Source organism: Cyprinus carpio, chromosome A7, assembly GCF_018340385.1.
Source record: "Cyprinus carpio isolate SPL01 chromosome A7, ASM1834038v1, whole genome shotgun sequence".
NCBI lineage: Eukaryota > Metazoa > Chordata > Actinopteri > Cypriniformes > Cyprinidae > Cyprinus > Cyprinus carpio.
Window position 1 is genome coordinate 46252327 of NC_056578.1, and position 58372 is coordinate 46310698.

Sequence of the window (58372 nt, forward strand, 5' to 3'; positions counted from 1 at the left end):
AACTTTCAATATACTTTCAACTTCACAGTACAAAACCTTTATCATAGAAACAAATTCAGGATTAAAACCAAATGCTGCTAAAACATTCCATAAATAATTATGCTCAACTCGGTCGAAAGCCTTTTCTTGATCTATTGACACTAGACCAAAATCTAAATTGAGACTCTTACCTAAATCTAAAACATCTCTAATAAAATAAATGTTATCAGAAATTCGTCTACCATGTACACAATAGGTCTGGTCAGGTTGGATAACTTGTTCCAAAACTTCACCCAATCTATTAGCCAAAACTTTTGAGAGCAATTTATAATCACTGCACAGCAAACTCACGGGTCTCCAGTTTTTAATATCATTCCGATCTCCCTTCTTCGGCAACAGAGTGAGAACCGCTCTACAGCAACTTATGGGTAGCCGCCCATTGGCTAAGCTTTCCCCAAGCACCTCCAGCAGATCTGGACCCACCTCCGGCCAGAAGGACTTGTAGAAGTCGACTGGTAGTCCATCTACTCCAGGCGCTTTGCCACACTCCATACTTTGGAGAGCTCCTTCCAACTCCTCCAGAGTTAAAGCTTTACTGAGCCCAGCATTAGCTTCTTCGGATAACTGAGGTAAATTATTAAGAAAGACATTACCATCAGTTTGTTCATGTGTGAGTTCACTTTTATACAGTTCTTTATAAAACCTAATTGCTCTTCTTCGAATGTCAGAAGGGTCTGACAACAAGACTCCAGCTTCTGAGCGTAAGGCATGAATAAACCTTCTCTGTCCATTTTTTTTTCTCCAAATTAAAGAAAAATTTTGAGGGTGCATCCATCAATTCTATGTTTTGAAAACGTGATCTGACCAGAGCTCCTTGTGTAACTGTGTCTAGAAGTTCAGCTAAAGAATTTTTCTTTTTATTAAAAATTTCAAAATGAGTCAAATTTCCTGTATCAACAACCCCCTGAAGTTCTATTAATTCATTCTCTATTATTTTCATTGAACAGGTTAAGTCTCTCGTGAAATTGCAAGTATATTGTTGGCACAATTGTTTAATCTGAATTTTTGCAATGTCCCACCACTGCTGTAAGGACTTGAAAGAAGATTTTGTAGTTCTAAAAAAATTCCAGAATTTTTTTAAAATATCTTTAAAATGGTTATCACATAATAAATTATTATTAAAGTGCCAGTAAGCACTTTTTGACTTAATGGAGCTCAAAGACACAACACACTGTATCAAGCTATGATCAGAAAAGCTTATTGGAACAATTGAACAGCTTCTGAAAAAATTAAGCTGGTGTTTGAAACCATAAAACCTATCCAACCTTGCTAAAGAAATTAAGTTATCGTAAGCATGAGTCCATGTATATTGCCTCTGATTACCATGAAAATTTCTCCAAATATCAACAATCTCATGTGATTTCAATAACTGAATGAGCCGCTTTCGTGAAAGCATATGCGGTTCAACATGATTTCTATCTAAAATATGCTCAGTGCAATTAAAATCCCCTCCTAGAAATAATAAATCCTCAGAATTGCAATGACATAAAACATCACTCAGTGTATCCAAAAAAATCATTCTTTCCAATGCATTATTTGGGACATACACACAAATAAAAACAAAACAACGATTTTCGAAGGAAGCTATAACTTTTAAAAGTCTACCTTTTATAATTTCATCCACCTGATAAGAACAGGGAATAAAGTTCTTAGAGAATAAAATGGCAACTCCACCACTGGTTGTTGTCAAATGACTTAACACAGATAAACCATCAAATTTCCTTGCCCAATCAGCAGAATTTAATACATCAGTATGTGTTTCTTGAGCAAATAAAACATCAATTTTCTTCTGTTTTATTGTCTCAAATAAATGAAATCTTTTTCTTATATCTCTTGCCCCATTTATATTTTGAGAAGAAACACAAAATTCTCCCATAAATATAAAGAAAAATAACCATAGCATGTACAACCAAAAAAAAACACAGGGAAAGATGATATTTACGCATTATCATTACTACCAATGAGTCCAGGTTGCGCATTAAGTTTTGCAAGAATCTTCTTCAGACGATACACTTATTGGTTAGTAAAACCTCCGTCACTTCTAAAAGCCTTTGCTTTCTCAATAAACTGCAACACATCAGGGAAATATTCATCAACCCGAACTTTCCTCGCATTTTTTGTCACTTTGAGAAAAGACTTTATATCTTCTACCTTGTACGATCGGCTGGAAAATCCACTCTGAGGTAAACTGCATGAAACACTGCATTCAGAAAAATCGCTTTCACTCTCTGTATCAGTCTGACTCAAGTCACAATCATCTATTCTTTTCACCTGTTTACCAACATCATGACGTTGTTTTAACCTTCTCTTTTGAGGCGTTTTAAAAGCACAATCTTCTGAATCAATCACAGAACAGCGATCTCCCTCTATTCTGGCTAAAAGTTGCTCAAACACAGTGGCCGAGCCGTCGCTGTTCTGTGACTCATTCGCCTGACCCGCTGGAAGATCCCTCGCCACGGGCGCGGATACTTCATCTTCCTCCGCCTCAGCGGCACCTACACTCTCCCCTTCAGTAGTCTTATCTATCAGCCCCACTTCTGATACTCTTTCAGCGTCTGTCCCTGCTACCGGTTTTTGAACCATACTTGTTCCAGACACCTCAGCATCAGTAGGCAATACGGCGGCAACATTCTGCATTTCCTCATCACGAACAACGCTATTTTCCTCACCACCATCAACTGGTGGAGGATTATTATCAGTCTTATTCAATCTGACTGGACAAGCACGGATAAGATGATCTGTTCCACCACAACCATAACATTTCATAGTATTTGTTGTGGCGAAAATGACATAGTTAAACTCATCATGACGAAAATTTAGAGACAAATCTAATTCGTCCAAATTGTCTTGGAGAACCATATAGACATAACGCCTAAATGACACAATATGCTTCAAAAGTGGTGACTTGCACCCAATTGGAATCATTTTTATAGAAGAAACCAATTTACCATAACGAGAGAGCATTCTGGTCAAAATTTCGTTTGAAATAAAAGGCGGCACATTAGAAAGCGTCACTTTTTTTGAAGGAGTAGAAAGAGGGAGCACTTGGGTAAAAACACCATTAAGCACTACTCCAATTTCTACCAGCTGATTCGCTAAATCTATTGTCTTCACAAACACAACAATAGCGCTGTTCATGCGAGACGCCGACAGAATGTTCTCAGGCCCAATCACTTCTCCAACAGCCAGGCTACAGTCTTCTATACTAACCGCTGAATCTATTTTTACCCCATGACGGCGCGTCAAAAAATCAAACCTCCCGCTACCTGGGCCAGCCATGCTCCCAGTACAAAACCGGGAGCAGACGCCCTAGCGTATTAAACACCTCCTTACCCTCCCAAATAAATGAAAAAAAAAAAACAATACCTAACTTTAAATCACCCCAAAAAACAACACAAAAACATAGAGAAATAGAAAGATAGAAAAAATAGATTACTCGTACCTGACACACACACCAAACACTCAGCTCACACTCACTTCTCCGCCCACTCACTCAGCACATGCGCACAGAGAGAGAGAGAGAGAGAGCGAGAGAGAGAGAGAGAGAGAGAGAGAGAGAGAGAGAGAGAGAGAGTGAGTAAGTATAAGTGTGAGTGTTGTGTTTCTGTCCCTGCCATTCCCGCACAAGATTGTCACACTTTAATTTATAAATGTGATCTAGTAAAGGTAAAGGGCAAATATGCATGTATGCAGTTTTTTTTTTTCATTGCAATTGGGGATGAAGTAAACATCTGTTGAGTATTTAAAATAAAATTGTTTGATTGTGTTGAATTAAAAAACAATAAATGCAGCGTATCCATCAGACCCACGAACACTGGCTGAATAACAAAAATTATGAACACCACACAAAAGCTAAAAGTAAAATTTGATTTATTTCTAACATAAAAGCCAGGCTTCACTTTGAGCATCCTGATTAGATTAGCAAAATGTACGTCAAATAAAACTTTATCATCAGTCCAAAGTCAGTACAAGTACAAAGTACTTGTAAGAGGGTACTCTTTCAATCATTTTAACATCAGATGTAATAAATAAATAAATAAATAAATAAATAAATAAACTTTGTTTTCTGATTTTAATTTTAAGCTCACCAGAGCACCTTCCAGTGACTAAAATGCAGTCTGAAGCTCTATCACCACCTGTATTATAGATAGAGCAATGTATAAATAGTAGTTTTTTTTTTTTTTTTTTTTTGTGTGTGTGTGTGTGTGTGTGTGTGTGTGTGTGTGTGTGTGTGTGTGTGTGTTTATTTTTTCTGTTTTTTTTTTTTTTTTTTTTTTTTTTTTTTTTTTTGCTTGAATGTGCTTACCTAAATCATTTATATAAAAAGAAAACCAAATAGGTCCCAAAATAGAACCCTGGGGATCCCCTTTAGATATACCAAGAAAATCAGATTTTGAGATTCTCCACATGAACACACTAACTCTGATCTAATAAGTAATTTCTAAACCATTTTAATGTCCCAGGTCAGAAACCAACACTGCTAAGTTTGTTTAGCAGTAATTCATGATCCCCTGAATCAAACGGCTTGGATAGGTCTACAAATAAGGCTGTGCAGTACTGTTTATTTTTATTTATTTATCAATTTATTTATTTTTATCCAGGGCACCAAAATGTCACAAAACTTTCCAAATTTTAGGTAAAAAATTTGACAAAAGAATCACATTTAAAATATGAGTTATTGGCTTCCGTAATAACATTCACTGCCACCTTTAAAAGGTAAGGGTCTAAGTTATGGGACTTCAGAAATTTTGTGAGCAATGCCTTTCAATCCTTTACACACTTGATTTACTGAAACAGGTTAAAAAACAAACAAATCCAGATTTCCAATCAATGGTGTAATCACAGAATATGGGACAGTTTTATTTGCACACAAGCAAATACAGAGTGATCACTGATATCATTACTGAATATGCCAGTTGAAGTACATTTATGAGCAGTATTTATTATAATTAGGTAGATTTATGTTGGACTTTAGGAATCGGTCTTGTTGGTGCATTAATGAGTTTTAGAGTATCACACAATTCTTTATCTGTGGTCCCTGAGAGCCAGTCCCAATTTAAATCACCCATGAGGATGAACTCAGTTATTTAACTCATGTAAAATATCTGAAAATGCTTTGAGAGCATCCTTTGTAGCAGACGGAAGTATATAACAGCCAACCACGGTGATATTAGAGACTTTCGAAACATCCACTAATGGCCAAAACTTCAAACTGTTGAGCTCTAGTAATTGACAAAGTCACAGAGCTAACAAACTTAGATTTAACATAGATGGCCACCCCACCACCTTCACCAACCCGATCAGTTCTGTAGACTTCATAGACATCAATATAAATTAAATCATCAGTTATTGATTTCTTAAGCCAGGTTTCAGAAAGAACAATTATTTCAGTGTTTGTCCGTTTAGGAACCAAACTTTTAATATTTAAATGTATAAACCAAAGGCCTGGTCTACTTTTAAAATCTGAGGGAGTGGGTAAAAGTGTTTTTTTTTTTTATAATGTAAAGGAAGCCGTGCTGACATTCGCTTCATTTGAACCAGATACTGAAGCAGTCACATGGTTTTTAGGCGAATGAAGCTTCGGATGACACTGTCTCACTGACCCCTGAAGCACCAGGGGTATCAGTGAAGCTCCCTGAGGGCACTGAGGAGGATGGGGCACCGTATACTGAGGTGTGTACTTCTCTTCCCAAGGGGGTGCTGCCCTCAGGGCCCTGAAGATGGTGGCGTCAGGGCCACTTGGCAGAGGCCTTCTTAGTTAGAATAACGGTCTGCCAATCAGCTTTCTGCTTCAAAGGCACCAACCAAAAATGTCACCCCGACCACTGCTCTGGGGGTGCTGTGGTTGTGACGCTCTGCTTCTGGGTCTGGCGGTATGTATCCTGCTCAGCAGCCCCATGGACCTGGGATCTTCGAGGGAGGATGCCCTGGAATGCCACCACCTGTTTCTTTGCCTCCTGAAACCTCCCACCAACAGTATCGACTGCGCCCCCAAAAAGGCCAGAAGGCGATAGCAGGGCATCCAGGAGAAAGAATCTGTCCTTATCTTGTAAATCGGACAGATTCAACCACAGGTGTCACTCCGTAACCACCAGCGCTGCCATGGAATGGTCGATGGCTCCGGCTGTTTCCTTGTTGGCCCGAAGTGACAGGTCTGTGGCCTGAAGTAGTTCGGCAACTATGTCGGATTTCTCATCCCCCCCTCATCCAGGTCGGCCTGGTATACCTGTAACACCCCCATGGTGCGCAGACATGCACCAGCCTGACCTTTCGCCGTATAAATTTTCCCAACCAGGCTGGATGTGAGCTTTCCTGGCCTGGCGGTAAGCTTCGGGGCCTTCATGGATGATGCTGTGTCAACGCTCATCAAGTCAATCTCCTCGGAGTAAGACAGATAGTGTGTCTGGCTCTCTCTCCGGGGGAAAGAAACCGTGGAGTGGGCTTCTGATCCCTGAGAGGGAGCCGTGGATGTAGCGGGTGAGGACGGAGATAAGGACGAGCCCGTCTCGGATCCCTCCGCTAAATCCACTTGGGATCCCCACGATAACAGATGCGGGGCCAGACCTGCTTTCATCGAAGACGGCCAGGTGGGAGCGGAGCACGCGAAGTGGGAGAAAATCACAATCATGGCAGTCAGCCCCCTCGAGAGTTAATCGTGCAACCGCTTCCAAACAGACAACACACAAATCGTGTGTATCCCAAACATTTTAAATAGCTCAGGTAGGGAGGAGCACAAAATAATTAACTGACAAACTGAGTTTTTCCTGGCTGACTGTGCTTGATGGAACACACACCATAGACACACTCGCTGAAGATCAGAAGCTAAAATGTGCGCTTATCCAATGTGCCTTTATGCTTCCTGGTTGCTCACGTCACCCCGCTTGTGATGTCCCACTTCTCTATTGGACCGATTTCACACATGCTTCAGAACGTGGTCTCGCCAGGGCGTTCCCAAAGCATTTTGAGTTCCAAAGAGTTAAGCATTGTTCAGGGCATTCCCAAAAGTATCAGTGCTTTCTTATGATACTTTTGGGAAATGCAGCCCTGTTTGAATGCACTGTCAGAAGTGAGGGAACACTTTCTGCGACTGATTGATTCTGTCTTGCAACATGTTCTGATGAGCAGGAAAATAGTACTTTCGTACAGAATTATTTGCTAACATAGGTTGTTCATCCAATTCAATGCATATTGTACACATTAAATTTATAAATTAAATTAAAATTAAATTTATGCATTTAGCAGACACTTTTATCCAAAGCGACTTACAGTTCATTCAGGCTATCAATATTTACCTATCATGTGTTCCCGGGGAATTGAACCCCCAACCTTGCGCTTGTTAACGCAATGATCTACCACTTGAACTATAGGAGCATATATATATATATATATATATATATATATAATTTTTTTTTTTTTTTTTAAATAAACAAAATCACTAGTAAATAAAACACACCTTGAATATTGAAAAAAAAATGTTTTTTTCTTTTTTGAGTATCAATTCTTTCGATATTCGCATCAGTGTAGATATATTGATAGCCTGCTTCAGGATCGATACGCCCATCCCTACGAAGAATCTGAATATTTGTTGATTTTTTTTTTTTTGACAGAAGAAGTTTTAAAATTATATTGAAACAAAGCTTTTATCTATACTTTGGTGACTTTTAATTTCTTTATTCGAATAATGATTATTTTTCTCCCTCTCAGGATGATTCTGAATGGGAAGTTAAAATACCTTCAGAGGTTACGACACATTCAAAAATCAAGTACAGGTACAGAGATAAATCTTTATGAAATGTTAAATACTTGTAACATTACATACGTACTATTACATCTTCTGAGAGCATCTTTGTCAGTGTTATATTTGTGTTTTTCAGTGTCAGCTCCTCTGAAGGGCAGCATGAATGTTCAGAGACTGGCCTCCGCTGGCAGTCTGACAGTGATGTCAGTTTGGAGTATCGGTTTGTGGACTGGAAATCACTCAGTAAAGATATTTTGAAGAACTACAAGCCATGTGGACCTTTGATGGACATCACTGTAACCTCTGGTACTCTGGAGGAAATTCAGCTAACTCACTGTGTCTGTGTAGGTAAGGCATATCTCACTCCAGATCCAGTCATTTCAACATGCTCTCTCTATGCTTTCTCACCCTGATTTTGCCAAGTAAGACACGTTCCAGGATCAACATCAACATTACTGTCCAAAAATATAGACTTAACCCAATCCCTACCCAAAAACCTATAGGTTAGATTAGGTTAGATTAATAACGATAGGTTATAACCCTACCCATAATTTATTCCTAAAATCAGAGGGAAATGATAGCTGATTAACAAGGGTGTAGAAGCACCTAACCCGGATTGTAAGCCTAAAACAGATATTTCTTGAAAAGTTATCCCTCAGTTCTGATTGGTTAATTGGAATGTTGTTCCAGGATCAACAAGGTTGTTGATCCAGGAACATGTTGTACTTGGTGAAATCATGGTCACCGTGTAAACCTTTCAAACCAGACCAATGAGCTCTCGTCCTTGAAGACTATGCAACTTAAACTGCATTACTGTCCACAGATTCTGAATCTTCCTCAAATGATGCAGTGAAAGCTCTTCATGTGAAGGACGGTACTGTTTCATTGGAAAGATGTGAATTAAGTGGATTCCATGCCAAGCTTGTCAATCCCACCTTCTCATTCTTGGCAATTGTTGTAGAGGTGCAACAGTACCTCACCATGAAATTTCACTGCGAAACTTTGATTTATCGCAACAGAACATCTCCCCTCAACCTTCATGTGTACCTGTTTTTAAAGGATAGAAAACTTAAGAAGGTAAAATCTAATGATAAGCTTTATGCACCATATGACCACATATTTTGACATTCATTTACTTACAACTGTAGAATATAACCAGCCATTTATTGGATGATTTTATTCGAAAGAGACAATAACCAAACTAATTAATTAGGGCTAATTAAAATCTTGCCATTGTAGTATTCCCTCAGGCCCCTCTTTTCTACACAACAAAAGCTAACAAGACATATACAGAATATAAAGGATACTATGTTCTCAAGTCTTTTGAAGTCATTTATTCATTTTTTAAAGCTAAATAAATATGGAATGTGCATGATACATGTATGAACCTCTATGATTATAAATTATATCTACCATATATATATATATATACCAATCAACAGGTTTCAGTATTTTAGATTTTAAAGGTGTTGTATGGCTTCAGAGGACTTGGAATAAAACAGATTGTATGGACAATATAAGTAGATTTATATTTTTGCTTTTGCAGAAAGCAATTGTAACACTACTTCTGTAAGCACATGTTTAAGTAACAAGTAATTCTGTCTATCACTGTTAGAAAGTGGAGGAGAAAGAGAAAGATAATATAGAGATTTTAAAACCAACTCCAGATGAAGCCCTTAAAATCGATGACTGTTTTACTCTGAAGACATCTTCTGACTGCAAAATCAAACCTTCGGTACCTGGAAAAAGTTTGCCTTCACATTTTTATTTTATCTATTTGTTTATTTTGGCTAGAAAATAATCCAGACTTACCTCCTGCCTCTTTCTAATATATTTCAATTCACTTCTTGCCAGAATTTAAAATTGATACCCAACAAGGCCAACTTCTTTGATATACACATTCAAGATGCAAATGAACCGATTGAACTCTTTATGATGACAAAAGAAGACAAAAGGATATGGGAAGTTAATATAGAAGCAGGTAAACAACCCACACGGACTTGCAAAACTCTCTGCAGATCAGCTTTTTGTCTTTTATATTTTAATTTTTTGTCTGTGTTCTTTCAGATGAATTCAACACAGACAGTTCAGCATGTAAGTGGCAGTACAATTTCATGAATCATACAGATCCACACATGCTATAAACATGAATAAACATATACATGCTATAAATTCAAGCAAGTGTTTTACTGTTGTTCTGCAGTTGGAATAATATTAAATAAAGTTAATATAGGTATTTTTGGCCTCATTTCAGCTCAATGGAGGCAGACGACCTCTTCAACAAGTAAGTCACAATGACAAGTTAATTCAGAGACCGGTAAATGTTCTGTATTGTTCTGCAAAGTTTAATAAACCGTACTGACCAGAATATAAGACGATGTTTTGTTTGTTTGTTTGTTTTTCTTCTCTTGGAAATAAGACACCCACAACAATAAATGGCGCCAAATACGCGTAAAACGAACGTGCCAAGAAATACGTAATGTACTGCGTGTCATAATGTTGTTAGAAAACCGCGAGTGAAAACAAAAGAAAAGCTTACAGCTGAATCAGTTGTGACTGTCATCTTAAAGGGTTAGTTCACCAAAAATGAAAATTATGTCATTAATGACCCTCATGTCGTTCCAAACGCTTTCTGGACGTGGACAGTATACCGTACATACATTTTCAATGGAGGGACAGAAAACTCTCGGACTAAATCTACAATATCTTAAACTGTGTTCCAAAGATGAAGGGAGGTCTTACAGGTTTGGAACGACATGAGGGTGAGTCATTAATGATATAATTTTCATTTTTCGGTGAACTAACCCTTTAACCTTATGGGACCAAACATCCTCTGTAAGTGATATTAAAGTGTAAGACAGTACTCAGATTGCAAGATTTCACTTCTACTGTTAATGAAATTTTGCTAGGCTGCGAGATGGATAGTCTACTTGTTATATAATTCAGATGTTATTTTTTTTTTTTTTTATGGTAGGCAAGAAGTGTATATTTTTAAATGTGATTGGTACATTTTACAGTATTTACCATACTTACAAAAAAAAAAAAAATGGCATATGAAACTAATTTAAGTTTTTTTTTTTTTTTTTTTTTTTTTTTTTTTTTTTTTTTACTTAAAACACAAGATTTGGTTTCCAAACAGCCTTTTTCCAAAAGATACATCTTGAAAAATCTTATAATCAGGGTCGTCTTATATTCGGGTCAATACTGTATTTTTTGTGTCTTTAGCACATATGCAAATCTTAAAAGTAGCCTACCGTCTGCCATCTTGTTTAAAACATTGTACCCTCATCTGATCTGACATCATTCTGCTTTTGTGATGAAGGATAAATTTAATGCTTTCCTAGAATTTGGCCAAAACTGCTGTTTATCTGAGTACTATATGCATGTATTTCAATATGCAGTTTCTGAATGTGCAGCAAACACTTTCTTATGTAATTTCAAATGCCTAGACAATAATTGTGATGCGTTATGAGTTTTGTTGTTCTTGTTATTTGTATGTTCTTCCTATTCTCTCTGTTTGTCTTTTCAGTTAATAAATCCTCGCTTATTATGCAATGGATGCGCCGCCTGATAGATGCTATGGGACAATCAGCTCTCGCTCGTTTAGAAGCGCCTCATCTGCCCTCCAAAAGCGAGCTGATGAGACTTCGGCTCAGTCGCACAGATCAGGAGCGCAATGCTCGTCTGACATGTGAGGGACCAAACTGAGTTATATGCAATGCATTATCAAAATGAAAACAACACAAGGAAAAATAAAATTTTCAGGAAATTAGTATTAATTTCTGTTTCTGTGCAGATGCTTCATTAATATGTTGTCCATGCAGGTGCTGAGTTTGTGGAGAAACACAGGACAGAGCTGATCAACGGAGTCTCACTGGTGGACCCCATTGCAGACGACATGAAACCTCTGCTTGGTGATGAAAAATACCAAACCATCTTTAACGCAGGAACACCACAAGACAGAATGAGAAAGCTTCTGAGCTTTATCACAACAACTAAACTGAAAGAGAAACTTTACCAAAGTCTTCTAAAGCATGAGCGCTTCCTTGTTGAAGAGTTGCAGGATTCTGAGTAGTTGCTTTTCCAAGAGTCAGTAGAATTAATTCATTATTATTATTTTACAGTAGACAGGTCATTAATAATATAACGTGGCCTGGGGTATAAAGAGATGTGGAATATACAGTTCTGAATGTTTTTTTATTTTTTTGTTTGTTTTGTTTTGTTTTGTTTGTTTGTTTTTTACACTCAATGTCTTTTTCAAATTTTCTGATAAAAAAACCTAAGAATACATAAACACAAATACTCTGAATTTGAACTATGTGACTTCCTGAATGATTTTACACCTTACTTTTGGAGAGATTTTTCCACTGTTTCCACAATCTCCATTTTAATAACATACAGTATCTCTGTTTGTGCTAGAGCCACCAGCTTTAACAACTTATTTCAAAAGTCTTTATACATTTTCTAAACATGTTTGCATGTGGTTAGTAAAATTTAGTTTGATAGCTTATTTTACATATTTACTGAAAACTAATTCCTTATTGTTACATTTTTTTATTATTATTATGTATTTCTGAGTTATACACCTGTTCCCATTTGTTTCCATTTATTATTACTATACCCCTTATCTTTTGCTATAATCAATTGCTTCTATCTAGACACATTTTTTTAATTAACTGCTTTTTTATTCTTCATATTGGCATCCTCTGGTGACATATATGCACACAATGTAAATGTTAGAAGCATGTCATTTGATTATTAAATGCACATGTCTTTGGTCTAACGCTGAACAACAGTAATTACTGTATTTGCATTATTGTAAGGGGTAGGTTTAGGGTTGGGGTAATAAAACACAATCTTATAGGTAGCAAATTGAATTTATTGTTAACTAAATCTATTCTTTCAGAGAAAAAAAAAAAAAGGAATCAATTTGTCATAAATTACCATAAATGGACAAGTAAGTATGATGCCAGTGTTCAGCTTGTCCTCCAAAGGACTCGCTGCGGTTGGATGATATTTTAACCCAGTATCCCCTATAGAGGGAATTTTTATTTTTTTGGATTTAATTGATTTTAAAAACTGTATTAATAATAAAATAAAATAAACACTTCAAAATTCTACAAACCATTTTCCCTTCTTAATCTTTAATATCATGATTCACTGAGAAACAGATGCTGACTTTTCTGAATTCTGTTTTTTTTTTTTTTTTTTTTTTTTTTTTTTTTACTGTAAAGATGTAAACAAGTTTTGCCTGGATTTGTCAGAGTTTATACTTAATTTAATCAATATTAATTATTGCTTTACTTTAAAGGGTGTTAGCTTGAATTATGAAAACAAAAGCAATAAAGATCTAGAATTTCTTGTTAACCTTTTTAGTTTATTGGTTCGTTTGTGTACCACGCGCTAGGTTTATGAGCATAGTCCAAGTCTTCTTCTCCGTTTTTAGTGTATCTCTGTGGCAGAATTACAGCGCCACATGCTGGTCTGGCATATACTACATCGTTTTGCGGTTTAGTTTGGACTTGGATATTTCTTGAGACGAGAAAAAAAAAAAGATCAGATTGGGGTAAGCTCCGTCTCCGTGTGGACGGGGCTGAAGAAGTAACGGGTACTTACGGTTATGGATAGAAATGTAGCGGAGTAAAGAGTACAATATTTGCCTCTCAAATGTACTTGAGTAAAGTCATAAGTACTCCCCAAAAATGATACTCGAGTAAAGTACAGATCCCTCAAAATTGTACTTAAGTACTGTACTCAAGTAAATGTACTCCGTTACTGTCCGGCTCTGGTTGTGGCTCCTTTTGCCTGAATTACTGCAGCAATGCAGCGTGGCATGGAGTCGATCAGTCTGTGGCACTGCTCAGGTGTTATGAGAGCCCAGGTTGCTCTGATAGTGGCCTTCAGCTCTTCTGCATTCTTGGGTCTGGCATATTGCATCTTCCTCTTCACAATACCCCATAGATTCAATCATAGATCATAGATTCTCAGGCGAGTTTGCTGGCCAATTAAGAACAGGGATACCATGGTCCTTAAACCAGGTACTGGAAGCTTTGGCACTGTGTGCAGGTGCCAAGTCCTGTTGGAAAATAAAATCTGCATCTCCATAAAGTTGGTCAGCAGCAGGAAGCATGAAGTGCTCTAAAACTTCCTGGTATACGGCTGCGTTGACCTTGGACCTCAGAAAACACAGTTGACCAACACCAGCGGATGACATGGCACCCCAAACCATCACTGACTGTGGAAACTTTACACTGGACCTCAAGCAACGTGGATTGTGTGCCTCTCCTCTCTTCCTCCAGACTCTGGGACCCTGATATCCAAAGGAAATGCAAAATTTACTTTCATCAGAGAACATATCTTTGGACCACTCAGCAGCAGTCCAGTCCTTTTTGAAGCGAGACGCTTCTGACCCTGTCTGTTGTTCAAGAGTGACTTGACAAAAGGAATGCGAAAGCTGAAACCCATGTCTTGCATACGTCTTTGTGTAGTGGTTCTTGAAGCACTGACTCCAGCTGCAGTCCACTCTTGGTGAATCTCAGAGCCCTGTGAACAGCCAGCCTCTTTTGCAATGACCTTTTGTGTCTTGTCCTCCTTGTGCAAGGTGTCAATGGTCATCTTTTGGACAACTGTCAAGTCAGCAGTCTTCCCCATGATTGTGTAGCCTACAGAACTAGACTGAGAGACCATTTAAAGGTCTTTGCAGGTGTTTTGAGTTAATTAACTGATTAGAGTGTGGCACCAGGTGTCTTCAATATTGAACCTTTTCACAATATTCTAATTTTCTGAGATACTGAATTTGGGATTTTCCTTAATTGTCAGTTATAATCATCAAAATTAAAAGAAATAAACATTTGAAATATATCAGTCTGTGTGTAATGAGTGAATATAATAGTTTCACTTTTTGAATGGAATTAGTGAAATAAATCAACTTTTTGATGATATTCTAATTATATGACCAGCACCTGTAGATTGCATCGTGCTTGGATGACATAATTTGAATGACAGACTAACAATCTGACACTGTAGCTTCATGCTGTCTAACCATCTCTCCACTATTAGCCATTTATGGTGCAAGGTGTCTGCTTATTGTATACTTAAAATACAAGAAGTTTAGATCAGTAGTCCCATGTTCTACCAATGTCTTTATACTATGTGCAAATATATGCATATAGAGAGTGTATCTTATATTTGTTAACACACACACACACACACACACACACACACACACACACACACACACACACACACAATATTTAGCTTTTTGCACAACTCTGTATACACTGGATTGATTTTAATAATTTTAATGTAATTGTGCATCAAACACTAGGGATATACAAGTATTGGATCGGGACTTACAATTCAACACAAATATACATTACAGTAATAAATCTTTGTGCAGTCACTATATAGATTTCAGGGCATTTTATAATGTTTGATAACATTACTAAGTCTAAAACATATATACTGATGAATTACAACCCCAAATCCAAGTATTTAGACGAAAGTAAAAAAAAAAAAAAAAAGTTTTCAATGACCAATGTAAATGTATTTTGTAAATATGAACAAATTTAGATTTTGATGGCTGCAACACACTCCAAAAAAGTTGGGACAGAGGCTAAATAAAAGTGAAAAGGTTATAGAATATCCATGTTAATCTGTTTTGAAACAGTTCACAGTAAGCAGGTGAATTGGGTATAAAAGGAGCATCTCACTCTTTGCAAGCAAAGCTGGATCATGGCTCATCACTTAGTGCCAAATTTCACGAGAGAAGTGTCAAACAAATCAGAAATCACATTTTGCAGTGCAAAACTGAAAAAAAAAAAAAGAATTTAGGCATTTCACCAAGTACCCTATATAATGTTGTGAAAAGATTCTGGAAATCCAAGTAAATCACATTAAATGTAGGGCAAGGCAGGAAACTTCAGGTGAATGTCACTGACCTTTGAGCCCTCAGATGGCATTGCATAAGAAACAGTCTTGCTGCGGTGTTAAATATAGCCACATGGGCTCAGGAGTACTTCTGAAACTGCTGTCATGTACCACAGTCTGCTGCTGCATCAAGAAATGCAACTTGAATATCTGTTACTCGAGGAGAAAGCTATACATCAATTATATCCCCATAAGCATTAAGAAAGCTCTACAGAAACACAATGAATTGAACCCAAAGAGACCCCTGTTATTGAATCCAGTGTCATTTTCAGACTCGTTTTCAGCAGCTTTCTCTACATCTTTAAATGCATAAATGGTAGACTGTGCAATAGCCAAAACTGTGGATTTTGTGAATTTGTCCCAAAGTATCCCTGATATATGAATTTTGAGGGTCTCTTTCAGTTGCCATTTTTGCCCAGCATTCTGCCTTAAAATATTTGTTTTTTTCATGTACCTTAATGTAAAAAAAAACAACAACAACAACAACAAAAAAAAACATGCAAGTGCTTGAGGATAAAAAAGTGCTTGAGGCCTTGTGATAAACATGTTCTCACAAATTTATTCATAATTACTTTCGTTTCCTTTTACCATGCTGTTCAAGAAGTCAAGAGCGATGTCAAATCTTTTCAGTTGTGCTCACTGAACATTTTTAGACATATGCATTGGTGTTCTTGTTCTCCTTCTGAGAAAATGACTATGATATCCATGAAAGGGTTCATTTGAGCAGCTCATTAGTTTGATTTAAATGGTATGACAATACAACAGCTCAAGTTTGTAAAAAAAAAAAAAAAGTACAAGCAGCTTTAATAGATGAACTTTAACTATTTTATTTATTTTTATTTTTATTTTTTTTATTGCAGCATGTAATCACAAAGATATCTCTTTTGGAAAGGAATGCTTATACAAGAACACAACAATGGTGTCATGTCATTTATTTTTGTTTTTTTTTAGAAATTTCCCACATATCAAAGCAGCTTTACAGAAAGTCATATTGTTATGTTTGTGATGTATCAATGTTTCATAAAGCATTCATATGGCTGGGTAATATGTTGATTATTATTTTGGTTCAAGCCTAGAGAAGTGTACAATTCATGAAGTGGTTGTTTAGGTATGAGCTGTAAAATATACAAGCACCGATTTGCTGTTTTGTATTTTTTCAAGGTTGTTTTCCTAACTCATAATTACTATAGTTAAGAAAAGTGTCTTTATGTCTGAAAACTTATTATGACTATTTACATGTATGATGTTAGCTGAAAGAACAAAAGTTAAGATCTATGAGGAGAATAATGTGTACAGTGTTCCTCTAAAGACGCTTATGAAAGAAAGAATTGATTGCTAATCTTAAACTGATCTTTTAGCTGATACATATATACAAAATTATATATAAGTTATATCCACCCTTACCAAAAAGTAGTATACTTCAAGTTTATTTTATTAAGTATACTTAAGTAAAGTTCAAGTATATTTTGACTTTTTGTAAGTATAAGTCAAGTATACTTAATTGTCATTATAAGTATATATCTTAGAAGTACATAAAGCCCATTTCTGAGAAGTACATAAAAAGTAAACTAAAAGTATACTTTCCTATTTTTAGTTTAAAATAAGTATACTAATAGCACACTTGAATAAACTTCTTTTTCGTAAGGGCACTCTTGGTCATCATGGTTGCTGTTCAGTCTGTGCCTGAAAACAAAGAAGTGGTGAGTTGGTAATATATACACAGACAACAGTCAAAAGCAGTCCGTATTTTTAAAGAGTGGCACAAAACTTGTGTATTGGGAATTCATCTTTACCTTTCATATCAAGCTTTTCTTGTAGTTGTTTGGCATCGTTGTTCTTTTGCATTTTTTTCAAAATCATCACAGTGAGTTTAGCAGCACCATCCAGTTCATATTGATCAATCATGCATGTCACAATATTGCATCTTTCTGCTTTTTCCAGTTTACCTTCGGGAATTTTTTTGAAAGCTTCCACACCTTCAGTCAAATGCCATTTAAATAATTTTAATTCGTCCGAGGTCAGATATTCAAGATGCTGTAGGAGGATCTCATGCACACGGCTGTTACCAACAGCTGTAATGACAAAACAAATGTTTATTTTCAAAAAAATGTATGTTCAAACACATGAACAACTGATTTAACAGCGGTTTGCTCAGAATAAAAAATAAATAAATAAATAATAATATTTACAAAAAAGCATTTTAAGCTTTTGATACTTGATATAACATGGTTTTATTATCATAATTTTGACTTCTTTCTCAAAATATTATGATCTTATTTAGTTATTTTTTCAACGTTGCAATAAAATGCTGTCATAGGCAATTGTAGATTCTGAATGCGAACACAATTTTGGCACAGCAGCCCAAAAAAACAAACAGAAATAAATAAATAAATAGTGAGGGGATATTTCAATTATTTGTTAATAAACTAGTGTTTTCTGAGTCCGTGTCGCAAAGATGAATTTAACGAACCTGACTTGCCATCTCCTCATTGGATGTGCCTTTAGAGAGAAATGCATCTTTATGGATTACATAATGAAAGAGTTTTTGTTTTCGATTTGAATTATTTTGTTTTAAAATAGTAATTTAAAGCATTATATAGATATATTTAACATGTCGGTAAGGCAAGTATACTAAGTTTCAGTTCATCATTGTAATAAGGCGCTCCTGCTACCAATCGGCCAGCAGCAGACAGTGAGTTGAGCATATGTTTGATCAATTAGTCTTCTCAAATCAACACAACGACTTGCCTAAAATAAAATCTATAGACATAAAACACTTTGTGCATTTCACAGTATTAATTTAAACAATTAACCTAGACAAATTTGAATGAAAATAAGAGCCTATCAGTTGATCATTAAAATCAGCTATGAGGAAACTAAGTCTATCAACATGCAGTGGACAGCTTCATTGATCATAATAAGAACAATTTACTGCTTGCCACTCTGTTTACTGTATATAATTAATTCAAAATGTAAATTATGGTTTTGTTTGTGCTGTTGCTGGTAGGACCAATGTGAAGCTGAAATGGACTATTTAGACACGGTTGGATTTAAACTTACGTATAAATTAATATTGAATTAATTTAGAAACACTTTGGGATTGCATTTGATTTGCATGTGGATTAAAATGTCATGCAGTTGCCCTTCACAAAATGAATATTCCAAGATAAAGCATATAATCTAAATTAATAAATCTCAATTTCAATACAAATTAAAATGATAAATAATTGAAATTGCATTTTCTATTGCTTACCATTTGAGCTGTAAGATTCTCTGCGTACATCTGCAACAGGAGCAAACTGATTTAGTTATTGTTGACATAATTAATGTTTACTGAACATATACATGAAACACTACTAAAACACAAGAATGAATTTGTCACATACCCACTGAAGAAACATTCTGACTGTAATCAGCTGAAGAGGGGGAGGGGAGAGATTTACATTATTTAAATAGTATAAAATGCATAAAATATCATAAAATCATATCTGCTGCCAGTAAGACAAGCAATAATGGACTTGTATGGGTGACCAGCAGGAGATGAAGTTACTGAGCAGCCATATTGTTATTCCCAACCACCACAGGATGTCAGTGACTAAAATGAATCAGTGACCCAAAATTATTTCTCATGCTGAAAATCAATCATGCAATATTCAGTTGTGAAAATTTCATAATTTATCCGATTCACAAATTTGATTCAGTGATAAGCAGCTCCACATAAGATAATTATTTTCATTATTCAGCTCAAGTCAGTTCGGTGTTGATTCAGTTTGATTCAGTAACTGTGTAAATTTATTTGATTATGCAACAAATGCTCAAAAGACATAATACCATCATCAAGATCAATTCAGTTCAAGTTTTGTACTTATCCAGTAGTGTCTGTGCAGTCAAATCAATAATTTATAAATATTAATATATTAATATTACTATAGTGAAGATGAACATCCGGTAACACTTTATTTTAAGGTGTGTTTTTTTTTTTTTTTTACACATGTACTTACTATTATAATAACAACCAGACAAGTAAAGTTTGTGAACAAACTTTGAAGTTGGCTTGAGAAAGCCTATTTGAAGTAGCTTAAAAGCTTGTAGATAGTTTATAGATAGATAGATAGATAGATAGATAGATAGATAGATAGATAGATAGATAGATAGATAGATAGATAGAGTTTGTAGCTCTAGGAGGAGTTAAGAGTCAGAAATTTTAATCTCAGAAGAAGAAAAAGAAGAAGAACTTTAAATAGCATTTCAGCAAGTTGGCTTTGTCAAGCCAACTTAATTAATTATGCATAATTACATGCAAGTAACCCTAAGCCAAACCTGAATCCTAACCCCAACCATATAATAAGTACATATAGTTAATTAATATTACTCAGTAATCATATGTAAAATTACACTGTAACAAGGACACCTTAAAGGGGTCATATGATGTGATTTAAATTTTTCCTTTCATTTTGGAATGTTACAAGCTCTTGGTGCATAAACAAGATCTGTGAAGTTGCAAGGACTTAAGTCTCAAATCCAAAGAGATATTCTATTGTTGTTGCCACGCTGTGGATTGCCAGATCCGCCTTCACCGTGGACGAAGCGGAGTCCAGCCCAGGGTCGTCACATGTGTTTGTCAGAATTCACCGTGGACGAAGCGGAGTCCAGCCCAGGGTCGTGCTGGCCTCCACTCACTCTAGCCCACCGTGTGTGATGCTGTGGTTCACTGTGAAAGCGAAACTACTTTGTTTGGCCTTCGAAAGGAGGACATGACTAGAAATCAGTGGTTAAATTGTCATAACAACACTGTTTCAGAACTTTTCAACCCAAATATTTAGATGTGTGCAATGCATTTTATGGAGAACTGTTTCCTGATCTGCCAGCTCTTCTGACTCACAGACTGTAAGTACATTATTATTATTATTATTTTTAATATTTAAAGAATTTGCAACTGATGATTCAAACATGAGTTTTGAGCAGTGTAGAGTAGCGCTTGTTGTTTGTAATATCTCCAATTACAAATGCAGACATGGTTTTATGTTTTTTATGTTAAAAGACAATATAAGTCAGTAATGATGTCCCCACTGGATGCAACAAATGCCTCATTTGTAATGGGTTTTATTGGTTTTGTCTTGTCATGCCGGGAGATGGCACCACAGTATGGTGAAGGGAGCAACATTTCCATCATACACTTGAGGTATTTGGACCAATCACAAAGCACTGAATAGCTGGCCAATCACAGCACACCTCGCTTTTCAGACCGATGAGCTTTGTAAAAATCATAGGGGGCATAGAGGAGAAACAATAGTGTACAGTATGTGGAAAATAATGTGTTTTTTTGAACCCTAAACTGCATGAACACATTTAATTACATCAAATACACAAAATAATGTTCTCTTTATCATCATCATATGACTCCTTTAAAATAAAGTGTAACCGAACATCTTACTATCACTTGTAATAAGCAGGGGAAAAAAAAGTTTTAATACAAGCATAGGAATTTTGTTTAAAGGGGTCTTCAGAAATGGTGAGTGTATGACGACTTTTTACTTGAATATGTGCTTGGCCCATAACAAAATGAAACCCATAACAAATGTCTACATGATCTACCTTGACGTATTTTGACATTCCATACAACTTCTTTGTGTTGTTGCGCCATCAGCTGAAGGTAGAAGTCCTCTTTTGGAGCATCAATGAATACTTCAAAGAAATTTGGTTTTATGGGCTTGTATTTGAGTTGTATCTTCTAATGGAGAGAAGAAAAATGTTTAGAAGGTACAATTACAATATAATTTGTTTCATAAGTATATTGATCAATATTGATATTATGATATTCTGTATTTTATTTTGTATTTTACCCAACCAGATACATTTTTGTAACTCACAAATGCAACTGAAACATATAACATGAACATTTATCTGAAATTTGCACATCCTGTACTCCATTTGGGACATACGCAACAGATATATAGGCCTACATGAAAAATAATAATAATAATAATAATAATAATAATAATAATAATAAAGAAAAACACATACTTGGGGGGAGATCAGTAATCGTAACAATGACATACAATTATACATACAATAGAACAAAGATGCAAATTTTCAGGTTATTCAAATATGTTTAAAATAATAATCAAAGGTAAAGTAACACTGCATAGTATTCACTGTATAAATTAAATATAGATTAATAATTTTTTAAGTTACAAATGTTACTCAGTCATAAGCAGTGAGATCTTAATTTGTGTTCAAAAGATGAACAAAGGTCGTATGGGTATGAAACGACATGATAGTAGGCACCTTTGGAGTGTAAACCAGCCTCAGGGAAATAAAAGCTTTTACCACGTATGGGTATGAAACGACATGATAGTAGGCACCTTTGGAGTGCCTGGTGCAAATTCTAAAAACAAAGGTGCAACCGACAAGACTTAAAGGGTTAGTTCACCAAAAGAATTAAGGTTGTGTGGTTTTTTGTCCTCTCCCATTTAGGGATCTGGACTAGGAGAAGTATGACGGCTTCTAAAGCAATTTATATTTGGGTAGCACTTCATGTATTGCCGTTCTGAAAGTGTTCTAATGCAGTGGGAGTTCCCTCGAAGGGGAATGTCTCTGGGTTATGACTCTAACCATGGTTCCCTGAGAGGGAACAACATGATGCCTCGCCCTGCCATACTTCCTAAATCCATCTCAGTGGCTTCCTTCAACCTAACCTATCAGACGCTGACCATGTTTGTTTTGGATGCAATTTAAGCTTCCTGGTCTCTATAACACTCCACCTGTGGCATCTTGCCATTACACTAGACTGATTTCACACATGCTTCAGGACACAATCATGCAGAGGCTTTCCCAAAGAATTCTGACACAGCCTTTCGTTCCCTCTCAGGGAGTCATGCTTACAGTCGTAACCTGAAGACATTCTTCGTCTGTTCAGTGTTCCATGTTATGTTAGCTGGTTAGTTCTCTGTGATTATGTAATGGTGAACCTTGAATGACGTCATCACTGGAGCAACATTACAGTACACAGCTGATTGTCTATATGTTTGTATTATCTTCTCTAGCATACTATTTAATCTTGTGGTTTACTTATGATATTTCATTATACTAGGTCAATGACTCTGTCATAATATAAGTGGGAATTGCACTCTATTATTGACATTAACAAATCAATAAGCCATTTATTCATTATGTAAGTGTTATTTCTTTCACTGTTTCATCATTTATTATTCACTGACGTATAATAATGACAATGAGTCAATATTGGTAATGCAGTATCATAATTATTTAGAATTTAACTGTTGCACTGTTTTAATTACCTTTCAAGGCAGTTTTTTCTTGCTATGTTCTGGTAGTGTGCAATGGAATGTGTCATACCATTAACAGTCATACCATTTTACATCACCACGGTGGTACCACTGTTGGTGTTTGTGATGTTTGTTATTTTTGTTTAACATATATTTTTGTTCATATGAGTTTATATTGATTGTCATTGTGCTTTATTCATTTATTTGACCAGATTAAAGAGAGTGACTGTTCTTAAATCATTCGTATATTGTGAACTGTAGTCATAAGTTTACCCTTTTGTAGTGTCACGGGTCAGGGTGCCTTCCTGGCTCCCTCTGCTGTCTATGTTGTCTTGTCTTTTTCGACAGCTCGTGACCGGTGCAATCAGCGCTGATCTGGTGGTGGGACTGCACAGATCATGAGTTGCTTCTACTCAACCTGTTGCTGATTACCCTGTCCTTTATATTTCTCTTCTGTCTAGTCCGTGTTGTGAATAGATAGTTTTGTGTTTGATGTATTTGATGTTCTGTGCTATGCTTTGCTCTGATCTCCGTATTTACCTGTACTCCAGGACGCGTAGAGCGAAGGACTGCCGCACTGTGCCTCGCTCTACTCTCAGGTTGCTGGTCCTGTGCGAGCGCTGGGTCTTGGGAAGTAATCAGCCTGTTTGGTCCGCATCTCTCTGCCGACCGAATCTGCATTACTCGAGAGACTTGCTCACTATTTGGGTTACAGCTTTGTTTTTGTTCACTGTTGAAAATAAACCTCTATTTGCATCATGCATTTGAGTTCTCTGTTCCCCTCCTCACATCAAAGAATCTACCCACCAGTTATCACGGACACAACAGAGGAGGATGAGGTGCACCGAGCCCTTATGCAGCAGGGAGCTCTTCTGGGTCAGCAACAAGAGGAAATCACAGCTTCTCACCACGCTTTAACCGAGATCTCTCTCCAGCTTAACCAACTGTCAGAATGGCTTGATCAGCTGCATACCTGCCCTCCTGCAGCTCAGGTGGTAACCCCTCCTCCCGATGGAACTAGTGTCCGTTGCGCTGAACTTTCACACTCAGTACTTCTTCCCCTTACACAGGTGAGCCTAACACGTCATTCCTTCTTGTCGTAGTACTCTCTGATTTTCTCGTTGCAGCCTTCATGTTTTCCCACAGAACAGTCCAAAGTAGTCATTCACCATCTTGCTCTTGGTGGGTCAAGCGAGAGAGTGTGGAACGGCCATGTGGGATAACTAGATGAACTATTACTCCATTTTTGAGAATTTCTCAGAGGAATTACGCAAGGTGTTTGATCGCTCAGCTCAAGTTACAGTGGTGGCACGAGCCTTGTCGCTGCTACGTCAGGGAGAACAGTCAGAATCCAGTTACTCAACGGAGTTTCGTACGCTCTTGGCATCCTGTGGCTGGAACAACAATATTAATAATAAACACGGTCTGGCCGAGCGTATTAAGGATGATACTCTCGAGCCTGGATAGGCTCATCGACCTCGCTATCTGAGTGGATAAATGGATTTCCCCCCATTTATCCCCATTGGAGTAGTGTGTTTACCTCTGAGCCTGTCACTAGAGCCACGTCAGGAGTAGCGAGTGACACGCCTCCCCAACATCTCATTTTCCTCAAGGAGGAGCCACCCAAGGGGCGCCTTTACTCTCTGTCCAGATCTGAGAGGGAGGCCATGGAGAGGTATATTCATGATTCTCAGTTAGCAGGCATCATTCAAACCTCTTCCTCTCCGGCTGGGGCGGTGTTCTTCTTTGTGAAGAAGAAGGATGGTTCACTGCACCTCTGCATAGACTATCAGGGCTTGAATGACATCATGGTGAAGAATCGTTATCCTTTGCCGCTGATGTCATCTGCCTTCAAGCTTTTGCAGGGGGCAACCATCTTTATGAAGCTGGACAAAACTTATCACTTACCTCCCAGTGTACTATACAAGATGAAGGTTAGATCTGATCCTTACTGTCGTTTATGTAATAAATCTACAGTAGGTTCTTACTTGCACATGTTTTGGGAATGCCCGGTGATGTTTCCTTTTTGCAAAACTGTATGTTTCGTTCTTTCGGATCTCATGCATTAAGATGTACCTCGAGATCCACTACTTCTTCTATTGTTAGACGATTCCAGTCTCCATTTGAATGTTCATCAAAAAATGTCTTTATCAGCTGCAAGTACTGCTGCCAAAAAGACTATTTTGAAATTATGGAGAGAACCATCCACTTCCATAACTTTCACTTGGCTATCATACTTCAGAGACATTGTCTTACTGGAAGGTACCACTGCCAGGCTCAACGGCACAAAGGACAACACTATTCAGAGTTGGACAAATGTTGCTGAGATGTTGCTAGATAGCCTAGTATGCTTTTCTGACTTTTATTTTTCCTCCTCTTTCTCTGTACGAGTGGACAGCTTCATGGCATCTGTTTGTACACAGTTCTTTTGAACCATGAACTGTGATTTGTTTCTGAAAGCGAATTAATTCTGAATAAAAATGTTGATCACAACAATTCGACACGAATGGACGACCACCTTTAACACCCCCACGGGGCACTTTGAGTATGTGGTCATACCGTTTGGGCTTTCTAACTCCCCAGCAGTCTTCCAGGCACTCTTCAATGATGTGCTCAGAGACATGGTCGAACAGTTTGTTTTTGTTTACCTCAACAATATCCTGATATTCTCCCAGAATGTCCAGCATGTCAGGCGAGTGCTCCAGCGGCTACTTGAAAATCGTTTATACGCCAAGTGGGAAAAGTGCGAGTTTCACGCACGGTCGGTTCCATTCCTGGGATTTATCCTCTCCAGTGGGTATCCGAATTGATCCTGCCAAAGTAAAAGCAGTTCCTAATTGGCCCACCCCAGATAGTCGTAGAACGTTCCAGCGATTTCTGGGGTTTGTCAATTTTGACAGGCAGTTCATTTGGAACTTTAGTCAACTTGCCCTTTCTCTGACTGATCTCACCTCCACTAGGAAGCATTGCTGTTGGTCATTGCCAGCTCAGACTGTGTTTGAAAATCTTAAGTGCTTCTTCGTTTCACGTCTCTTCAGTTCATTGTGGAGGTGGATGCATCAGAGGTGGGGGTTGGGGCTATTTTGTCCCAAAGATAATCCTCGGATGAGAGAATACATCCCTGCGCTCTCTTTTCTCATCATTTTACCCCCTCAAAATGTAATTACGACACTTGGAATAAGGAGTTACTTGCTGTTAAGCTGGCTCTGGAGAAGTGGCATCATTGGTTAGAGGGCACAGGGGTTGCTTTTATTGTTGGGACTGACCATCCACACCGCTTAGAGACTAAATTCTTGGCAGGCTCGCAGGGCTTGTTTTTCAGGTGGTTTAATTTTACCATCCCTTACCGCCCGGGGTCCAAGAATGGTTAACCCGATATGCTGTCGCAGCTCTTTGAGGCTGAGGCTAGTCCCACCCTCCCTGTGCCCATTCTACCACCTGAACGGGTGGTGGTGGTAGTCACCTCCTGGGTGGAATTCAAGGTCCACACAGCGTTATGAGACACTGCTATTCCCACGGGATGCCCAGAGGGTCTGTTGTTTGTACCCGAGTCAGTCCAAACTAACGTCCTACAGAGGGGCCACTTGTCCAAACTAGTTTGCCCCCCAGGAGCGACTCACACCTGCATGTTGATCAAGCAGTGGTTTTGGTGGCCATCCGTGGTGCAGGATACTTGTCAGTTCATGTCACCCTGTCCGGTTTGTGCTGAGGGTAAGTGCTCCAATCGATCCCCAGCAGGACTACTCCAGCCACTGTCAGTCCCTAGTCACACATAGTGATGGACTTTGTCACCGGCCTGCCCCAGTCTATTGGCATGACGATAGTCCTCACTGTGGTGGACAGGTTCTTTTAGGCGGCTCAATTCATTCCCCTCCCCAAATTTCCCTCAGCAAGGGAGACATCGACTGTTGTCTTGGATCACATTGTCTGTATTCATGACCTCCAGGTGAATGTGGTTTCTGACAGGGGTCCCCAGTTTGTGTCTAGGTTTTGGACAGAATTCTGTCGACAGCTGGGAGCGACAGCGAGTTTATCCTCTGGTTATCACCCGCAGACTAATGGGTAGACTGAGTGTCCTAACCAGGATTTGGAGAGGATTCTGTGCTGTGTGGCATCTGCCGAACCATCATCTTGGAGTTCCAGATTAACCATGGAAGAGTATGCACATAACTCCCTCCCGGTCTCGTCTACGGGTTTGTCTCCCTTCCAGTGCTGTTTAGGCTACCAGCCACCATTATTTCCCTCCCAAGAATCTGGCACTGCTGTTCCATCCACGCAAGCATTCATTCAGAGGTGCCTCCATACTTGGAGGATCAACAGAGAAGCCCTCACCCGGACTGGCGAGAGGAACAAAGCGTCGGCAGACCATCACCGTACTAAGCACCCACTTTACATGTGTAGTCAGAAGGTCTGGTTGTCTTCACTTCCTTCACTTTAGGCTTACCTCACATAAACTGGGACCCAAATTCGTTGGACCATTTATCATTTCTAAAGTGCTTAGTCCAGTGTCGGTGTGACAAGTTAACCCCCCTATTTAAGAATATTTACCAGGTTTTCACATATCTAAGATCAAGCCCGTTTGCTCCCTCCTTCAGCCCCAGACCTCTGCCTCCTCACCTCCCAGACTCCTCGAAGGGTGGGCGGCTTATACGGTATGGCGGCCGATCGATGTGAGACGTAGGGGTAGAGGTCACCAATACCTGGTAGACTGGGAGGGATATGGTCCGGGGGAGAGATGCTGGGTTCCGGCTCGTAACATTCTGGATCACGCTGTCATTGACCAGTTTCACTGGCGTCATTGTGAGTCCTCCGGGGACACCAGGTGTTGTCCCTGAGGGGAGGGGTCCTGTCACGGGTCAGGGTGCCTTCCTGGTTTCCAACTACTCTCAGGATGCTGGTCCTGTGTGAGTGCTGGGTCTTGGGAAGTCATCAGACTGTTTTGTCCGCATCCCTCTGCCAACCGAAGCTGGATTACTCCAGAGACTTGCTGTTTTGGTTACAGCTTTATTTTTGTTCACCGTTGAGAATAAACCTCTGTTTGAATCTAATCCTCTGCATTTGAGTCCTCTTTTCCCCTCATCCCATCACATGCAGCGGCTAAAATTACTTATTTGACCAGGGTGTGCATTTAGTTAAGGTGTGGGTAGGCTGCTCTGTTGCAAGAGTCCAAAGGTATTTGTAGCACTAGGTTTTGCAGCTCCCGTTATTTTCCTTTGTGCTTGGCTATGAAGGTGCTATCTCTTAAGGACTGTGTGTGTATAGTTTTTTTTTTTGTTGTTGTTTACTACTATTTAGTTGTCTATACCTTTTGCACAGGCTTTCCATATGTCATACAATGTCTTCCTAACTCCTCCTTATTCCTCAGAACCACAGTATCTGACACTAGAACTACTAGAATGGCCATAGCTGTCTTTCAGACTGTTCATCCTAGATTGTACTGAATGCCATTTTTGCCATGACATATTTACCTTGCCGTGCCGCTGTCCTGCAGAGTTTAGCTATATAACATTTATGCATTTAGCAGACACTTTTATCCAAAGCAACTTACAGTGCATTCAGGCTAAACATAGTTTCATCGGGAGGAGAGGGTTACCACCTGAGCCGAACGCAGGCAGCGTACACTCTTCTGTATCAGCTGCACCACAAGGATACGTTTTTTACATGCAATTACGCTTTGGTTTGAAAGAAAACAGTGCATCAGCACAGCGCGGCTTACACAGCAGAGTTTACACCACCTGCGTACTGCTCAGATTTGCCAAAATGGCGCTATGCTGATTTGGAGAGGCACAGAGGAGAGGAATTATTGAATAAAGTCGTTATTTTTGTTTTCTTTGTGTACAAAATGTATTTTTGTCGCTTCATAACATTAAGGTTGAATCACTGATGGCAGATGGACTATTCTGAAGATGCTTTTAATACTTTCCTGGACCTTGACATTGTTACTTACTTGGCAGTCTATGGGAAAGTCTCAGGCCTCCCAGTTTTGATCCAAAATATCTCAAATTGTGTTCCAAAGACGAACAAAGCTTTTACTGGTTTGGAACGGCATGGGGGTAAGTGAGTAATGACAAAATTTTCATTTTGGGGTGGAGTAACCCTTTAACAGTTCCCTCTGTAATTGGATCCTGGACTTTCTAACTGGAAGACCTCAGTCAGTCCGTGTTGGCCACAACACCTCGAGCACTACCACACTGAGCACAGGTGCCCCACAAGGCTGTGTGCTCAGCCCGCTGCTCTTCACGCTGCTGACCCACGACCGCACTGCCAAGTTCATCTCCAACCACATCATCAAGTTTGCGGATGACACAACGGCGATAGGTCTCATCAGCACCAGCAATGAAACACAATACAGAGAGGAAAATGGCACAACTGGCCAAATGTTGTGGCACTAACAGCCTTTCCCTCAATGTGGAGAAGAAAAAGGAGGTTGTGATGGACTTCAGGAGAAACTCCATTGACCACCCCCTACTGACCTTCAACAGCTAGACTGTGGAGAGAGTCAGCAGCACTAAATTCCTGGGGGGCACATCACAGAGGATCTCACCTGGACCACTAGCACCATGTCACTCTCCTAGAAGGCACAACAATGCCTACACTTTCTCCACCCGCTGAAAAGAGCAAGTCTCCCTCCACCCATCCTCACCACATTCTACAGGGGCACCACTGAGAGTGTGCTGACCAGCTGCATCACTGTCTGGTACGGGAACTGTAGTGCAGCAGACCGCAAGACCCTCCAGCGGACAGTGAACACAGCTTCAAAGATCATTGCTGCCCCTCTCCTCTACATCCTGGACATTTTCTTCACACGATGCTCCAGCAAAGACAGCAGTATCGTGTAGGACCCCACCCATGCCTCTCACAGTCTCTTCCAGCTCCTACCATCAGGAAGATGGTACCGGAGCATCAGAGCCTGCTCCACCAGACTGCTCAACAGCTTTTTCCCCCAGGCTGTGTGAGCCCTGAACTTAAATCACCCCACCCTCCTCTGAAACCCCCACACAAACCCTCTACCTCCTGAAACATGGACAATCTCATCTCCTCCACCCCCAAACACACCCACCAATCTTACCACATCACAGAATCTTACCACATCACAGAAAAAAAACTGTCTGAAACTTTCTCTTTTTGTGCTACACATAGGTGAGTGGGTCTGTACAAACCTGTAGTAACACACTCTCCTCTATGCGCACTAGACACTTTTCACACACATTACTGTGTGTACTTAATCCCACAAAAGACTCAGTAATATGTGCATGTTTAAATGTTCATTCACTACAAATCATCTTGTACTGTTCCCCAGCCAGTTGCTTGACTAACAATGTTTTTTTCTTTGCACATGTACAATATTGTGTGAAGCATTTGTATAGTTTGTACTTTTTTTAATTTATGCATAGGTAAGCATTTATATATAGTATATTTATAGTCAAAATCTGTCAGTAGGTTAGTTGTGTATAGGTACAGTATTTATGTGAAGCATTTGTATAGCTTGTATTTTTTTAGTTTATGTATAGGGAAACTTTTATATATAGTATATTTATAGTCAGAAGCTGTCAGTAGGTTAGTTGTGCATAGGTACAGTATTTATGTTAAGCATTCGTATAGCTTGTATTTTTTTAGTTTATGTATAGGTAAACTTTTGTATATAATATATTTATAGTCAATATCTGTCAGAAGGTTAGTTGTGTATAGGTTTGTACTGTTTTATTTCATTGTTGTATGTCTGTATTTATTTAGCTCCGTGGTCTTGTGAGGCACGAAATTTAGTTCCACTGTATGTCCCCACATGTAACGGAATGACAATACAGCTCAACTTAAACTTGAACTTGACCTTGAAGCTGTAGCAATAGCCTCAACAAACTGTTTGCTTGCCAAGGAACCCTGCCTGGTGAACTACAGCATACCAACAGCTGAACCAGAAGGTGTCTCCCTAAAGATCCATCACCCAAAGTTGTGTGATAAGTAGCTATGGCCATCACATAAACATTATCATGGAGAGGGATAGCCCAGCAGAAAAAAAAAAAAAAAAAAACTTAAGACATTCTTGTACTGCCATTTTCTGCACCATGAAGTGAAGAGTCTTCGCTTATTGTTCCCTTTGTTATCATGTTCGGATGCAGCTCTCATAAGGGATCCCAACAGCTCCTGGAGAGCTACTGTCCTGTAGATGTCAGCACCACCCCTGGACACAGCTGATCCTGCCAATCAAAGTGCTAAGGGGTACTGACTAATTGCATGAAGGGAGATAGACTATGAAGCCTGCAACATTGTTGAAGGGACGTTTTTTGCCTGCGTGTATCATAAGATTTTCTTTTTACCTTAAATTTGATAGGATTGTAAAATAATGATAATTATTATTATTATTATTCTTATTATTATTATTTTCATTATTTATATGTGCCTCTAGAAAAAGGAAAAAAAAACCTGCTACTAGGAGTGCTACTATTGCTGTATTTCAGCACTACAGTGCAAGTTGCTTTCAGTTAAAGGGATAGTTCACCAAGAAATGAAAATTAGCCCAGGGGTACTCCTGATAATTGCAGACAGGTGGCATGGAACTGAAGTCTTGCAGATGAACACAATCAAAGTTTGCGTGTTTAAAAAATGTTTTGGCTTTCAAAGTGTCACAGACACGCCAGAAAACCCCATCCAATTAGCGCACTCCCTCACCTGAGTACTGATTATTATTATTATTAGCACCATCATCCATTATTACTTAAAAGACACTCACACAAAACAGTCACTGTCCGGTCACGTTCGCAAAAAACATTACTAGTGTGCCGACTTCAAGGACTTCCATTTGCTATATCCTACCTGTCTCCAGTGCAAGTTACCTCCTGTTCTTTCGTTAGTGGGTGTAGTGTCACCAGCCCTCAACGTCTCCACTCTTCTACTACTTCCATGGTTCACCCTAGTAGTTGCATCTCTAGGACAGTATTCAGTTTACTCACTCTCTGCAATCACCGAATGACCACTGTTTTCTCTTCCAAAGTTGCTTATGTCAATAAATACCACCTTACCTGTGATATTCTGTCTCCGACCCATCTGTATTGTACACCAAGCTGTATAATTGCAGTGAATGAAGCCCCTGTTTTTGTAGCCAAAAATAAAAATGCATTCATCCATCATAAATCTAACCCACATGGCTCCAGGGTGTTAATAAAGGCCTTCTGAAGTGAAAAAATTAGATTTGTTGTCTAGTGTAAGAACAATATTGATTTTAAAACATTTATAAACTGTAATCTCCAGCTTCCAGTCGCTCAAGCAGGCATGTTAACGACAAGGTTCTCAATCATATAAAGGCCTTTCAATCATATGATGTAGTTTAAGCTCTGGGGAGAGAGTGACAAACACAGAAGCACAGAGGAGAAATCAAAAATGTCAGAGAATTTCGATATAAGGTAAGGGGAGAATGAGTTTTTGGAGCCATATTTGTTTGAACCAGAGTATACCGACCAGGAACTCGGCAAGATGGAGGAGGCTGCAGCCGCGGCACACACTACAGATGTAGTTCATTGTGGTTTCTCTGTGCTGTGAACAACACTTGGTTCTCGTGAGACTACACTCTTCTCCCTGGAGCTTACGATGCACCTTCCGCTACGCTTACATCATAAGACTGAAAGCCTTGTCGTCAACGCACCTGCTTGAGTGACCGGAAGTTGGAGATTACAATTTATACATTTTTAAAAATCTATATTTTTCTCACACTAATGCTTCATTTCGCTTCAGAAGGCCTTTATTAACACCCCGGAGCCGTGTGGAGTAGTTTTATGATGGATGGATGCTCTTTTTTTTGGCTTCAAAAACAGGGGCACCATTCAATGCCATTGTATAGCTTGGAAGAGCCAGGACAATTTTTTATATAACTCCGATTGGTTTCGTCTGAAAGAGGAATCTCAAATGCCCTAAGATGCCCTGAGGGTGAGTATCATGGGCTATTTTTTTTTTTTTTAGTTGAACTATCCCTTTAAGACAGCTTAAGCATTTTTTTTTTTTCTGTGACTAGGCTTAAGCCTTGTTTGTGAAACCAGGAATTTAAGTGTTTTTAGGGACCTGTGGGGACCATGTATATGAAATTAGCTGTCTCATTTTGAAGGTTGTGCCCTTTTTAGTTGGCAGTTTTCAGCCTCATCATCAAGGCTCTATCATTTAAAAAAAGTAACAATTATAAAATTGTTATTGCTTGAGATGTTTCATCCTACATACAAATATACTGTTTTTGTTGTTGTTTGTTTGTTTTTCTCTGAAATAAGGCAGCCTCAATGACATATGCAGCCGATAACTGGTATGGAACTGGAAGATACACCTTCGAAATTACACAGCAATTGACACAACTGGGAAATACAACAGATTGAGAAACACTGATGAGAGAAATAGGCCACAAACACAACTATAAACTATAATATTTTGTAATTACAATCAATAAAGCACCTCGGGTATGACTTCAGAATTAGAGTCAGATTTCCTCATTTTCTCCAGTGTCCTCAGTGAAAACCAAGTCTTCGTCTGAAGCGAGGATTCTGGTCCTGGCTTTGTGATAGCCTTGCTATCAGCCTCATTTTCTTGAACAGCCTACATAAAGGAATTTTCACACATTATATAGTATATATAAAAGTACAAAAGCAGAAACTTGTTTTTTATAGTTTTACTATTAATTTCAATATTACAAACCTCTATCATTTTTTTATCACTTGGAATCAAGTACACATGAAGTGTGAGGTGTGATTTTAAAGTTTGATAGATAAGTGTTTCACAATGATAATTCACAGAGAAGCCACTCCTCAAAAGAACACCTTTAGGGGAAAAGGTGTGGTCCAGAAGTTTGGCATGGAATCTAGTTAACTTGCATTTCTCAAATGCAATTCCACTGTCTTCAAAATGAAGAATTCTCACTTCATCTTTATTGAGAAATCCACCTGCAATGTATTAAAATAATTAAATTAAATCAATTAACCGATTATCAGATGCAACTGAAACAAGAATAATAAATTATATATTATGTATTAAATTATATACAAAAGCTAAATCAAGGGAACAAATAATGTTCACATAGTGACATCACATAGTGTGCTGTCTACACCACTCAATGAATCTCTTACTAGGGCCAGAGCACCGCTGTACGGGGATTCTCTTGGAATTGCTCCATTTATTATTATTATTAGGGCCCGAGGACAGCGGTACGAGGAACCTCTTGGAATTGCTCAATTTATTATTGGGGCCTGAGCACCACAGTGCAAGGACCCTACTGGAATTTTTACATTTAACAGGCCCCCATAGTTCCCCCAAGGGTTATTATTTTTAGGGTTTAAGCCACTAAGGGCATAGGACCCTATTGTTTTCCTAAGGATTATTATTATTATTATTAGGGCCAGAGCCCCATAGGGCTTATTATTATTAATATGTATTTATTTATTTATTTTTTATTATACAGGTGCTGGTCATATAATTAAAATATCATCAAAAAGTTGATTTATTTCACTAAACTAAAACTGGCATACTATATTCATTAATTACACACAGACTGATATATTTCAAATGTTTTCTTTTCTTTTAATTTTGATAATTATAACTGACAACTAAGGAAAATCCCAAATTTCAGTATCTCAGAAAATTAGAATATTGTGAAAAGGTTCAATATTGAAGACACCTGGTGCCACACTCTAATCAGCTAATTAACTCAAAACACCTGCAAAGACCTTTAAATTGTCTCTCAATCTAGTTCTGTAGGCTACACAATCATGGGGAAGACTGCTGACTTGACAGTTGTCCAAAAGACGAGCATTGACACCTTGCACAAGGAGGGCAAGAGACAAAAGGTCACTGCAAAAGAGGCTGGCTGTTCACAGAGCTCTGTGTCCAAGCACATTAATAGAGAGGCGAAGGGAAGGAAAGAGATGTGGTAGAAAAAAGTGTACAGGCAATAGGGATAACCGCACCTTGGAGAGGATTGTGAAACAAAACCCATTCAAAAATGTGGGGGAGATTCACAAAGAGTGGACTGCAGCTGGAGTCAGTGCTTCAAGAACCACTACGCACAGACATTTGCAAGACATGGGTTTCAGCTGTCGCATTCCTTGTGTCAAGCCACTCTTGAACAACAGACAGCGTCAGAATGGGGTAAAGACAAAAAGGACTGAACTGCTGCTGAGTAGTCAAAAGTTGTGTTCTCTGATGACAGTAAATTTTGCATTTCCTTTGGAAATCAGGGTCAAAGAGTCTGGAGGAAGAGAGGAGAGGCACACAATCCACGTTGCTTGAGGTCCAGTGTAAAGTTTCCACAGTCAGTTATGGTTTGGGGTGCCATGTCATCTGCTGGTGTTGGTCCACTGTGTTTTCTGAGGTCCAAGGTCAACGCAGCCATATACCAGAAAGTTTTAGAGCACTTCATGCTTCCTGCTGCTGACACACTTTATGGAGATGCAGATTTCATTTCCCAACATGACTTGGCACCTGCACACAGTGCCAAAGCTTCCAGTACCTGGTTTAAGGACCATGGTATCCCTGTTCTTAATTGGCCAGCAATCTCGTCTGACCTTAACCCCATAGAAAATCTATGGGGTATTGTGAAGAGGAAGATGGGATATGCCAGACCCAAGAATGCAAAAGAGCTGAAGGCCACTATCAGAGCAACCTGGGCTCTCATAACACCTGAGCAGTGCCACAGACTGATCCACTCCATGCCACGCCGCATTGCTGCAGTAATTCAGGCAAAAGGAGCCACAACTAAGTATTGAGTGCTGTACATGCTCATACTTTTCATGTTCATACTTTTCAGTAGGCCAAGATTTCTAAATATCCTTTCTTTGTATTGGTCTTAAGTAATATTCTAATTTTCTGAGATACTGAATTTGGGATTTTCCTTAGTTGTCAGTTATAATCATCAAAATTAAAAGAAATAAACATTTGAAATATATCAGTCTGTGTGTAATGAATGAATGTAATATACATGTTTTACGTTTTGAATGGAATTAGTGAAATAAATCAACTTTTTGATGATATTCTAATTATATGACTAGTGAATTTATGTATCATGTTTATATATATATATATATATTTTTTTGGGCTTTCAGGGCCCTTAACCTTTTCAAGATTAGTGCTGTTCTAGTGCTCCTGTAGCTCAAGTGGTAGAGCATTGCGTTACCAAGGTTGGGGGTTCGATTCCCCGGGAACACATGATAGGTAAAAATTGATAGCCTGAATGCACTGTAAGTGGCTTTGGAGAAAAGCGTCTGCTAAATGCATAAATTTAAGTTTAAAATATTCTGAGTTTTTTAGGCAGTTGTTATATTAGAACGTTTCTCCTTATGTTTCCACTGTGACTCGTCATGATTGTCACGTGATACACCGCAGCCACTAAAACACAGTTTGACAGATGGATTGCTTTTATTTTGTTTTTCCTTTTTTATTCAAAATATTTACACACTTGCTTACCATGTCATCAACTATCTGATATTCCAATTCACAAATAAAGGACGTGTAAGTAAGTGTGTTGTGTCATTTAAAAAAAAAAACGTCATAAATGAGCTTGAACAGCGTGTCACACTGTTTTATAGTGACTATTATGAGTCAAAGTTAAAGCGCCACCAAATGGCAGTAGGAAGTGTGTCATTTTCAAAATGCTTTGAAGTCAGCTTATGATTTTTTACTCAATTTTCTTCAAACTTCATAGGAATAACATCAAAACATGGCAGATGTAAAACTGCAATGGGATTCTTTATATTTTAAATACTGTTGCCACAGCAACATGCCAAACTTTAATATTCTTTTCCAGTGATTTTGAGGCACTTAACATGCTAAGAATTTCAAGAAACTCGACACACACATATCATAGTTATCGGTCATTATATATTGGCAAAAGCACAGAAATGGGCAAGTTTTTGCTACAATGACTAAACTCAGTACATATATTGTTTTCAGCTGGAAAACTTTCTAATTTACACCCATTTAGCTATTCTCAACAGGAAGTCAGCTATTTTGGTTTGAATGTTTTTTTTTTTTTTTTTTAAACCAGGCTGTGGATTATTGCATACTTCTTTTAGGGCAATCATGCAAGTCACACCAAACTTTGTATAGGTGATGCCAATATTTTGAAGCTGCTAAATTGCAAACAGATTTTGGATATTTACATTTATATTTATGCATTTGGCAGATGCTTTTATCCAAAGCAACTTACAGTGCATTCAGGGTATATATATATATATATATATATATATATATATATATATATATATATATATATATATATATATATATATATATATATTTTTTTTTTTATATATAATTACCGTGTAATAATACTATGTTACAGTACTTTTTTTTTTTTTTTTTTTTTTTTGAGAATCTGTATATTTCTGTCAACTTTCACTTTTACTCCACTATATATCCTATCCAAATTTTATACTTTTACTCCGGTACATTTCCCCACAGCATATTCATTACTTACTACAAAATAATGTTGGAACACAGACTGCAAGAAAGCAGGTTTGATGAATCAGTGGTATGCCGTTTGCAAATTAGACACTGTGCATTTGTTCATGTTCAAATAAGTGGTTGAAAACCTATAAACCATGGTTGATTTCACTTTCCACTTTAGTCGAGGTTGGGGTGTGTGGTATATATCACCTGCGCTTATAATTTTTTTTTTTTTTTTTTTATATTGTTAAACGATGTGCGTTCTGACATCAGAAAATTCAAGATAAGAGGCAAAATATGTATGTATGCCTTTTATATTTATATAATTTAATATAGATGATCTATATCACAGTAAGACTAACTTTTTTTTCTCCAGATATCAGCATGATAAGAAAGGTAATACTGATTTTATACAAGTTTAATTAATTTAGTATAAGTTACTTAGTTACTTACATTTTAGACACAATATTGCCTGTTTTGCTGAATTTTAACCAAGAAAATAGTTCCAAGCAGCACTGTTTTGCGTTGTCGAACACACAGGATGGTGTTTCTGAATGAAACCATTTTTTTTTTTTTAATGAGTGATTCAGTGACTCCCTCATTAAAACAGTCAATTGCCTGAATCAATCAGTTGTTTGAATGAATCAGCTGAATCTCAATGACACACTCATTAACAGTAACTTGCTGACCCCTACTGATGAATTGAATTTTATATTTCAAGCATATTTCATGTTTTAAATAATTTCAAATATCAATATTACATATCAATATCATAAAACACCATTTTATGTTTGAAACAAAACATTATGCTTTTGTAAAAGCGGGTTATGATAGCCCCCCATCATCTGCCAGACTGAACGCGAATACGACAGTGAGCGGAAGCTAGAGATTATGGTTTATAAAGTTTTAAATATGGATACTTTTCTTACAAAAATGCCTCAATTCGCTACAGGAGGCCTTTATTCAGCCTCTTGAGCCAGGTGGGACACTTTTTAATTATGGATGGATGCACTTTATTGGACTTTAAACACCCACTCACTACCATTATAAAGTATGGAAGAGCCAGGATATTTTTTTTTTATTTTTTATATATAACTCAGATTGGATTTATCTGCAAGAAAAAAGTCATATACACCTAGGATGGCTTGTAGCTGAGTAAATTTTGGGGTGAAACTATCTCTTTAATAAATCATGTCCATGGGGCAAAGCGTTTGTGTCTTGCGCCCCAGTTCTGCCGTTGCTATGGCACAGTTTATCTCAGCTTGCGGTTAATGCTTTGATCAGCGGGAGCCGCACACCTTCTCCTTACACATTGTCCGATGCTGCAGAAAGCATTTGGGTTGTTGTGATGATGAAGTGTGAGCACAGAGTTGTTTCAACACTGATCTTCTGAGATTGCGGTTGGAGCGATATTCAGCTCGGCCATGCCTCTCCAATATGCATGTTATTGTGTGTGGAGAGTCTCGCTGGGTGTGGATATATTTAAATACTCTGTGGAGAGATGCTTGCAAGCTTTCTCTCCCAGGGCGTTTTAGCACATAGAGTGGTTAGGGGGAATGTTCCTTCCGGTGTTGGGCCAGATGGGTTTAGGAGTGGGTTGCCTCTCCAGGCATTTAGGTATTTTTAAGTGGGTGGTCCCTCTGAATCCTGATTATTAAGTTTGGGCTGAGTAGAATGTTCCCCCCTCTTCATGGCTCTAAGTGAACGGCCTCTGCTCAGAGTGTAGCTGTCTCAGATCCATCCACGGTTATGCTCCAGCTCAAGCTTGCTTTGCTCTGGAATAAAGCGGTGTTCTAACCTGGCTTCTATAACTAGGTTGAGTTCCCCGCTTTCTCAAGTAAGCGCTGCAGTCTTGTCTGGTAATCTGCTGTTCTAGGATAGCTGTGTTCCAGGTCGGAGACTGCTCCCCTTTTGGGTTTTTAAGTAGTGGTCTCCCTGTGCCCCTTGGCTAGACTGTGCTGTCTCCCCTTCTGGGTCTTAAGTAGATGGCCCACTCTGTTCTGGGAAAACATCAGCCTTATCTGAGTGAACTGCTATTCGAGGATAGCTGTGTCCAGCCCTCTAGTATTATGGTCACTGTTTACATCAGGCTTTGATCTTGGACTAATGATGTTTATGGGTTTGCTCTTTAGCAAATAATTCACTCATGATCCGGATCTCCCTCTTGTGAGCTTCTGGTCGATATCACAGTGCTTCGCTAGTCTACTGAGGGACTGACACTGATTGTGGACCTCGTTATTATAGCCATCTGAGGGTGGTTATATTCCAGCCATTGATATGGCAGGACAGGCTTACTTAATACAGCTATCTGAGGCTAGCTGTGTTTTAACTGGCAATTTGCGGTGAGCCCTCTCCTGGAAACATAGCTATCTGAGGATAGCTATGTGCTAGCTGTTCCCCTTTCCTAGAGGCTAGCTTTCTGAGGATAGCTACGTGCTAGCTCAGTGATTGCTCCCTGCTTAGGGTTTTAAGTAGCGGACTCCCTGAGCCCTTGTTTAGACAGTGCTATCTCCCCTGCTAGGGTTGTAAGTAGATAGCCCACTCTCTGTGGTCTGGGCAGCTTTGCAGGAATGACTTTCCTGGCTATCTGGGCTAGCGGTGTTTTGTTCATTCTTGGTCTATGAGCCTTCATAAGACCCTTAGGATATAGCTATCTGAGGATTGCTATGTTCTAGGTCAGCAGCTACTCTCCTTGATTTAAGTGGCGATCTCTTTGAGCTCCCCCTGAGGCTTTATAATTTAGCCTCTTCAGTGGTATTGTGTATTCAGGCTAGCATTGCTCACATAGGATAGTTATCTGAGGATAGCTGTGTTCTTAACTTGGGTGGGAGGTTTCCCTTTATCTGAATCAGGTTCCCCCATTCTGCCAGGTTATGTGAGTGGCCCGAGGTGTCAGTGGCTTGGCCCCTTTCTGAGGAAAGGCTTAGTGTATGTCTGTCACGTTCTCAGCCTCTCACCAGGTGGAGAGGCGTGTGCTTTGGCATGGCATAGTTGGCATTTTATTTCCCATTGTGTCCACTAGAAGACGCAGCGTGGAGTTGCCTAGAAGGGGAACGCCTCGGGTTACGCATGTAACCATGGTTCCATGAGAGGGAACGAGATGCTGCATCCCCTCTCCATGCCTTTAGCCTGCCTGTTTACGTCCCCTTCAGACAACTAAGTTGGTGGCGTATTCAGTAGGTGCCCTTTTATGCTTCCAGGCACCCGCTATGACATCACGGGCCACGTGGACCAATACGATTGGCATTGTTTCAGTCACCGGTCATGCTGTCAGCATTCCCTCATTGTAAAAAATAAAAATAAATATTAAATAAGTAAATAATAATTACACACACACACACACACACACACACACATATATTAATAATTATATATATATATATATATATATATATATATATATATATATATATATATATATATTAGGGCTGTGCAAAACAACAGATGTGCTTTTCATGCGCATCTCATCATTAAGGCCATTCCTGTGATTAGTAGTTAATCTCCAGCATGTGCGTTCAGATGGAGTGGCATTTAGTGAAAAAAAAAAAAAAAAAGTGAAAGTCATGACATTTGTCAAGTATGGTAACCCATACTCGAAATTGGTGCTCTGCATTTAACCCATCCAAGTGCACACACACAGCAGTGAGAAGTGATAACACCCATGAACACACACCTGGAGCAGTGGGCAGGTATATATCCAGCGCCTGGGGAGCAACTGGGGGTTCAGTGCCTTGCTCAAGGGCACTTCAGCCATGGGTATTGAGGGTGGAAGAGAACCCTGTTCATTCACTCCCTCCCACCTACAACTCCTGCCAGCACCGAGACTCGAACCTGCGACCTTCTGGTTACAAGTCCAATTTTCTAACCATTAGGCCACAGCTGCCCCCAGAGCAGCTGTTTACTACACAGAGCCATAGTTCACTGACAAGCTACACAAAATAGCATTCAAAATCGCAAGTGATTCATTGCCGATTTAGAATGCGATTTTGTGTTAATCCATTTAACAGCTTTATAAAATATCCTGACACACATGGGTTTTCTTTCTCAACTGTTTACAATAAGACATACCTAACTGACTGTGTTTACTAGGGTTTTTGCCAAGATGCACATTTTAATGTATTTCTTTATTTATTCTTCCAAGCACAAAAAGAGGATTCGGCAATCTGGTAGAGAATTTAACAAGGGGGTTGATAATTTGGCAGGGGGTCGAAATTGAGCACAACACAAGGACACACTTGCTGATCAGAAATCCAATATGGCAGCCATGTGCAACTACCCAATAATCATCATTACAAAAGAGGCATGTTTAACGGCAGCAGTAGTGGCATAGGGAGTAATACACATATATCAACTTTTGTGTGATTGACACAAGTTCGAATCCTCCTTTTGCCAAACTCGTCTTGTTCTGCTCCCATTTTTCAGAAGCATATTTATTTTCAATAAACAATGAAGGAAATAGTCAAAAAGTGGAAAAAAAAAAGTGCCTCATGTGGATTTAATAATAAAGGCTTTATCGGGTATAATAGGGCTAGGGTAGGTATAGGGAGGGATTTATTGTCCCAATAAGTTGGCATCCATTAATATTTTACACTCATTATGTTATTATTGCATTGCATTATTCAAAATACATCCTCCACAGCAGAAGAACTGCATATCTGTTAGCAACTAATTGCTGTTTGGTTCCTAAATGAATCCATGTTTTGAAGGAATCGGCTAAGCAAATGATTCAGTTACATTCATGAAATCACTTGCTTCATTCCTTAATGAATCAGTCCTTTTGAACAAATTGAATGATTCCATAACACAATCATTAAGACAGTGACTTGCCGGTTTTAGTTTTATATTAAAATAATAAATTTTAAAAGTAACCTTCCCAACCCTGCATCTCAGTCTGCAATTTTAATTGTAAAAATTTAGTAAAAGTTTTCAAAAACAGTCCCATATGTCATACTTATTTCAGGTAAGTACTGATTTCTAATTTGTGACTGATCTCAAAGTAAAATCATTATTAACACCATAAGCTCCCCCTCCAGAAAAAAAAAAAAAAAAAAAAATAATAAAAATAATATATATATATATATATATATATATATATATATATATATATATATATATATATATATATATATATATATATATATGAAATTCATGACCCCTTAAACAATGTACACAAAATATATAAATTTCAAATTTGGGAAAAATTACCTAAACACAGAAAGTGGGGTAGATAGACTGCCTTCAGTTCTCCAATTTATGAATTTTTAATTTGTGTACACAAAATATATAAATTTCCTCCATTGATATCCATCACGGGTCACACATGTATTGTCAAAAAGCTCCATTTCTGCTGCATTCAAACACCCTTACAAGTTCATTCTGATGACAAAGTACACAGAAACATGGTATTATTATTAAGCTTATTATTGTAAAAACAAGTTTTTCTATTGTAATCAATACGTCAATTTCTATGGTCCTTTGCATTCATAACACCCTGATCCTTCAAAATCATTCTAATACTTGTTTATTCTGATGGAAAAAGCTCTTACTTTTATTTTATTTTTATTTTTTTTGAAGCAAAAATTATATATTGTATAGATTATAAGTTCAAAGGTTTGGGGCATGGTATTTGATTTAAATGTCTGGTTTATTTTGAAAGAAAACTTGATTTCAGCAATTGGAATCCTAGCAAAAAAATTATATTGTTAAAAAGTATGAATACAGTGCTCTTTTATCTTCAATATTCATAAAGAGGTCCTGAAAAAAAGTATCAGTATCACAGTTTAAAATAAATAAATATGGCAGCACAACTGCTGATAATTCTAATAATAAATCAGCATATCAGAATGATTTCTTAAGGATCATGTGACACTTTATACTGGAATAATGGCTGATGGAAATTCAGTTTTTATCACATAAATAAATTATATTTTAAAGTATATTAAAATAGAAACCTATATTTTAAATTGTTATAAAATTGTAATAAAAACAGGTTTTTCTGTATTTTTTTATCAAATAAATGCTGCCTTGATGAGCAAAAGAGACTTCTTTAAAAAACATTTACAAGTCTTACCGATCTCAAACTTTTGAACAGCAGTATATATATGTATATATATATATATATATATATATATATATATATATATATATATATATATATATATATATTATATATATATATATATATTTAAGTGACCTTGAATGTGGAATGGTTGTTGGTGCCAGACGGGCTGGTCTGAGTATTTCAAAAACTGATTTTCATGCACAAGCATTTCTAGGGTTTACAGAGAATGGTCCGAAAAAGAGAAAATATCTAGTGAGCAGCAGTTGAGTGGACGAAAATGCCTTGTTGGTGTCAGAGGTCAGAGGAGAATGGGCAGACTGGTTAGAGATGATAGAAAGGCAACATTAACTCAAATAACCACTTGTTACAACCAAGGTATGCAGAATACCATCTCTGAACTCACAACACATCGAACCCTGAAGCAGATGGGCTACAGCAGCAGAAGACCACATCGGGTGCTGCTCCTGTCAGCTAAGAACAGGAAATGGAGACTACAAATCGCACAGGCTCACCAAAACTGGACAATAGAAGATTTTGAAAAACGTTGCCTGGTCTGATCAGTCTCGATTTCTGCTGCGACATTCAGATGTTAGGGTCAGAATTTGGTGTAAAGAACATGAAAGCATGGATCCATCCTGCCTTGTCTCAATGGTTCAGGCGGGTGGTGGATATATATATCAAGAAATTTAAAGACACAACAGGTACGGCACCTGTACTTCTGGTTCTGTGCATCTTCTGAGATCACAGAGGGCTCAATCAGGTCCCATTCAGTTGAATCCTGAAACAGTATGTTAGGATTCAAGATCAACTACATTTCGGCAATTACAATTTTACAAGCATTTATTTTCTAAATCAATGAAATATAATAATAATACTAATAATATAAAATTGGTTCAATGAAGTTCCAGCTTAACTTGCTCTTCACTTACCCTGACACTGGAACAATTTTGACATTGTCTGTGTGAGGCTGGACAAGACAACAGAAAAAAAAGAAAGAAAGAAAGAAAAAAAAAGATTAAATGACTAAAAATGATAAAAACATAAATAAATAAATAAATAAATAAATAAATAAAAAAAATATATAAAACCTGCCACCTGTAACTCGATATATAAAATTCTACATTCAAATTGAAAATGTTCCTTTTTGGAGCCCCATTATGTCCCGGGAATAGTGATCACTGATAAAATGTAAAGTCAATGCAGATAAAGGATTCTAGTTTAGGTGTTAGTCAGTTTGTCATTCATGCTATTTCCAGTGTTCATAAAAGATAAATGGAAATTCAATAAAATGTATTACAATGTGTATTACAAATAATGAAGTAAAAAAAAATACAAATAAAGAAAAAAAAAACCTGAGATTTTATATTTCATTTATTTGTGTTAAGAATACTAATAATGATAATGATCAAATTATAGAATTATTACTCACGTCTGATGTTGTAGGCTACAGGGCCTCTAATGTTAAAGCCAAGGTAGAATGAAACAAGGCCTTGACGGCGCACACTGGCTGGTTGATGAGGGGTTACTTCAATCTGGTTAGCTCCTCTCAAAGCAAACACTTTGTGGTCTCTAACTTCCCCTTGGACACGTTGAAAACCCTGGATTTCAGCTTTCTCATCCCCTTTGGTTAGAACATCCATTTGATGTTGGTCTACTTTTGATTTGTGTACCAGTCTCTGCAAATTTTCACCTTTCCCAAGGAAAAAGAGAGGCACCAGATAGCGGGAGCGAAGGTGCTTTCTGTAGGTCCTCTCAAAGGCTTGATGCATGTATGTTACACACTCTGTAAGGCTTGGCCAGTTTGGCGTCCCTTGAATCTGTTGATCCCCATCGGGCCAAAACAACAAAAGGATCAACAGATAAAACTCTGGACTTCTTCTCCTTTTTTCTGCCAGCCAATATCTCCATAATCTGTGCTGAAGCTCTTGCTTTGACATGAGGGACTGAGATGTGGGTGACTTGTTGCACAAAATGATGTTGGCGAGGATGTAATTTTGGTTAAAATCAGCATTGATTAGACTGTGGCTGAGGATCTCTTCTAACTCTGTCTCATGGGTGTCTTGGTCTAAGAGATTCAGCAACCCTGGAAATGTATCAGCCTTTTTCACTTCAAGGATTCGCTGTTCACGTTGGGCAGCCTGTCCCTCTGAAATCACATACTTGCTATAGCAATCATCAACATCTCGACGAAAGTATGGTGGTTCCTCTTTTTCAATGCTCGGCTTTGAGTATGTCAGGTAATACTGAAAAACATGGAATTTTTCCTTGATTTCATCTTTCTGAGTTTTGAGAAAATCATTGTATTTTTTTAGTTTTTGGTCTTTGAATGAAGAGCCAAGAGAACTGACAGATGATTTCCCTCTCAGAAATTCTGCCCATTGTGAACTGTGCTGTGTGAGAGCATCAAAAAGAATCTTGATGACTTGGATATATCCAAATATGCCCCTGATATTAAAGGTGTAAGGAGTATTGCTGTCTCTAATGTCTGATTCCTGCTCATCTTCAGCTGTTTTTGTCTCCTCTTTGAATGCTTTTGTTGCAGAAACTGCATGCTCCAAAACTCTACGAGCATAATTCGGAGATGCTTTATCCTTGACTGTTCTTCTCAGTCTGTTTTTGTAAACTTGTCCTAGTGTGTCTCTAATAAAAGAATTCTTTGGATCTCTCTGAATGGCACTTTTTGCAAACTCTTCAGCCTTTGTGTAGTCTCCCAGTTTGATATAATAGAACCGTGCAAGAGCCTGAGGATAGAAGGCATCTTTATAATACAGATTTGAGGCGAATTTCAACACAGATATGCAGTTTGCTGAGTTTGTTTGGTGGTCTTCTTCCATGATGTCAAGAATGAGTTTTGAAAACTTGTCATGTTCTTGTCTTGTGATCAGCATGTCTTTGCAAATGTGTAAAAAGTCAATTTGCTTGTTTAATGCTTTCACAATAAAATACAGAAATTTGTGTGCTATTTCACCTCTTGGCATACCGCAGGTAAACAGCATTTGAATACAAGCATCAGCAATCATAGGATGGACAATACGGACACATCTGTCCTCACAGTGCTCTACTTTGTATATCACCAGAAGATCCAAGAATGGAGTCATTATCTGTTCGAATGACTCACTTGCATCAGAATATTGACTTGCAAAGAATTCCTGACACAATATCTCGTGCAAGTGGGAGCTTGGAATATATGAATTAAGCAGGGCTAAATATGAGAAGAGTTTTGTGTTTGCAGAAGCCTTGTTGACTTGGACATAATGTTTCAGGTCCTTACTGATGAGATTTTTAACAAAATCCTTTTTGAAGTTTCTGTGCATTATGTTATAGCCATGAAAGCTCTTAGAATCCTCTCCATGCTTGTCCTTGATCACTGGCTTGTGTTCCTCAAATGTGACTTTTTCATCAGGTAAAAGTTCCATTTTGAGTTTCACACTGGTGCTTTTGGGAACTGTTGTCTTGCTTGCTACATTCATGATGATGAGCATAGGAATGTTATGTCCAGCAATTCTCTTATCGAGCTCCTTATGTAAACGGTATGATATCCTGTTTCCTTCATCCCCTACATCCAGCAGGAGGAGCACAGTGTTTTGATTCTTCTCCCCACCCTCTTTGAATAGTTTGATAATGTCGTCTTTGATGTTCATGTCGGATGATTTGTATTTCATTCTAGCACATCTGAGCTGCTTCCTCAAGTCCCACAGCACCTGCATGGCTAGTGTTGATCCTCCACTACCTGGGTGGTGAAACAGATTAATGGTGGTCACATTCCATTGGCTCTTTTTCTGCACATTAATCTGCTGGATCAAGGAGTCATAGAGGTCTCTTTTGACAAACAAGGTACCTTCTTGTTCTGAGCAGTAAAAGTCCCTCCATTGTGGTCGGCCTCCTTTAAGAAACTCACTCTCCACCTCCTCAGCAGACAGCTGGTCCAATGGCACATTTTCATACATGTTTGCCCATAGTATGTCAAGACAGGATTTGGAGAAAACAGAATAATTTTTGATTTGGATTTCGGCACCATTTGGTGCTGAGATCATGCAAAATTGTGGGGAGTGTGTGAAGCTTTCAACACGTTTCACGACTGACCGATCATGTGGCACACTAAAATTTTCAAGCATTCTGATGAAGCCCCTGAATTGTTTATGTTCCTTGTGTAACTTAGTAACTTCATCGTGTTTTTCCCTTAATCGTCGTTCTTCATCTTCTGACAAGCTTGCTTCAAGACTCAGCGTATCTGTTCTTGTAAAGTCCATTATGCAGCAGTTTAAAATGATCACAACAGGAATGTTTGCTTTGATGTTCTGCCCATTGATTTCTTTGATCAGACTGTCCTGTAGAATTCTTTTAAATGGCTGGTATTCATTTATCATTTCCTTGATGTCCAACAAAAGCAGCACAGTATTCTGATCATGATCATCTCCCACCAGAAAAAGCTTGACCACTTGCTTTGAAAGCTCTGTAATGTCCAGGGTAGAGTTTGTCACTCGGGCACATCTGAGTTCCTTTCGGAAATTCCAAAGGACCTGCATTGCGAGGGTTGACCCTCCACTTCCTGGCTGGTAAAGCAAGTGCATATCAACGACACTCCATATTTTCCTTTTGTTTTTCTTGACTAGCTGAATCAAATCATTGAAGCCATTCCTAGTGACAAATGGAGTGTCTTCTTTCTCTGACCAATAGAAATTCAGCCACTGTGGTGGAGCTCCTTTAAGAAAATTAGCTTCATTTTGCTTGGCGTCATCTGGGTCAATGTTCTCGTCCTCAAACTTATTGGACCACACAATATCAAGAAGTGAAAGGGAGTCAATGACCTCACTTGAGATGTGAATTGTCCCACCCTTAAATGAAGGTATAGTGTGACCTTCCATCATTGGTAACGGGGATTTTTCAGGTCATTTGTTGTTGGCTGAGTGAATGTGTGGATTCCAAAAAGTTTCATAGAAAGACAGAAGAGTAGATAGAAAAAAAGTGAGGTAAACTGGAGGATGGTTTCAAACTGGATGTGACAGTATGTTAACTGTGTGTTCACACTGCCGCCGTCGAAACCATCAAAAATCGCTCTGTCCACCCTGCCAATAACGCTGTAGAAAGATTTGTGGACGTGCTGATGCTCTGACGTAGATCGAATGCTTATCTTGTATCTAAAGCGGTGCAAAGCAAACAAGCTTGTTGATCTTATGCAGACTGACCACAAGGAGGGTAACGTTATAAATTAACCTCATTAAATATTGTTGTGGACAAAGTATTATGATCCTTTACCTAATAATGTTTAAAGCACTAATACCACACTGTAAAAATACTCTGATACAAGTAAAAGTCCTGCATTGAAAATGTTACTTAAGTTATTATAATCAGGTATGAACATTACTTAATGTAAGTATAATCAGGAAATTTATTTAAAGGTTTAAAAGTGAACTGGGACTATAATAATATTATTTATGATATCATTAGATTATTATTTCTATAACGTCAAAGCAAATCAGCAACTCGCCAGGAACACCAACAATCTCAGACACATTGGTCCACGCATCATTTTTATTTATTTATGTCCCTATACTCAAACAGTGACACGTCGTAGATTAATGGGAAACACGCCACAGAAATAAACCTCCTCTTTTCCATTTTGCTTGGGAACTAATGTGGTCGGAACCAGCGTTTACAGATCTGCGTTCTCTGGAATCCTCTCAAGCGGTGGACTTCTATGTTCCGCTTGGTTGCCACCTAACCACGTCATAGCTCATTACCATAGAGTTAACCTGATTTCAACTCTCCTTGATGCTCTCAACGGCCAAGTTGCGCCACGCCGCTGCTCGCAGCTTCTCGACGCTGGCTAACATTGAAAATGAATGACTTCCGGCCACTTTGACACTCTCAACAGAGGCAGTGTGAACGCACGGTAAAGCACTGTCCTTGGCAAAGAATAAAAATGTAAATATATGTATAATGTAGCTATGTTAAAACATTTTGAATTGTTATATTGTAGGTAAACTAATAAATCATGTTAAATATATTCCCTCTCAATCTCATTTGCAGAAGAAGTTGTCACATGACGAATTTGCATTTGCTACACCAACTGAAAAAGAGTCTGGACTTAAACCAAACCAAACCAAAGCAATAAATAAATAAATAAATAAATAAATAAATAAGATGCTGATATCACGCTTGACTTGACAAACGTAAACACAAATTTTACAAGACAAACCGCTTAATCGTCTATTTTCAGTAAGATTTACTTATTAGAAAGTGTTTGTGTGTCTACCATTTTGCAATCATACCCAACAGATGTCTGTTTTAAAGCAGTGAGTGTGTAATTCACTTTTTGATTTATTTGAAAGCATATTTTGAGACTGTTGACACATATTTATAGTTAATTATGTTCAAGGTGTTTATTGCTAAGTTTAGCACAGCAAGTAATTCAAGTGATATTTATCTGGTTGCCATGAAAACCGACTGGCTTTCCAAAGTTATTTTTGCTCACCTGTCATGGAGAGTATTTCTTCTGATTTAAAGTGCCATTGCATTGTCCAGGAGTTTGTCTTTTTTCAGTTACACTTCAGAAAAGCTCCAATGTGTAAAGCTCCACCCATAGATACTAAAACACACCTAAAGAAAAAAGAAAAAAATAAAGAAAAAAAAAGATCAAGCCAAGACAAAGATAAATGCTGACGAATGTTCATTACATTTACATTACATTGCATGTTATATCTATAACTGTATATGTTCCCATAATTCTATAAGTTTATATACCCCTTAAAGAATTAATAAGAGACAGTTTACAAATGAATACAAATGGGCAACAATGTTCACTCAGAAATTGCTAGTACATTTACAAATAATTGCAAAGAAATGGCAAGTTACTCATTGAACTAAATGAGAAATGGACTGAAATATTATTTTCTTGTAAAATACACTCCAACAACTTTGTTTTATTAAAAAGGTTTGGAGAATGGACAGATTTTTACAATTGATTGTTAAAATCCACAATTATTTTAGTCATTGCCTGGTGAATGTCGCTGTTTTAAAGTGTAAATTTGCCTTCATGTAAAACTAAGTTGACCCTCCAGAGTGTGTGTGCTGATGAATCATCATGAACTAAGAAAATAAACTAAGTGAACGAAGTAAATCATTTGTATGTCTCATGTCGAGGTTAGGTGTGCACTCACAACAGTTCTAGACATGGAGACAGTATTCTTGCAGCTACAAAGTTTTTTTTTTGGCTGAGAAGGTCAGTAATTTATTTTTAAGTGTTCTGAGCAGTGCAATGCAAACTCTGAAAAATAAATTCAAGCCTGTCCCATCAGTTCTAACTTCACATTGCTTAAATGTTTGTGGTTTATTTATTCAGTGTTCAAAGGTGAACTCCATCAAACTGTCATGAGGAAAAAAAGGCCAGTGTGTGAAGTAAGCGAAGACACACCTAAGTTATAAAACTGCACAGAAATGTTGGGTGACTTTTGGAGTGTGCTTGTACCCAGGTAGAATATTCCACATTACTAGAGCCATAAATCAAGACAATCGCATGGGCAATTCATTGTGACAGTATTTGCGTAGAGACAGCTAGGCCTGTCTTTTTGTCCGCCAAAGCATAAAATAACTGCTCTGAGATTCTGAACTGTCTAGAGTGCTCGATATATACACGCAACATGCGTACAGGGCACAGGAGTGTATTAATTGGCTCCGCCAGTCAGCTCCTTGGGATGGAAAGCTGATAGTGTTATGAATGGTGCTTTAAGTGTTTACAAAGGGAAATTGCAATGAACCACTCCTTTTAAGAATCTTGTGACATTATGTTAAGGCACTATTCTTGGTAAAGCTGCCTTGGAATGATTTACATCAGTGGTTCTCAAACCTCTCCATGAAGAACCCCCAGCATGTCTCCTTAAATCTGACGCACCCACTTCAGGTCGTGCAGTCCCCACTAAAGAGCTGATGAGGTGAATCAGGTGTGTTAGATAGGGGAGATATCCAAAACGTGCAGGGCTGGAGGTTTACATTAATTCACCCTTTTTACATTAAGCAAATTTTACACAGATTTTGATTTGAATAGAAGAAAAAAAAAAAAAATACAAAAGGTGTACTATCTAGCCTGACCCAACCATAATAACCTCCCTTGCTATATGTGTAATAACAAAAAATTAGCTGCATATATTATGAGATAAGATGTTGTTAAAGATGTCACGTTTAGAGAAAGTGCAGGCTATACGGTCTATGTGCGAGGAGTAGTTTAATAAAGAAACAGAATAACACACAAGCAAACACAAGGGACAAAGCAAGCACAGGTACTCCAAACTCCAAACAGTGTAATGAGAGGGCATGGTTAGTTGTCAATGGAACACATGAGGGTAACCATAGGAACCAACAATGGGGCTACAAAAGCAGGGAAAACACAAAGAAGAACTAACGAAAGCACTTCAACAAAGATGTAAACACATAGAATATGACAATTGAGCACTGCCAATGATCCATTGCAAATGCATAATAAAGCAATGAAAAACACAAACTGCTGTATAGACTTATGGAAATATATTAATATTATTGGAGGCATTTATCGGATTCTTTATACGTGTAAAAGTATTTTGCTATCTCTCACAGCAAAGTGAATCTGGGATACATAAGGACATGTAACATATATGTTTTACATTTAAAATTATGATTTATGTATTTTTTTATTTTTTTATTTTTATTTACTGTATTGTACTGTATTAGGCATCATTAGCAATGTTGCAGAACCAGTTACACTACTGTGTAAAGCCCAAAAACACATCTTGAGAACAAGTCCAGACAAACATAAATGCTGAAAAAAATGCATTTATTACATCAGTCTATACTGTATCTATACTTGTTCTGTAGTACTGCTTTAGTCCCATCCTGCAAAATACGAATTCACAATTTACTACATTAATTAAGTATAGTAACATTTCTTCAAAAGTTTGGCTGTTGCTTTAATATACATCTATTTTGACATATTTTTTCCCTGTCCATATGGTATAAATTTGGTTTTCACATAGCATGCAATTTGTTAATTAGTTCCATGGTCAATTTTAGTATTTCGGTCGCTGTTCTGAAGCCAAAATATGTCTTTATGTAAAGCTAAGTTCATCGTCCAGAACACGTGTGCTGATGAATCATTTAGGACTGCAGATCATTAACTAAAGTAATTTTCATGTCCAGTTTCATGTTGAGGTTAGCTGTGCACTCACAACAGTTCAAAACAGCTACAAATCCTATAAAACAATTCAATTTAAAATACAAAACATTCATGAACAACTTACTTTTTATTGGTTGATATCGATCCTTCATTCTTAAGTATTCTCAAGAGCGGAAAAGACTCTCCTTGTGTATTATCAAATAAAGCTCAACTGAATTTGTTTCTTTATTTCTTTATTTTCGCACATAGGCTAGTTCTTTATATAGCCTACATATGAGTTCTTCAAGTGAGAAACTTTCGCTTTCCCAAAACTGTTTCATACAGTCAACTCCCAGTTATCACGTGTGCGCATGGGGGGGGTATCAAGGAGGAAATCTAACATTATATCTGCAGCCAATGAAGAAAGTAAATGAATTCAGGTACCTGGGTTTGTGGTTTGATAGTAAGTACACATGGAAAACACACATAAAACACTTAGAAACCAAATGGAAAAAAGTTATTAATCTACTGAGAGCTGTAACCGGATATGATCGGGGTGCAGAGAAACACTCACTAATTGACATACATAGATCATGTATGAAGTCATCAATAGATTATGGTTGTATAGTTTATGGTGCAGCAGCAAAAACATAATTGAAAAAAAAATAAAAAATAAAAATAAAACGCTTTACAGTATAAAGCATTACATGTATGCTTTGGAACTATTAAGTCAACACCCATTAATGCAATACTCATAGAAACAGGAGAGACTCCTCTCAAGTTAAGAGAAAAACTAGCGCTGGCTTACTGGATTCGATTGAGAGGAAGTGGGAAAGGAAATCCTACAAAGGAGACAATACAGGATTGTTGGGAGTATTCCAAGTTTCAGGGTCATGGGTGTGGATGGAATGGGGAAATATGGAATGGAAGATTTGGATTTCACCACACCATGGTGCTTTCCTGAGGTAAATACAGATTTTAGTATCCTTGAAAAGAAAAAAGAATGGAGAACAGAGGAAGTGGGAATTAAAACAAGCATTTATCTAAAGAACAACTACTATAATTCTCAAAATGTATACAGATGGATCCAAGAGCCAAAAGGAATGTGTGGGAGTTGGAATACATATCCCAGAATTCAAAATTAATATTTCAAAAAGATCAGTTAGCTGTATATACAGCATAAATCGTTGCAGTCATTATTGCATTACAGTGGGTTGAAGAGGTCAGACAGGGTGGTATTATGCACAGACTCCTTAGCTGTCATAAAAAGCATACAGTCGATGGCATCTGATGGCATCAGAGAAGACTTACTTATAGAGCTTCATCACAGTTTGTTAAGATTACATCAGGGTGGTATAGATATTCATTTTTGTTGGGTCCCAGCGCATGAGGGAGTGAAAGGAAACAAGAATGCAGGCAAACTAGCAAAAGAGGCAGTACAAAAGGAAATAACAGTTCAAATTCCACTTGGGAAAGGAGAAGGAAAAGCAGTAGTTAAGAAGAAAGGTATTGAAATATGGCAGAAATGGTGGGAAGAAGACAGGAAAGGAAAGGGATATTATAAAATACAAAAGTCTTTCAGTATTAAACATATAGGGAAAGGAGCAGGAGGGAAGAAATTATAATGACTAGACTGAGAGTGGATCACACAGGATTGAATGGCACCTTGTTTTTAATGGGGAAAAGGAATAGTGAAAACTGATTGGTCGAATCACTCTGCCTTCAGCACGGCCTTTTTTATTCTTTCAGACAGAATGAGAGTCAGTACGAGTGCGACACTGTGTGAAACCACCACTCACTGTTAATAAGCGTAATATTTGAATCAGATGTTGCTGGGCACATAATTCGTGCTGCTGTGACTTGCAAGTTACCCTTTAATGCGAGTTACAGTATGCTGACAGGTTATTTCTAGGTTATAGTATTGTATGAATATTGTCCCACTGATAAATACAGTGCAAATAGTTCTGTCTCTTTGGATAAAAGTGAAGTGGAAATAAAAATCAATAATTTACTGAACAGTTTCATGGTAATATGTCCGTAACATTTACCAGTCTCATCTTTTATTTAAGTCAAAAGGCACTAGGTAGGTGTGTGTGACATGAATAAATAATTGTGAAAAATAATAAAGTTCAATTTATGAAATAAATTAGAAATAAAGTTTAAATTTATGAGTGTAAGCATGTGTAGCCAACTCAGTTCAAATGAAAAGAATGAGACAGAAAAGAGAGAAGGTAGAATCAGTGAATGCAGCTTAATACTGACAAAAATTTAACAGGGTTTAGGGCAAATAAAATCTCTATTTTTCATGCCTTAGAATTTTAGTAGTTTGATTACATCCTAAATTGGTTGATGTTTCTCTTCTTAGTCCTCTTTGTTGGGCTTGAGAAAGCCATCATATATTTAAACATTATTATTATTTATTATGAGAGTAATTGACACCGACTAGAACTTTAATGTTTCACCAAATTCAGCTCTGATCTTCAGACTCGTCTGACTCACGTTGCTGTATCTTTTCTTACTGGTCGGATTACCTTCCCAAAAAATCCCATTGATTTTTGTTATCTGAGCAATGAAGGCCTTAATACTTAATGTCCACTAGAGGGGACGACAGGATTAAAAATATTCAGTTTACTCTTTTATTCTGTTTACATCAGTTTAAATGACAAATAAATACATGAATTTCATGTGGGCTGCCATGGATATGCCAAAATTGTTATATTTACCAATGTACCTATTATGACAAAAAAATAAAAAAAATAAAAAATAAATAAATAAAAAAATCGCTATTCACTGCACCTAAAATGTATAATTGCAGAAAAAATGTATACGTTGTATTGAACATTAATGGAGCAACAGATTTTGTGCGAACATAAGTCATTCAAGTTGTTTAAAAAATCTTATAAATATATGAAATGGCAAGAGGGGCCTTTTACCCCACACACGGGGCCCACGGTATTGATACAAATACTTTGCAAAGTTTGTACTATTTTCTGCTTATTTTGAGAAATAAAAATAAAAATAAACAAATAAATAAATAAATAAATAAATAAATAAATATACTGCCATTAAAAATATGTTAATATAAAAAATACATTTTAAAATACAGAAACAAAATTATTTTAATAAGTAAAGATTATGAAATTATTGAAGGAGATATATATTTACAGTAGTAAAAACAAATTATATTTTATTATATGATTAATATTACGTTTTTAAATATTATGGTTCATTCTAAACGTGGTGATTATCTTTAATATGGAAACCCAACATAATATATGATATTTATCATCGGAATTTAACCATGTCATGTCAACAAATGGAAAAGTTAGACATCTATTAATTATCATGTTAATTACTGTGCATTAGCCCCAACAGTGGGCACTTTTTTTGTACCCCAATTACCATACTTTTACATAATCTTTTGTTATTTAAAAAAAAAAAATAAATAAAATAAAATAAATGTTGTTTTAGTTATCTTAAACAAAACTGAAAATCATAAAGAATACCTTTGTTTCAAAATAAATGCATTAATTTTAGCGATTCCCATTTGCTACTTAACTACATCATTTATATATATATATATATTAGATCAAGTAAGCAGATAATCATATTTGATGATATATAAAATATATATCAAATGCACCAAAACTTGTAGATTTTGATTCGTGAAGCGCTAAAAATATATATAAATATATAAATATTAGATCAAGTAAGCAGAAGGCTTTATGATGTGAAGGACATGTTGAAGAGCGTGACGTCACGGGCGGGGTGACGTAAGCACATGCCGCACAGCTGGCGTCAGCTTCGAGTACCAGCAAGTGCCGGCAGGGGTGCCGGGGGTATGGCATCGAGACGCAGCATCTCGTTCCCTCGAGGAACCATGGTTACATTCATAACCTTGAGACGTTCCTCTTCAGGAACTCGAGCTGCGTCAGAAACGCTATGGGGAACGAGGTGGCTGCCAGACAACCAAATCCCTGCCTAGTGTGTATCCGAAGAGCACAGCTTAGGACGAGAGAACGGAAGCACCTGGAGTAACTGGCATGTCTAAGCCATGAAATCTTGCAAATGTAGAGGGCATGGACCACCCCGCAGCGTTGCAGATGTTCAGCATGGATACATCTGCTAAGAAGGCCTTGGAGGCCACCATACCCCATGTGGAGTGAGCCTTGGCTCCCAACAGTGGGGGAAGACCAGAGGACCAACGACTAAGAGTCTGCTTAGATGCAGGAAAGGACCGTAGCATACTAGCAATGGGTCCGTTTTTCTCCACAGGGCAGCTCTGTGGACGTATGTGTCCAGTACTCGAACTGGACACATACAGTTTAGCTACTCTTGGTCGGGCTCCGGAAAGGGAGGAGGACAGAAGGCCTGCAGCACTATAGGTTGTGGCATGACAGAGGGAACTTTTGGAACATAACCCGCTCGAGGGTATATGAACGCTTTGGCCATGCCGGGCGCAAAGTCGAGATAAGTGGGGGCCACTGAGAGGGCCTGAAGGTCTCCAACTCTCCTCAGAGAGGTAATAGCCAACAGGAAGGCAGTTTTAAGGGTCTGTCTGATATATCTTGTATTGGCTCGAATGGAGCTCTACAAAGTGCCTCTAACACCACAACCAAGTCCCAGGGGGGAATACGGGACCGTACTGGAGGCCTCAGCCTCAGCGCACCGTGGAGGAAACGTGTAACTAGGGGGTGTCTTCCCAAAGACTGACCACCAAGAGGGACATGGTAGGCCGCAATGGCCGCCACGTAAACCTTCAGTGTGGAGTGGGTCAACCCTGCAGAGAACCTGGCTTGCAGAAACTCCAGCACTGTACCAACTGGGCAGTTAACTGGGTCAAGCTGACGGTCTCTGCACCATGAGGTGAAGAGTTTCCACCTCAGGGCGTACAGTTTCCTCGTTGAGGGAGCTCTGGATTGGAGAATGGTTTCAACAACCTCGGTTGAGAGACCAGATGCTATGAGCTGTGCCCCCTCAGGGGCCACACCCACAGTTTCCTTAACTCCGGGCGAGGGTGAATTATCGTGCCCTGCGCCTGTGAGTGTGGGTGTGTGTTGATTAGCTTCTCCCATGGAGAGCCGTCGAGGAGCGAGACCAGATCTGAGAACCATACTCGGCCCGGTCAGAACGGGGCTACTAACAGCTACTAACAGCAGACTAACAGGCAGACGGGCAGATTCTCTTGCCAGAACTCCCGGGAGCAGAGCAATAGGGGTACAGAAAAGTCTTTACCAAAGCGTCCAGTCCCAGAGGAGCTGGATGAACTAGAGAGAACCAAAGGGGACATTGCGATCTCTCTCGAGTCGCAAAGAGGTCCACTTGAGCTTTGCCAAAGATTCTCCATATCTGCTCCACCACCTTGGGGTGAAGCCTCCATTCCCCGGGCCTCGGCCCCTGCCTTGACAGTATGTCTGCTCCCACATTCAATTTCCCAGGAATATACACTGCTCTGAGTGAGAGGAGTTTGTCCTGGGACCAAGGATCTGGTGCGCCAGCTTGTACAAGAGGCGCGAAAGCAGACCTCCCTGGTGGTTGATGTAAGAGACCACCGATGTGTTGTCGGTGCGCACCAACACATGGTGACCTCTCAGGTCTGGGAGGAAAATTTTTAGTGCCCGATAGACGGCTAGCATCTCTAGACAATTGATTATGCCATGTTAGATGACCGCTTGTGGCCACTCATGACCGCACCCCAACCGGTGAGGGATGCGTCCATCGCTAGCGTTACACGGTGACAAGAATCTCCCAGCACCGGGCCCTGAAGCAAGAACCAAGGTTTC

At 38.2% G+C, this 58372-nt stretch overlaps 3 protein-coding genes across 3 annotated transcripts in view; 1 reads left to right on the top strand and 2 right to left on the bottom strand.

Annotated features, from left to right (window-relative positions):
- LOC109074618 (NACHT, LRR and PYD domains-containing protein 1 homolog) overlaps positions 1 to 13144 on the top strand; it is a 20742-nt gene extending 7598 nt beyond the window's left edge. Inside the window, exons 4-12 of the mRNA XM_042761423.1 lie at positions 7744 to 7808; positions 7914 to 8125; positions 8601 to 8854; positions 9393 to 9512; positions 9632 to 9758; positions 9845 to 9871; positions 10032 to 10061; positions 11307 to 11468; positions 11602 to 13144. Coding sequence (XP_042617357.1) covers positions 7744 to 7808; positions 7914 to 8125; positions 8601 to 8854; positions 9393 to 9512; positions 9632 to 9758; positions 9845 to 9871; positions 10032 to 10061; positions 11307 to 11468; positions 11602 to 11852 — 1248 coding nt within the window. The 3' untranslated portion in view covers positions 11853 to 13144. The remainder of the gene's footprint in view (positions 1 to 7743; positions 7809 to 7913; positions 8126 to 8600; positions 8855 to 9392; positions 9513 to 9631; positions 9759 to 9844; positions 9872 to 10031; positions 10062 to 11306; positions 11469 to 11601) is intronic.
- A 4088-nt stretch (positions 13145 to 17232) lies between these two features.
- Positions 17233 to 42647, bottom strand: LOC122145736. Its single transcript, XM_042761294.1, has 8 exons — positions 42610 to 42647; positions 33664 to 33908; positions 33424 to 33564; positions 21302 to 21437; positions 19093 to 19122; positions 18960 to 18989; positions 17500 to 17778; positions 17233 to 17389 (listed from the first exon to the last, which is right to left on the bottom strand). Exons 2-8 carry the CDS (start codon positions 33670 to 33672, stop codon positions 17379 to 17381), a joined length of 636 nt encoding a protein of 211 aa, XP_042617228.1. The 5' UTR covers positions 33673 to 33908; positions 42610 to 42647; the 3' UTR covers positions 17233 to 17378.
- Positions 42648 to 44027: 1380 nt separating this feature from the next.
- On the bottom strand, positions 44028 to 53027 carry LOC109109676 (sterile alpha motif domain-containing protein 9-like). The gene is made up of 5 exons (XM_042761295.1): positions 52735 to 53027; positions 49941 to 50065; positions 44895 to 48368; positions 44395 to 44432; positions 44028 to 44243 (listed from the first exon to the last, which is right to left on the bottom strand). Exons 3-5 carry the CDS (start codon positions 48331 to 48333, stop codon positions 44061 to 44063), a joined length of 3660 nt encoding a protein of 1219 aa, XP_042617229.1. The 5' UTR covers positions 48334 to 48368; positions 49941 to 50065; positions 52735 to 53027; the 3' UTR covers positions 44028 to 44060.
- Between the last annotated feature and the right edge of the window lie 5345 nt (positions 53028 to 58372).

Bases quoted from the DNA above. Each gene is read 5' to 3' on its own strand.
- LOC122145736 (XM_042761294.1), bottom strand. The intron at 18,990-19,092 runs GTATGTGACAAA...CTCCTGTTGCAG, and splicing joins TCAGAATGTTTCTTCAGTGG to ATGTACGCAGAGAATCTTAC. The intron at 17,779-18,959 runs GTAAGCAATAGA...TTGTCATTACAG, and splicing joins AGAATCTTACAGCTCAAATG to CTGTTGGTAACAGCCGTGTG.
- LOC109109676 (XM_042761295.1), bottom strand. From the start codon at position 48,333: ATGATGGAAGGTCACACTATACCTTCATTTAAGGGTGGGACAATTCAC. The intron at 44,433-44,894 runs GTGAGTAATAAT...TGTCTTGTCCAG, and splicing joins TGTAGCCTACAACATCAGAC to CCTCACACAGACAATGTCAA. The intron at 44,244-44,394 runs GTAAGTGAAGAG...ATACTGTTTCAG, and splicing joins AAAATTGTTCCAGTGTCAGG to GATTCAACTGAATGGGACCT.